At 37.8% G+C, this 72,089-nt stretch overlaps 2 protein-coding genes, 1 long non-coding RNA gene, 1 other non-coding gene and 1 pseudogene across 6 annotated transcripts; 3 read left to right on the top strand and 2 right to left on the bottom strand.

Annotated features, from left to right (window-relative positions):
• Nucleotides 1–25,727: 25,727 nt before the first annotated feature.
• On the bottom strand, nucleotides 25,728–38,273 carry LOC131800007 (uncharacterized). Of its 3 annotated transcripts, none has more exons than XR_010715742.1 (6): nucleotides 38,094–38,273; nucleotides 37,872–37,986; nucleotides 31,539–31,674; nucleotides 29,634–29,775; nucleotides 28,232–28,433; nucleotides 25,728–26,893 (listed from the first exon to the last, which is right to left on the bottom strand). It is a non-coding gene; the product is annotated as an uncharacterized lncRNA (long non-coding RNA). The 3 variants fall into 3 exon arrangements; XR_010715741.1 differs by having other exon boundaries at nucleotides 31,620–31,674; XR_010715743.1 differs by lacking the exons at nucleotides 31,539–31,674; nucleotides 37,872–37,986; nucleotides 38,094–38,273 and adding an exon at nucleotides 30,126–30,181.
• Nucleotides 27,700–27,772, bottom strand: Trnat-agu (transfer RNA threonine (anticodon AGU)). The gene has a single exon. It is a non-coding gene; the product is annotated as a tRNA-Thr (tRNA).
• On the top strand, nucleotides 34,012–36,812 carry LOC136284415 (uncharacterized; annotated as a pseudogene).
• A 15,169-nt stretch (nucleotides 38,274–53,442) lies between the features above and the next one.
• LOC131800092 (uncharacterized skeletal organic matrix protein 5-like) lies at nucleotides 53,443–56,559 on the top strand. The gene is made up of 4 exons (XM_066174762.1): nucleotides 53,443–53,638; nucleotides 53,804–53,852; nucleotides 54,585–54,717; nucleotides 55,918–56,559. Exons 1-4 carry the CDS (start codon nucleotides 53,494–53,496, stop codon nucleotides 56,425–56,427), a joined length of 837 nt encoding a protein of 278 aa, XP_066030859.1. The 5' UTR covers nucleotides 53,443–53,493; the 3' UTR covers nucleotides 56,428–56,559.
• A 3,933-nt stretch (nucleotides 56,560–60,492) lies between these two features.
• LOC131769425 (uncharacterized skeletal organic matrix protein 5-like) lies at nucleotides 60,493–65,447 on the top strand. Its single transcript, XM_059085150.2, has 5 exons — nucleotides 60,493–60,717; nucleotides 61,411–61,520; nucleotides 62,552–62,594; nucleotides 63,867–63,999; nucleotides 64,784–65,447. The coding sequence occupies exons 2-5, from the start codon at nucleotides 61,466–61,468 to the stop codon at nucleotides 65,297–65,299; spliced, it is 747 nt and encodes a 248-aa protein (XP_058941133.1). The 5' UTR covers nucleotides 60,493–60,717; nucleotides 61,411–61,465; the 3' UTR covers nucleotides 65,300–65,447.
• The last annotated feature ends 6,642 nt before the right edge of the window (nucleotides 65,448–72,089 follow it).

Here is a 72,089-nt window from a genome sequence, read left to right as displayed (position 1 = left end):
AGTGTACACTTTTATGGCAAAAGTGAAGTTAAAGGAATGGTGCAGGTCAAATGATAGCCAAAATGTGAATTCTGACTATTCACCCAACATCACCCCAGCAATCAACTCTATCCCAGAGTTACCCATTGGCTGCCTATGTTAACATGTAAAAGTATTTTTTTTTAAAAGAGGAATTAATTATATTCAAAACCCATTTAAATGTTTAAAGTGTCCACAACTTATTCACAGTTTCCTTGTCTATCAACCTTCATGGTAAGGCAGATTTTGGTAAAGGATGTGCTCCAGTAGGTTTGTACAGGGTCTCCAAGTGATCCAATCTTGTGACTCCATTTTCAGGAGAGACTGAAGACCTGGAAGACCACATGTTTGAATTGTGACTGAAGGTGTCCTGTGAGATAAGGAAATTTTCAACTTAGTATCCATGCGTTGGTATCACTTCACTTTGCTCTATCAGTGGTTCAGCAAACTTGCCAATTTCTCACCTGGTCAGATGCTCTATACTTCAAACCCAATGGTGACAACCCTTTAACCACTTAGAGCTGACCAGCATCTAGTTTCTCCCTACACTATCAACCATGAATCAAACAGGAAGGTCACAAGGGTAAAGGAAATGATCACCAACTGAAGAAGCTCTCAATTGCCAAACAAATCATTCTTGTATATATAGAAACAGTATGGAGAATGTACATTATGATGTTTGGGTGAGTGTAGAAGGTTAATCACTCAAGCCTTCCTGCTCCTTGAAAGTGGGCTTTTTTTTGTTTTCATTTAGAGTTATTATTAGTCATTCATGATTGTCCTCAATTGTGATTACTTTAAGTACTCAATTGAAATGCGTGCTACATTTTAGGAGTCACTCTTGTCTCGATGTCACAAAAGGCTGAGCCATGAACTTAAACAAATTTCAGAAGACATTCTTTTTGATAAAAAGGCCACAATAACATTACTGCCACACATACTAACTGCAACTAGCTAGGATTGCTTAATGAGACAAAAACTAGGAAAAACAAACAGCATTGATTTTAGACTAACTGCAGAAATAAATTTAGCTAGGATTTCTAGTAGTTGAAAATGACCTGGACCGGCCTTCTAGAACCCAAAAACTAGACTCCAAAGAGCTAACAAGCACTGGGAGCTGAAATGTTGGGTCCAAAAACAGGAGTGGGCAAATTAGAAGAATATCAAAAACTTAAAAACCAAAAAAAGCCCCATTAAGGAACCACTCATTATTTATCTCCTGGGGGATGGGGGTGTCAGAAGATTTTGGGAGAATCACACAGTTTTCAATGGTAACAGAAAGGGGTTCAGAGTATAACATAGTAGAAAGGGAAGACTCTAGAAAAATGACGGCCAATGGGGGGGGGGGGGGGGCCAATATTACAGAGCCCTGGGGGGGTTATTACAATATTACAGAGCCCTTGGGGGAGGGGGAGGAAAGAGAATCAGGCAAATTTTATTGGACACAACCAAAGCCATCCCATCCCCCCCCCTTCCTAGCCAATAAGAGAGAACACCTATTAATTAGTAGTATTTTGAAGCCCTCATTGTGTTTTCATTACCTGTTTGCCATCAATCTTCATGACCAACATCCATCCTCCACCAGTTTCCAAACTCTTCCCTATTCATAGAACAGTACACAGATCTCTCATTGCCTAATGTCAGGGTATAGGCCTTCCTTAGGCTGCCACTGAGAAGAGAGCATCAGTGTGTCCTGTCTGTTGACTCCTGTGCAGTAGTTATTATTTGGAATGTCAGGCAACACATGGTGTCCTGTGAGATAAGGAAATTTAAACTTAGTATCCATTGCATTGGTATTACTTCACTTTGGTTTTTAAGTGGTCCAGCAAACTCACACCAATCTCTCACCCTGTCAGATGCTTATACTTAACCCAATGGTGACAACCCTTTAACCACTTAGAGCTGACCAGCATCTAATTTTTCTCCCTACACTATCAACCCTGAATCAAACAGGAAGATCACGAGGGTAAAGGAAATAATAACAAACTGAAGAAGCTCTCAATTGTCAAACAAATTATTTTGTATAATATGGAGAACAGTATGGAGAATGTAAATTATGAAGTTAGGGTGTAGAAGGTTAATCACTCAAGCCTTCCTGCTCTTTGAAAAGTAGGCTTTGTTTGTGTTTTTTTTCATTTAGAGTTATTATTTAGTCATTGTGATTGTCTTTTGTGATTACTTTAATACTCAATCAAAATGTGCACTACATTTAAGAGTCACTCTCTTGTCTCAAAGTCACAAAAGGCTGAGCCATGAACTTCAGAAGATCTCAGAGGACATCCTTGTTTATAAAAAGTGCCCGCTGTCAATATAAAGTGCCACAATATCTTACTGTATTAACACTAGGAAAGCATTTGACCACCAACTGCATTATATCTAGGATGGCTTATGTGATCTCCTCCAAAACAAAACAAAAACTGACTCAAAAGAGATACATGAAACAAACAGGAGTGGCAAAAATTAGAGGGAAGACAAATTTAGTAAAAACTAAAAAAAAAACTGCCCCCATTAAGGACCAGTCATAATCATTTATCACCTAAAGTATTTTTTCAAAATTGAAAGCAATGAATGGGGAATTTAACCCTTTTTACTCCCAGACCAAAAATTGTACTTCTTCTTATAGTCAACCATACAATTCTTATAATGTTAGTTCAGAGAATTTATAAGGATCAACAGAATTATCCCCAATTGATAGTTATTTTTTAATCTCATCACTATGTCTGGTTGATATTGTGCTGACAATGTAAGGGATTTTAAGTTGGTCACTCAGCGAAGTACAAGGGTAAATGGATTCTTTATTATAAACAAATAGAGAAGCCTTGACAGTGTTCTGCTCTGTTGACAAAAGAAAGGGTTGAGAGCAGCTTAGCACTCAAGCACTTCTTTCATGCTCTAGTGGCTTTCCTACTTGCTTTAAAACAACTGTTTCTTTTTTTAAATACCCACCAGCCCTCAATCCTTTGGTTCACCGGAGATGACCCCCATACTTGCGTGCTTCTGCATCTTGTTGAAATGTACATTGCATAGCTGCCATTACACCATTTTCTTCCACAGTCAGTCCCCAGTTTCACTGGACAGCCTTCTAACCCTGCAACACAATTCAAATAAAAATTGAAAATAATATCTGGATGGTTGTTCAACCTTGCGACTGTTAGCCACATTATTTTCAACTCCATCCATCAATACAACCACGTATTGGAAATCCTGGGCCTCTACTTAGCTCATTCACGATTTGTTCCTGGACAACGTCCATGTCAAAATATGGCAATCTTCTCCTTAAAGTTAAAATGCTTTAACCTACAAACTGTATTTTTCAATGTTCGTACACACGTCGTAATGCCTTGACACTTTGGCTAAAAATTCAGTGATACCTTAATACGTATATCCTTTTGAAAACTAGTATGAAATTATGCTTTCTTCTTCTGGATGATCGCTTACTGACCTAAAGAAGCCATTTTATCTCAATTCCTCAACATGAACGGTACAAAAATGGCGCCTTAATTACAGTATGTAACCAGAGCTAGTCCCAGGTCCGGTCGCTTTCAGCGACAGGCTTAGTCACCAGTACTTTAATTTTGTTGTGCGTTTCACTTAATTTTAGGTTTGTTTCAGCTTGCTTTTGTGTGACAGAAAATTTCGTTGTGTTCTGGAAAAGATTGTTGTATTTCAGAAGAGAGATTGAGTTGTGATAAAAGTAGATAAATGCAGATATTCCAAACTATTTTTTAGCGATCAATTTTTAACAAACCGAAATTCCAAACCTTCGGACAACCTGAAAGCCATGATGAAGATTTAATGTAACCATAGAAACGATCTTCTAAACGTTACCACTGTAGAGCAGTCTGTTTTCTTTATTATCAAGTCCTCAAGATCTGAAAACTTGCCCATTATTTGTTTGCAAACTTTCTTTTCTTATAGCATCAGCCCAATGGCGAGATAATACAAAAAGATGACTGCACAAATTTCATAGCTGCCGTTTAACTGTCTTGAGTACCCCCCTGATTTCAGTGAGTCTCGACAATAATTGAGGAATATTGCAAACCCCATCCCATCGACCCTTGAAACGCCTTTGACATTCCTTACAATCTCTCCTTACTTAAGCATACTCCATCCTTATGATTCGTTGAGAGAATTTCTACCTTCATCAGAGCAATCTTAAAAGGCTGTTTTTTTCAATTTGCTTTAACCAAGTGACCAATAAAAAGTATTCTAGAGAAAGATGTTTTTCGTCTTATCACGAGCGTGGGACAAAGAAGAAATTCTGAGTTTCCATGAGGAATCGAACCTCAGACCTTCGGAATTATTCTGTTTACAGTAATACAATTATCGCCTTTACTGGCAAACTTCGAATAACCATCGATACCAGGACACGTCAATCAGTCATTTGCTAATTTTTTCACGAATTTTCTATTTAGTTATTGTAGCCAAATGAGTATTGCATTAACGAAAGACTTTTCATTTAAAGCGTAGGCAGAGTCACTATGGCGATGCCCGCCTTCAAGCGAAAACCTAGACATCAGTTTTTGCAATGTCAATAGAAGCCCTCTTCCTCCAAAGCATGCTTTTGACACTCAACTATCCAGCTATGGATTGTTAGCGCTGAGGTGTGACTGGCTACAAGCCTGACTACCAGTACTGTAATGCAGGCTGTCAATAAGAATAAGACAAGCCTCTTCCAGCCTTATAGAAAACTGCCAGCTAGACAAGGGGTCCAATAACATACCCTCCCCACCCCTAGAGCTTTCCTTACAGAGCCACTTGCAACCAACCCTTGGATAAGTTAGTGGCTGGGCTGCATGCAGAGTACTACCCTTGACGTTAAGCCCTCTGCATTTTTATCGGCAAGTCTGGCTTGATGGCGGGGTATAACCCTTAACCTTAAGCACTAACTAAGCTCTAGCAACGCATGAACTTAACTGTCAATCTTGCAACATATCGGGCATGTTTTTGCAAGTACAATCAGATACATTTTTTATATAAATTAAATGAAAGAAAAATTAAAACGCCAAGTACTACCTGATTGTTGAAAAAACACATGACTCCTTCACTCTTTTCTGATCTAATGGCCCCATACACTGACAAGCAAAACCTTACCATACTACTTCATTCCTCTATGGAACATCTTCCCGCTCAAGTTTTGCTGGTTGCTGCAAAAAATCACATACAAACGATCAAACTACATAAAAAATATAGCATTCCACCATTTCCCACAAAGAAAACACTGCACGGATGGAATTTACTTCAATTTTCAGCCCTTGGGGAACGAAGATAGTAATACACTGCCTGGATTCAGAAATAGCCCCACAGTGTTTGAGAGATTTGAAACTTTATGTGGGAATACCACCCATCAGCAATCGTTTTCTCTCGATCAGCCTGTCATCGTGAAAAATTACTGATTCTGCTTTCAGTAAAAATTTTTAGCTAAAGCTTGAGCGAGACAAAACAAGGCTTTGAAACCTAATTTTTTAGACTTCAAAGGAAGCCTCATCACCTTTCGCCTTCACTTGGGAATCTCAAAGAAGGATATACATCATTGCAGTGGCTTTCACAAGTGAAGCATTTGAGAGAGAGGATTGAAACAAGCCTCCTTACACGCCTAGAAATGTCATTTTTTGTACATAACTTTATCATACTATCTTGAATGGGAAGTTTTTCCGTACAAATCTTTGCCTAACCGAATTTCGAACATGTCACTTAGATTGGTCTACATACTTCATTTGAAGAAATGACATTATCATATCCTCTGTTACAAGTCAGTTCCCTGAAGAAATATTTTCGACTGAACGAGTTATGCAAAATGTCTTCGGAATACGTCGAGATTAAATATATCAGTTATACTACGGTACTCTGATTCAGTAAGAAATTTATCCTACTTTTTGTTCCCGAAAGTTTTAGTACGATTATCCTCAGTTATCCATTTTCAAAATTACTTTTCTCCCCAACCTTCCTTCATAGGATCAGCTTCCGTAAAAAGACTGGTCGACTTGCAGAACATGATTTTGTACTTTTCTTGCAGAATGTCTACTTTCCAACATTACTAGCAAAGCTTAACTGGGAACATTCGAGACATGAAATATATTTTTTGAGGAGCTATATATAGATATAGTTTTATTTATCCGCATAACGCCCTAAGAGCATTCAGCATACTCGTTTAAAATGCGCATGTGCAATTACAAAATACTGAAAATAAAGAAAATTACAGAAGTATAAAAGACTATAAACAATCATGTGCAAATCACAGTAACAAATTCCTATTATGGTGCTTAGCGATAAATAAACAGTACAAGGTTTAATTTGTCTATTATACTTCTGAAAGTCTTCACATTACCAGCAATTATAGCATTGCATGGGTAAAGTACTCCAAAGGTGGCTGGCTATAGATGCAAAGAAATTAAGGCGTCACTTGCTATAAAAAGAATTTTTCTCAAGCTTAGTGCCTGAGCCTCTAAGATTATAATTGACTGTACGAAGTTTAAAGAAATCTTTAATGTAACTAGGACCATTCCCCTTGAAACTTTTAAAAAGTAGGATCAAAACATGAAAAAAACCTCCTTTATCCAGTGTACGCGTGTTAATTAATCTAAGAATACTATTATACGTAATGGACTTAGAAACCTAATAGCGTTCTGAAACATAGTAATTTGCATCTTCTAATTTATCAGATAAAGATTTAGTATTCCAATAAGTATTGGAGCACAATACTTAAGATGAGGAAGAAAAAAGCCTTATGTAATTGAATCTTACATGCATTGGAATAAATGTCTAGTTCTACGTAGAGCGTTTGTCTTAGCATATGCCTTATTAAGCTAGGATTTTAGTGCTCCTCAAAGGTCAGGTTCGAGTCAATGATCACTCCTAGTGTCTTTAGAGAGTCTTTTATTTCCACAGAAGTATCACCTAGCCAAAGTTCGTACTTACAATGTTTGTTCCGATTATAAGAGCTTGAATTTCACAGTATTTATTGATAGATGGTTTTACCGTAATCCATTCTTTAATAGCGTTAAGTTCCTTGTTAATGGTATAGTTTTAAAACATAGGCTAGTGATCTGCGTAGTTTCAGTCGTATCATCAGCATATAAGCGGAGAGACACAGACTTCATAACATTAATGGCATCTGCGACAAACCCATAAGCCTTAAGCTTTGCAATAACCAACTGTGGGAGATAGAGTCGACAGCCTTGCTGAGGTCGATGACTATGGCAACATACCCTTTCTGTCATCAAGGCCTGCACGCCATTCTGTGATTTTAATTAGAGCCGTACAACAGGTGTGACCCTTCAAAAAGCCAAACATGTTGGAAGAAAAATGCGGAGATATGGCAGTGTCTATCTGGTCACGACTATAATAGATAGCTCTTCATTTTATTATTCCAGAACTTTGGATTTATATTCCATAAGCTTCTTTCTCACGAGGGATCTTTAGTTGCGGCCTCGATATGGAAACATTGTTATTACAATCTTGGGTAAAACACCGACGAAAAATGATTACGGCATCTTGAGGTGGCGCATACCAATTTCACACAACGGGTTCCATGATGTCGACGTCGACGTCGATCTGGAAAAGTACCCACTGGAAAATCAAAGGTGCAGTAATAACGAACCTCCTCGATCTTTTCGGGGAATACTCAACTTCTTCTTTCAGAACTCCTTCCTGAGCTTTGCTTTGAATTTATCGAAATCTCCGGTAAATGACGCAGGAGTCAAATAAAGAAACGCCATCAGCAGCTCTAGGGTTGACATGTTTGTCATAAATATGCTCCCATCTATTTTCTTCGACTGAGACTTTCTTTACACGTGTAACAAGGCCAGGCCGAGTTCATGGCGGAAAATTTGGCATAACACTTTAGAAATCTCCGAAGCCTTTTTTTGACCGCGCGAGATCTGGATGCGAACATAGCACGAACTTTCACGAACTGATGACGACCCGCATTATTCTAATTTATGAGAAAAGCCGCTAAAAACCGTAATTTAATTCTAGAATGTAACTATTGATAAGAAATTTGACCTCAGCTGGTGATTATTCTCATATACTATTTCTCGATTGCTGATTCAAAGGCTGAAGCCAATACACCTTATTACACAACGCCATCTTGGATTGCGTGCGCACCAAATCGAGGCTGGACGGGCAAATGAAGGCACTAGACAGGAGTGTCGAAACGTTGGGTCTATGAATTGTAACTTCTTCGGTTACATTCATTAAATCTGCAAATCAGTAGCATCAAACTATGTCTGTGTAGGATTCTGTACATTACAGTGTTTTGAGTGAAGATTTCAAGCAAGCACTGGACCACGAGATTGCTGCCGTTAATTTCTGTAGTAAAGGACAAGGCGTAATGAAAGTGATGAGAATTTATCTTTCTTCAACTTTCATTCGAATGATATTACTGAGATTCGAAAAGTGATCTGCCGCTACATAGCAAGATGACGGGACGGATTTCGAGGGAGAGTCGATTCGTGCACCGGTTAGGGAAATTCGAGAGCAATACTCAGCGTAAATTTCTGCGAAAATTTTCAGACTGGCCGAGCGTGTAGTCCATTTCAGACTGTGCCTGCTAATTTGCATTTTATTCCAGAATCATGATTATGCAAATCTGGCTCCCGAGACTTCCCCCAAAAGATAAGTGATGGGACAAGACACGACGCTAGAGAAGTTGTTCCCTCTTGTCAACAGTTGTCTACTTTGGGATAGGCACAAGCTTTAGTAGATTATTTTGCTACAGATTTCCTCGGTCTTTAAAAGCTGAATTACTAGTGTTTATTCTACTTCAACTTGCACTAGTCGCACTGCACAAAAAAATAAGAAAAAAAAACTGCTGCATAATTAAGAGAAAATTACGTTAAGCTTGATTTCATCGGGTTCTACACATGAATTTTTGCTGAATCCTGGTTACTTTGTCATACCTGAATTGAATATCAAAACTTATCACATAATGCAGTCGAGACTTCGCACTCAGCAGATCGAGAAACTTAAACGACAGGACGAAAGAGAGGCCAGTGGGTGACAAAGTCACTGCTTCTGAAACCCTAAAAGATGAACGAAGAACAAGTGAAACAGTTTTGCTACGTATTTAACTCGACCTACTTTGAGTTAAAGAAGAACAGGACTTCATACAACTGATTTGAAAAAAAACTCGCTTGACGGGAAGAAGGAGGTTCGGTAAGAAACCTTATAATGGGATATTATAGATCAAAGGGTGATGATTTTCGTCGGTTGGTACCGACTGTAACGTCACAGAAATCAGCGAAAATATGTCGTTGCGAGTAACATTCTCGTGACCACGTACGAGTCGATTCACGTCCCAATGTACTGGACGGTACAAAACAATGTGGTCACGGCAGGCACCCAAAGTTAGTCAAGAATGAGCCAAAAACCTTCTGTGGAACCAAAAAGGTCATGACGGTGCACACATACGTGTGGTGCTTGGGAATGTTCACGCCTTTTTTGCTGATTTCTGTGACTCAACTAGTAACAACCACACGACGAAAATCATTACCATTTGTAGTCGGGTTGATTGGGAATTTCACAGGGAAAAATTCAGCGGTTACGATATACGGGAATAAATGTCTAAACGGGTATTAATTGTTCTTCTCATCAGCCTGAAAGAACAAACCCATACAAATCCTTTAATTTTCATTGTTTTAGCCGATTACCCGTTTTTTATTTTAGACAAATAGGACGGCGAAACATTTATGAAAATGCATAGGTCGAAACTTTTTAGGAAATCGTTTGACTTTTAGTCATGCTTGAATTGTGCTCTAAACCTAATCAATCCTTTGTGTAAAAATTGCTGCAGAAAGGCAAAAATTAACCGTCGAGGTTGGTTGGAACCACAAAAAGGTTCTCCCAACGCCAAAACGTTGCACAAAAGTTGCACGAGAACAATCAGGACCGCCATATCAGAAAAGTCCGAGAAGCCGAAATACAGTGAAATTCTGTACTTCAGGTAGGATTTGGATGGGTTGGTGGATGGGTGTGCATGAGGGACACTATCCTTGCACATTAATGCCCTTGGCATTTTTATTTGGAAGTGTGGCTTAGGAAGGCTGCGTGATTGACCCTAAAACTCTAATTCATCAGGGGTTTGCAGTCCCTCCTTAAGCCTACTGCTTTGGACTATTAAACCACCCCTCTATACTATCCTGAATTTCGAGAAGTTTTTCCATTACCAATCTTTTGCCCAACCAAATTTTCAAAAATGGTAGCAGGAATTGGGTCCATCGTGCATACTTGAACACACCTTTGACATCAGTACCTGAATTGAATATCCCCCCCCCCAAAACTTCATCCATTTAAGCAGCGCTTTGCTCAGATCATCGTGAAACGTACCCGACCCAGAGAGCGAAAAAAAGTCTGACGTTTGCTAACGTACTAACTGCTTCCAAAACCCTAAAATAAGAAGAAAAAACAAGTGGTAAAACGTCTTGCAAAGTATATAAATTTACCAACTTTGAGTTAAAACAGTGCAGAATTTCATACAATTGACTCTGACATCAACTCACTTGACGGGAGGAAAAGAGTTCATCATAAGGAACCTATGATTGATAACCTATACTGACTGAGCTTCAGTTGATTATTCAATTGAGGATAATGAAATGGATTAATAGTGAACTGGGAAATCAGCAGGGAAAACAATTTGTGTAAACTATGGAGTTGAGATAACCAATCAGATAGTCAAAAAAAAGAAAATATTAATACTGCTATATTTTTGTGACAAAAGGGTAAACATGAGAAGCAATAAGTATCATATTGTCTGTAATAAAAGAGGGGCAACGAGAATAATAATCTGTACCTGACAACGAATATTTAAGTAGTTGAAACTTGCATTGAGCTGAGGTCCGTAGAGTACGGTGGCCCACGGGTGCCACGGCAAAATATAAAAAACTCCACGGCACAAAACAAAAAAACTGTGCACACGGGTACAAACAAAAATTTCACGGCACAAACAAAAACACTGTCACGGCACAAAACAAAAACTTCCATCGGCACAAACAAAAACTTCACGGCACAAACAAAAATCTCACGGCACAAACAAGACAGACTCATGGCGGAAATCATGCTTCTCGTGCAGAGGCTTGCCGGAAGTGGATCTTCAGTCGATTAGGGGTAACCCAGCAATAGCAATATGGCGGAAATTCAATTTGATGTTGACTTTGAGACAAAGGAATACGACGCTGAGCAGGACAGCGAAGAAGCTCCTTTCGGTATCATTTTTTCAGAGGACTTTGAGTTACAAAGAAATCATTTTAACTCCCATTGAAAAAAACCATGACACTGAACATGTAGCCTAAGAACCTTTCAAAGACGAATCAAGAGTTACGGTCTTAGGAGACAACCAACCAGAATACAATATCCGATCAGGTCAGAGCATATGTCCAAACAATTATTGACGGCCATGGATCCTTTACAAGGGGTACAGGTCGCTGTGGCACACACCACAGCTTAAAAAGGTCAAGCGCAGAGTAACCGCGCGTCGGTTGTACAGAAACTTCTTCGAAATGGGACCCGGAAGGCCTCGGAATTAAGAAAAGCACGCCCGCCTGAGGAGGGAGGAGTTATTTAAAACCCAGGTCAAACTACTCATGGGCCATTGTGACAGCGCTACGGATAAACCTGGAAACCACCGGTTTTTTTCCAATTCATGGTTGCATAGATGGTTTGGGAGCAGGTCCTAAGATCGTGTGTGTTTAATACTGTAACGCGAGCCAATGACCAGCAAAACAACGGTAGCAGGCTATTTTTTCTTGATGCTGTTGAAGAGTATGATGGATGCCCAGTTGATCTCGTTACTGATCTGGGTATTGAAAATGGAATTATTGCAGCCACTCCCGTCTTTTTTTCAGAGATGACCCAGATAGCCATAGATAGGTGCCATAACCTCGAAACCAACGCATGAGGCTCTTGGTGGGAGACTTCTTAGACCTTTCTAATGCTACTGTGGTGGAAAAAATTTTTCAAAGATATGGTTGAATGGAAGACTAGTTGATCTCACCTCGGAGCTTGAAATGGAGTGCCTTTGGTTTTGCTTTTCCAGCTTCTGTAGAATGTTTTAAACGGAATTAGTCAAAGAGCACTGGATGACACTCATTCTTATTCGAAAGTCTCGACATGACACCATGATGTGGAGGCCAAGATTCGCTTTATTTATCTCCCTGAACTACATGGTGGTCATGTGCACTCAGTTTTTGTTAGCCATTACTGTGAGACAAAGAAAGGAACTACGCTCGCTCACATGTCATTTGGAAAAACGATTCGGACCAATGATATAACAGGAATATTTCAATTATGTCACAATGTGCTTGTGGTCTTAGGCAACCAACTGATTGGATAGAAGCACCAGAGCTCCTCAAAATTCTCCTGCAGTTTGGCTACCATAGAAGCATGTTGATTAGCACCGAGGTAACTAATTTTGGAGGTAACTTGAGGAATCACCATTTTAGGCGGTTTGCTACACCACCGAGAATGAGACCGTGATACATAAATGAAACAACAAACGCTCTAACATAACTCCCTTTATTTTAACGTCCCAAAGTAGTTTATTTAATTGTGAACTTTACTGGGGGGCGGGCGGGCCCCCTTTTTCCTTAAATATTCGTTCATTTTGAAAATCAAACAAGAATTATAGACCAAACGCTCTAACGTAAGGGTGGGTGATTTCCCACAAAAGAAACGCTCTTACCAGAGAATAAGCATGAAAACAAGTCCTATGAGTCTAATATGGCCTCACCACCAGAGTGGTCTTCTTTACAAACATTCTCAAGGTATTTTGTAATTAAAAAAACACATGTTCTTTACAATATAATATTCCTTAGAGTGGCAAAAATTGTAACAAGAACTGTAAAAAGCAAGAGCCCATCATTTCCTTTCTACAGGATTCTGGCGCTAAAACGTATACTGAAAAAAACAAAAGTATCCCTTCTGCAAAAATTTTTGCCCAATATGAAACAGACCAATGAATGTGTGTCCGAGACAAACACGAAAAAAATTAATGGTGATTTTGGAACGCCTTGCCACCACCCCATGACTGATCAACAGTTTAGTTGGTCTCTATTTGATCCTCCTGGCTTTCCTCAAAGACCTGTCCTATGAAAAATGCTAATATAAATACATTTTTCAAATCATTCATAAGTTTTCATGTGGCTCACCGGAAATTTGTTACTTCCCCCTGGCCACTGGCACCGAGTAAAAGAAAGCAAATCGAGTTTGTTGGGTTTTGCGAACAACACAAATCGTGAGTCAAACTTTACTGTGATTTGCATTTTTTTCACCGTTCAGCTTGCCAATGTTTTTGCCCACGTTCAAACCATCCCAGAATAGTGGCAGACGTTATTCACTGAGCTTTGCGACTCTGCAATTTCTATATCATTCTCGCTGTAATTCCACGCCCACAGCCCACTCCGTATACAGTGATATTTCCATCTTCCCAAGGCCAGAAGAAAATCCTGGAAAATTATCTGCCTCAGTGTTCTTCTTCTCAACCTTCTCGTCGCATGACAGATGAGCCCTGCTTGAGAATATTCAGGGCTCATCAAACGGAACAAATATGGTGGCATCCGCATCTTGGAGCTTCCCTTGCACAGATAAAGGGCTGACAGACCTTCGGATAATTAGTAACAAATGCTAGACAGACCACACACTGCTTAGACCCTTCTCAGTCTAAATTCACGTAGATACAAGCCACGCAGGGCGTTTGCTTGACCCCAACACTTACAGTGAGAGATCTTAACAAATTAATCTTCAATATGAGCCATATCAATAAGACGCAGTGTTAATATCCATGTTCAAGGATGGTGTCCTCTGTTTCTGTGTCAATGTTATTTCTAATTGCTGTCATATTAGCTGTCTCTCACTCAGAGTTAAATCCTTTTCCGCTGTCCAATTCAGCTTGGTGTCAACCTCATTCTTCACCCAGCGTCTCACAATGCTCTTTAGTCCAGGAAGGAAGGGGTCGTGGTCCTCCCTTTGGCAACACGCGCTACGTGCAACATCTCCACTGGCGTGAAAGTCACCATTTTGAACATGAAAGTGGAATCAATGGCCTTGGGTTCGGTACCACGTAGGAAATCAGTGTATTTCCTTTAAGCGGGAACGACCTCTGCAAAAATTCCCTTCCTTCTTCATGAACAGGACGAGATCACAGGTTTTTCCGTATTTCTGAAACGTGGCGGAAACATGCAACTCCATGTTTCGTTTATGTTTAACATGCACAAAAAGTGGTCCGGTTCGTTGTATACGCAGCAACGGAAACGCGAGAAAGCGCACGAAACCGGTAACGGAACACAGGTTATCCGTCGTGTTTCCAGAACGGTTTAACATGTTTCTGCCACGTTTCCGTTTACGGATTCTTGCAATTTCGTCCTGTGATGCTTCTGAATCTATTCCTTCCTCTCTTAAGAACCGTATTTTAATTCCATAATGAGTCCCTTGTTTTCTCAACTCGTGGCGCCACGAACGTATAATTCGCTGTAATGGTGTTTCCCGCCTCACAGTGATGAAGAACAAAGGTACAGAGTTATTCTCTTAAAATCTTTACCCACTTAGTTGGCCCGGGCAGAAAGATGGCCTCCTTGCAGTTGTCGAGCAAAAGAACATATTCCTCATCTTCTTCATAAAGGTTACTGTGGTAAGCTTTCCACTTTTCAACTGCCTTCTCACATAACATTTTGTGAGGAGCATTTCTAGGAACTTTGAGAGCCAAACGTTTTCCTCGTCTCGGCTTTAAGCTTGATTCTTTTTCTGGGTTGACTGCTTTTACTTTGCTTCCTTTATTATTTCTCAGCTTTTTGGAAGACAAGTGTCATCCTTGATCAGTCTTAGTTTTATGTTCATAATAATCCTTGAAGCTTAAGACACGACCAAACACACCTTCCTTTGATGGGCCTGGTTTGCACATATTTGACTCTTTAAGTACTTCTGTACGTGTTGGAGTCTAAGAAACGTTTTGCACAAGTTCTAGAGAATAACAGGGAGTAATAAATATCTTTAGTATCTTTCACACCACCTCAACAAGAATAATAAACTATTACCAACGTTTATTTCTCAATGTGTGAAGGTATACTGTACAGTAACTAGATAGTTAAACCTTGTACGCACTTTGTTAAGAACAATTTTCATTAACTTGGACACTAGAGCCCATTTTAAAAGCGCTTATGATATTCAAAACAACGTGACTGCCGTCTTTTAAACTGTTTCGTAAATTGCAGAGTAACAGCAATGGGAGCCCGGCGTAAACTACGAGCAGGCTTACCTTTTCCACACTTTGAGCAATATTTTGCGTCCACGCCCGCTGAAAATCCACAAAAGATGACAAAACATCTACGTAACCGCTCGATGACATGAATCATTTCCGCCGTATGATCCACTTCCAGACGGTTACCGCCGTGAGAGTTTTGTTTGTGCCGTGCAACTTTTGTTTATGCCGTAAAAAGTTTTTGTATGTGCCATGCAGTTTTTGTTTGTGCCGTACGAGTTTATGTTTGTGTCGTGGAGTTTTTGTTTGCGCCATGGCACCCATGTGCCACCGTAATTTATAGGTTAATTATTCTACGGAGTTGAATGTCTACTATAATTGTGGATCTCTCCGTAATTTCCGAAACCTCACGTACGAATTGTAGAAAATTCACTTGTCACCGATTCAAACGAGGAAACTTGTGTGCTAAGATTTTCACGAAAGAAAAAAAAACATTCACGGGTCACGTATATTTTAGGCGGCAAATCACGCCTCACACTGATTCATAATTTCACGCTAAAGTTTCGCGTGTCACATAATTTTGGCCTTAAACACGCATCAGGTTTGCCATTATCACTAGGCTTGAAAGATTTGACGAATTACTTCAAAACTTTACGTACGAATAACGCTCGCCTTTATTGAAAATTCACTTGTCCAGGAGCCCATTACTTCGAGCCTTCGGACGGCGTTTTCACAGACAAGTCTATTTACCGCGAATTAGGACTCCCCACGAGAGCACATCGATCAATAAAGATTACAACCTAGTTAATTTCTAACTTTACTCGTTAATATATCGAAAAAAAATGGCATAGAGATGCAAGTATTCTTGCGATAGTTCGAGTGCTGATTCTTGTGAACAAGGCATCCCAAGCTCACGTCTCAAGAAAAAGCAAACAATTGCTTCATGAAAGCGTCACGCGTTGTGTGACTTGGTGTTAACTTACGAGCGGAATCGTTGAGAATTTGAACACGTTATATGGATGGCATGGGGAACGAAATAGGATCGATTTACAACGATAAATATTTCGAAATATGAACATTTTACACGTAAAATAAATAGAATTTACTTACATCTTGAGTGTCCGTTGTTGTTTCTGGCGTTCTCTGCTGTTTTAAGCTTGCTTTGCTATTACTATTATTTCTGTTACACAACAAAATCGAAGAGTGCAGCCTTGCAGTCTTCTAACAGGAATAACAGTGATGGCAAACAACGCCGGAAACCACAACGGACACACAAGATGTAAGTAAATTCGATTGATTTTAAATGCTAAATGTTCATATTCCGAAATATTTTCCGCTTCCAATCGACCATGTTTCGTTCCCCATACTACTCCGTATAACATGTTCAAATTCTAAACGGTTCCTATCGTAAGTTAAAACCGTCTAAAGCATGAATATGACTATTTAGCAGAATTGCTATTGGTCAGTTGGTTAAAGAAAATTGGTAAAATAGCTTCTCAAAATAAGTCTGATGAATGAGATTTCTCGCAACAAAGCATAAGGCTTGAGTATAAGCTCATGTAAGGAGAAATTGTAGTAAATGTTAGCGGCGATTCATGTGTTAATATGTTGGCGTTTGTTATTACTTTCCTCACTAATCGTCAAGTCTCGCTGAAATCAAGCGGTATTCAAGGCAATGAGAAGACGAAAGCGACGATATTTTGTGCGCTCATCTTCTGGTTTATCTCGCAGTTGACGCTGATGCTGGCAAGAAAAACAAACTTTGGCAGCAAAAATATTGGACTATTAATTATATGGCTTGCTCAAGATCAATAGATTCTAAAAGTCTTGGTATAAGGCAAGAAAACAAGCAGCGGGTCTTTCGAGGCTGTGCTACACAGCACTTCGGAGGAATTCAAACAGAAGGCTCCTCTCGGCACTTGAATGACATTTACAATCTGATCGCAAGCCTAATTTCATGGAAGTTTTTGAGTGACCTTTTTCTCCTGGTGAGATCAAATTCAGCGGTATTTTTTTCAAAAATTTCCTTTCAGTACGTTTTATTATTTAGGCGTATTTTGAAGAGCTGAATGTTTTTATCAAAAGTGAAGCGAGACGAATTTATTGATAGGTGGTGCAGCACTTCTCCTTTTACAAATCCTTTCTTTGGCGCCTAGTGAATGACGCCGGCGTTTTACCAGCACTAATAATATTCAAGTATTCGACCCAAACGAGGCACAGGTGTGACCCTTGTCCAAGCCCTAAATTTTTTCTAATCTTCTTTTTGTGCAATTTATTGTATTGCATTGTATTGTATTGTACTGTAACTGTGAGCAAAAATTGGTAATTATTTGCTTATCACGTGAAGAATTTTATAAAACAACTCTCATTCTTCTCAGTTTTATAATTCGTTAGCTTTCCTTGCGTGGCTGGGTAAGTAACTCTTTGACCTGTTGGAGTGACTAGTGCTAACTTTCTCCTTACATTTTTTTACCCCTGAATCACTCATTGAGGTTAGGAAAAAGGAAATGATTACCAGCTAAAGAAGCTCTTGATTGTTGAACAAATTCTCCTTGTCGGCACTTTAAAAAATGTATGAGGAACAGTAAGGAGAATATGCCTACTGATATTGGGTGTAAAGGGTTCAAATTTAACTTGCCTTGTTAATTTAGATCTTAGACATTCTTAGTACCTGTGATGACTTGTGATAAAGAACTACTCTCAATTATCCTCGGCTAGTCTTTTGTTTTATGGCATGGAGGAGAGGAAACCTACAGCGAGCAGAGCTCTCGAATGACTGCAATGAACAGTGCTAGTGAAGTGAGTAAATATCGACCCAGCTTCGCTCTTTAACGTTGTGAGAGTTGGAAGAACACCGTGGCGAGTTAGCCAACTTCAAGTTAAAAACCTCCTCACTCTCAAAATGAGACGAAGTGCAAAACCTTTGAGGTGCAAAAGTGAATTGTTTGGTTGAAATTGAAAACATGTGTCATAACAAGGCTTTATCAACAGCTTTGTCCTCAACAGGAGCCCTGTGCTTCTCGTAAATAGCTTACCGTAATTATTTGGACCGTCAGTATTCAAGTTATCCCTCATCACAACATGCGAGTCATGCACACATAGGTTTCGATTCATTAAAACGTCAGAGAGCACTTTGATTGAGGGTCGCAAAACCAAAACCTACTTAATCACAATGGCCGACCAGAGGAAAGGAAAATACCTTTAAGAGCCAGTGAAAGCTTAAAGTAAAAACAACCAAACTACCAAAAGCGCGGGAAAACGCGGGCGACAAGGTCGTGAGTGGTTTTTAGTTTTGCATTTGACTGGTTGAGAGAGTGGCGCGATATTTCTGAACCAATCACAAATCAAAAACAAAGCAAGCCGGATTTCTTTCGACATTCAATTGCAAATTGGTCTTAAGTGCTGGATAACGTGTTAGAAATAAAATGTGGCTTTTTCCAAATAATTTGGAATTGTTAGCCATCCATGATACTGATGGCAAATTGCGAATGAGCCACTTTTTTTTTTGTAAAAATGTTCCACACATCTTGAAGCGTTTGGAATACCGGGCTCATTCATTTCAAACGCCAGTGAATACTAGCAAAAGAGTTGAAAATGCTAGACGCCACTAACAATGACAACCCAAAAATCAAGGAAACATTTGATGATGCTGTCACAAGTTTCTTCGTAAAAAACTGGTCAGTCTGGTTGAAAAGAAAACCCAGTAGAACAAAGAAAAGCTTTTATAAAATATCATCTAGTGATTGAGAAGGTGACTATTCAAGGAAACTAGAAGGGGCTAAGGAAAATTTTAAAATCGATGTAAAATCGCGGCTCAGTTCTGATGATATTCTGAAGTGGTATGGATTTAAACGCGTTATTTACTTAAGTAAGGTAGGCTCCAAACTTACAAGTAAGTCAGCTGGATGTTTTTAGTAAAATACTCGATGGCAATTTTCCAACCGGTTGTCCTCGTAAAATCCTACCAAAAACAATTCAGAGTGTTATTATCAACATTGTTTACGTAAACAAAGTTCAAGAAATTTCTCTGATCAAAAGTGTTTTTCAGTGGCACTTAGGAAGAAATGTTCCCATTGTTTGCCCGCACAGCTGATCAGTCATGTTACTGGATAGATAGATAGATCAACTTTATTTAAACACGCTAGCCTATCATCAACATCATAAAAAGGTGTTTTCCAGTAGGGGCGTGAACTAAGAATAAAAGTTAAAAAACTACTTCAAATGAATATATATGTATGCACTAATATCCATGACTTAAACTGTTATATGCATTAAATATAACCCTAAGAAATAAATTAAGATTTCCCATTTGGTCTATAGGTTGAAATAAACTCATCAAACGTAGCCAAAATTTTACAACTACTTATTTCATTCGGAAAGGAATTCCAGATCTTAGCACCATTATAGCTGAACTCTTCTTTAAAAACTCAGTCTTATCAGTGTTCCTTAAATGATAATTGTTGGCTTAGCACGAGTCCCTGAAAATATTCGAAAGCCTCGCGGGTGCCAACTCATGGAGAACTTTAAACATTTGTTCAGCCTTAATGTGAATTATACGTTCGCTAAGTAAACTCCAGCCAGTTGCAAGATGACGTAAGGCTAATTCAGACTGTCAAGCCTCGTTTTCGTAACGCATAATTTCCCTAGCACATCTGTTATGGAGTTTCTGCAGCCTTTCGGCTCATACACTTCCTAAAGAATCTCAAACCTCACAACAATAACAAAATTAGGCATAATTAGTGCATTATAAACTGAAACAAGTATATTTTGACGTGCAAAATCCCTGAGCCGTTTTAAAGCACTAATTCCTGTTGTAATCTTTTAAATTATTTCTTCAACATGCTTGCTCCACCTAAGAGATTCATCGATGTAAACTCCAAGTACCTTGGTATATTTGACTCTTTTGATCGGATCTCTTCCAAAGCATACATTTAGTTCTTAGGAAAGCTTAACCAATCCTTGACGTGAACCGATGAGCACATATTCTGTCTTCGCAAACGTTAAGACTGCGCTTATTTGCTTGTAGCCATAATCTAATATTATCTAAGTCTTCATTAAGCCCTAATTCGATTTCATCAATAATTTTCCCCTTGACTGTTAAGCTAGTATCGTCGGCAAACATTCGAGGTGTGGTGTGTCTGAGGCAATTTGGCAAATCATCAATATATACCAAAAAGAAAAGTGGGCCCAAAGTTAAACCCTGAGGGACTCCACAAGATATTGTTCTTAGATCAGATTGTTTACCCTAGATCTACACTCTACAGCAAATGTTTTCTTGGAAGCACTTTGATTGGTTCTTTATTCTCTGCTTTCACTTTTCATTTTAGGTGTCTCTGTCTGATCAGAACTACGAATGTTTGCCGTAAAAAAGTCAGTGTGCTCTGATCTGCTGTTATCTTGCCTTGTGCGAGATGGCTTTACAAAAAAGAAGAAAGGGTGTTCCCTTACAGAATAGACGGCTTCGTATTGCTACTGAATATGTCTCCTTCAACGGGTTGTTGCTCATTTCCCTTCCAAGAAGTAATAGAGGGTGGTGGTCATTACGATTTATTCGATAATAACGTTAAATTAAAGGGTTTATCCGGTAATGCTGTATTTTCTTGCATGCTTTGATATGGGGGCTCAAAAAAACCTACGTAATCCTTTATTTTCTATCAGCCAATTTTGTGCTTAACCAGAACTGCAAGTGAACATGTTCCATTTTCACCTTCAGTATTTTTATTTTTAGAGTTTGTGCCTCAATTCTTAGTTTGGAGAGCTCTATATAAACTAAGGGCCTAAAGGAGGGAGGGTATTGGGTAGATAGCACTGCAAGGAGGTGGGGTAACTTTTCATTTTCTTGTGGGAAAGCTAGTCCCAGAAATTGTTTCCTCTCTCGAGATCAGTGACACCAAAGCATCACCAGAGATGCAGTCGAGGCAACTGAAAGTTTCGCCCTTTGTAATTTTGCTCTCTTTGTAATTTCCGTAACCAGTGTCTAACGTTTCGATAAGTCCGGCTGAGGTAACCATAAGGGTCGATGGAAGAACTGTTGCCAGTCGATAACAGTCCCTCCAAGGAATACCCTCATCCGGATGATCTGGCCACAAGATCACACGTAAGTCAGTGTCACTGACACAGTGACTGAAGTCATGAGTTTCTGGTATATTTAAGGTGTTCATGTAAAGGTTGGGGGAAGCTAGTCATGATTTTTTTGAGTGCTAGAAAGGCTCAGCATTACGACCGTAGATTACTCGGAGGGAGTTCTCTAGTTAACTGCTACTCACATCCCTATCAAGAATCATTAGGAACGTGTTAAATACGAATTTTTTTATTCACTTTCGGTTACATAAAAATGAATCAGTCTTGGCTTACAGCCATTCCAGCTGGGTATAATTGCTGAAGATTCCATGGAGCATGTCCCTCATCTTGTTGCTGCTTAAGTACCTATCAAGATATCGTTAGAAACGTGTAAAGTACATGCCTGAATACAACCGTTACGATAAGAATGACACTTAACGTTTAATCTATCCATCGTCAAAACTAACAGAAAATATATAAAGAAAGAAATTAATAAAGCTATTAAGTCTTTGACCCAATACTTCCATGAAAAGTTAATGTAAAGTATTTTAGTGCCTTTTACTTGGAAATTAAAGGAAGATTATTGCTGAATATCGCGTGATTATGTTGATGAGCTCGCCTTTTGAAAGGGCGTAAAATGCACATCTCAGAGCATTTCTCTGGTTAAAAACTGAAAGGAATCAAGTGGATTTTGTAGTGGAGGAATCCTTTTGACATATCAGAAACTATATTGTGGTAAATCACGTAGCATATTTATCAACATGATCGACATCTGTACTGACTGTCTACTTGTGGCTATCTTGCAATAAAAAAGGAAGGCTCTCCGCCTTTACATATAAAGTGTTCGTAATAGAATAACTTGGTTCTTCGTTGTTTTAAATTTATCTATAATTCGAAAACCGTCACTATTCGTTCTTTTTGGCAAGAGAACGGCCATTACTCTTTAAACGACAGATGTTTCGATCCTTATTTAAATATACTAGTTATCTTTTGTTTAATATGGTGCGAACGTCGCGAGAAACTATTTAAAAGCGTTTTTTACTCTTAAGATGTAGAAGAGCACGAGAAATGTTAGGTTTCCAATTTTGTGGTTTAACCGGTCTCGTAACTCTCACAGCCAATCTGCTTAAGTATCTACATGTATTTAAGATAGAAGGAGAAATTGCGCTTTTATCACTCTTCTGCAATAACTGTTACACGGCACAGCATCGAACAACTCACAGAAAAAAAGATTTTTACGCGCTGTGCGCTTTCTGTGTCACGTAGAAATAAGAATTAATTCAGCATATATTTCTTCTTGTTCTGTTTTTTCGATTTCTTATCAGAATAAAGATTTTTGAACAAGGCTTCTGCGACGACTCGACAAAATCGGAAATAGTAAACTTTTTTTAGCGATTATGTCCGTTATTCTGTGAAAATAACTGTTTATCGTTTACAAACTGACTGCTTCATATCTTTTTTCTCAGATGTCATTGGACTTTCAAATTTACATTTGAACTGACTTACAAGGAATATGTCTCCCTGTCGGTAAAATTCGCATCTTTAACGTAAAATACCGTTCCAAAACATACTCTCTTGTTTGTTATTCCGAAGGTAATACTGCTGTTTGTGTCTTTCGAAAAATTTGGGCTCGATCTTTTCGATGTCGATCAATTTCTTAAATTTTCAATATTATTTTCTTTAAAAATGTACCAATATTGGTACGGAGAAATTTGATTCTGAGAAATTATATGAAGTGTTATGTAAAAAAATTGTCTATTTTTCACTTTTTTCGTGTCCTTTGTTTCTCAAAATACGCGGCAAATGCACCTAAAGATAAAATAAAAATTAAAAAAGAGAGAAAAAAGTAAAATGATCGAATTAAAAAACATTAATCCGGAAGCTACAATAGTTTAGAATAAATATTGTGGTAACAGATATAAAAAAATAGTTTCATAAAAAGGATTGCCATCTGTCGACATCTAGGAAACTTATTTCCTATCGAAAAAAAATGCTCACTACTTTCAAATCTAACTTTTGTATCGTATAGTGAGCGAGAGAGAGATGAATTAACTATTATGAGATAACAACAGAAAGAAACGAAACTCTTATGTTGAGTACCTGAATGGTGATTGTCCCTTTGCCCTGTAAGATTTTGATCGCATCTATACGCATAAGCATAAGAGGTAATAATAATACCTATATAGCGCCGATAACAATATTGCCATTTTTAAATCTAACTTTTGTACCGTATAGTGAGCGAGAGAGATGAATTAAACTATACGCAGAGGCAGAAGATAATTAATTCATACAGAGGTAATATTCTAGATAAAGGTTTTTGCAGCTGCTTTAACTGTTGTTTTTAATAAATTGAGAGTTATATATAGACAAAAATTTCCATCACGTAATTTTTTCAAGTCCACGTCGAGGGGCGCCCTGAACCGAGACTTCCTCAAGACACAAACTAAGAAAGCGTTAAGCCAGGAGTATAGGAGATGGCGGTACGAGACCACTTTGAAAAAGTGATCTCTTACAAACGTTTAAAGATGACAAGTTGGCTTTGACTTACAATGGAACTCGCCAAGCTGTGATTACAAGGGAATATTGATTGAGATCATCTCAGGAGCTGCTGCACTGGATTGGATCGAGAACTTTTAATTAAAACGATGTCTTAATTAATTATTGTAACTGTTAAAATAAGGAAGCCCCAAGAAGTATGTTTCCATCCTTCACAAAATTTGTTCTTGAATTGTGTCGTAAATGATATTCTTCTACTCACTAGTAACTCCGACCTCACAATCAATCAACCCAAACCAATGATATTCATGTACTTCCGTCACGAACCTATCAAGAAATTCTATGTAACGCTTCGGTCACGACCGCCATTTGTGAGAGTACAAGTGACAAATCTCCCAAGAAGGACAGATTTCCTTTGAGAAATTACAAAACAAAGAGAAGCGTAATTTTGATTCATTAACCCTCTATATTTGTTTTGTCGTGGATACGCGAAGCGTAGAAAAGACTATTGTTGGGGGGTCAGAATATGTATGTCACTTAGACGTAAGCAGGTCGTTATGTCACACGTCAGTCGACTTTCCGAAGTAAATGCCGCGACGTTGAATTAGAATTCGTCTTTTCTTCGAGAAACTTTCGACCAATACTCGTTGCAGTAAGCACATGGTAGTAAGCTGTATAGACGCTGAATGCGAAGAGTCTATGACCGTTCGGAACGTCTGCTCGTCGATCATCCAAGCTCACCGTGGGTTTAAAAAATAGTGAACCTTTTAAGAGTGAATCTTACGAGCAGAACTTTGATCGAACTCACGTGGGAATCTATGAGCACTCGTATCAGCAAAAGTATGAATCAAACATAGGGTTGAACAAAGCTATTACAAACATGAGTTGCACAACTGATCAGTCCATAATATCCAACCAAAACACTCTTGTGACCAAGGAGAACGATACGCAGTTAGAAGACTGATCTGATGGTAACAGAAATCATACAGGAACGAAGAAGTAGGTCAAAGTCCAATCGTATTAGCAAAGGCGTCTGTCGTGATAGTGAACCATCAAGATTACCGAGGAAGAAAATTCTGAACTTATTTAGCAAGAGTAAAGCAATTAGGAGGTATGTAAGGTCTCGTATTGTGCTAAGTTTACCACATTCGTTAGCATTGAAAACGATTTTATCGTTTGATTACCGTAATTATCTTAAAACCAGACTGTATAGATGTAAACCAGTTGAAATCACTCGTGCATTAGGGTTCAATGCTGTACTTTGCTTTTGATTGTGTTTACGTTTTCAAAACAAGAACTGCAAAGCATAAAGACATGTGAAGTATCATTTCTTTTTCACGATGAATTTATACCTGATGTTCAATGATGTTCAATAAAGTGTAAGAAACGAAATCACAAGTATTTTGTTTCAAGGGCAAAGTTACTTACTTCAGGAGTTATCGAGTTGAACCCGGGACCTGTTACTTTGGGAAATAATCCAAACCATCTTAATTTATTTTACAATCTTGATTAGCTCAACATGGCTAGAGAATAGAAGATGTTGGAGGTGCAGGTGATTGTTTCTTCAGAGTTGTGTCCCATCAGTTGTATGGTGAACCTAGCTATCACATGAATGTTCGTAGTACTGGTGTTCAATATGTCACAAACAATCCAGAGAGATTTATCAAAAGTAGTATAGACCATTTATGGTCAAGTTATTGAGCTAATATGTCACACCAGGGTACATGGGCTGATGCACTTGTTATTCAAGCAGTTGCAGATGCATTAAACTTCACAATCCACTTTATGGAATCTAATCTAGGGTTTGCATCGGTTACAAATATCAGACCAGTTGGTCACATCTCTTGAAAACATTCAGCTGATCCTGTACCTGAAATTACTATTTCTGAGGCTACTCAAAGACATGATAATTTCACCAACAATTATCAGTAGTCACAGACTGTAATGACAATAGTAATGATGAATGGTGTAAAGTTGAGGAGAGAACTTCAGGTGTCACAGATACTAAATTACAAGAACCAGATATGACTGAAAATGTTAAAAAGATAATAACTTTTGCATCAAGAGAAGGAAACAAACCTCTAGGTATATTTATGGACAACTCCAATCATTTCCAATTATTTACTATGGTCGAAAACTTGAGCTGATAATAAGGACAGAACAACACCTGTCCATTACAGTACAATATGTGAGTGGCACAATCAGTACCAAACATCTTTCATAAACTATAAAAGTTACAAATAAAACAAATTCAAATTGTGCCTGCATCTCTCTAAGAAAGTGTAAAACTAAAGGCAACAAATATACTGCAGGTGACCCGTGAGATGATTATGCAATTAAATTAGAGTATTAAGAAATCTAGGAGGAAAACCACCTTACGTTGAAAATTGTAAAAAAAACTTGTTTGCTATGTTAAGATATGCTGGATAATCTTACATAGTTTTGCTCATTGTCAACAGCAGAAGCAAGATGGTCCCATCTCTTGAAAAAATTAAGCAGGCTTGTAGAAAAGAAAGACTACATTGACTGTGAAATTGAGAATATGACTTGGCAACAAAAGTCAGATCTTATTTAAAAGGACCCTGTAAACTGATAGCCAACCAGCCAGTCATTCATTTGCAATTTTGCGAGGATTCAACTGCAATCCAATGGAATATTATTCAAAAAGAACGAGGAGGAATGGAGTGTGTAACTTATTCACAACCTGCAGCACATTCATACAAATGTTACATTAAAAATCTGCCATAAAAAGTGTACACTTTTATGGCAAAAGTGAGGTTAAAGGAATGGTGCAGGTCAAATGATAGCCAAAATGTGAATTCTAACTATGCACCTAACATCACCCCAGCAATCAACTCTATCTGAGAGTTACCCATTGGCTGCCTATGTTAACATGTAAAAGCCTATTTTTTTTGTAAAGAGGAATTGAATTATTTTCAAGACCCTTTTAAATGTTAAAGTGTCCACGACTTATTACCAGTTTCCTAGTCTATCAACCTTCATGGTAAGGCAGATTTTGGTAAAGGATGTGCTCCAGTAGGTTGTTTACAGGGTCTCTGGGTGATCCAATCTGGTGACTCCATTTTCAGGAGAGACTGAAGACCAGGCGTTTGAATCCTAACTGAAGGTGTCCTGCGAGATATGGACATTTTCAACTTAGTATCTATTGCATTGGTATTGCTTCACTTTGCTCTATCAGTGGTTCAGCAAACTTGCCAATTTCTCACCTGGCCAGATGCTATACTTAATTAACCCAATGGTGACAACCCTTTAACCACTAAGAGCTGACCAGTATCTTATTTCTCCCTACACTATCAACCATGAATCAAACAGGAAGGTCACAAGGGTAAAGGAAATGATCACCAACTGAAGAAGCTCTCAATTGCCAAACAAATCATTCTTGTATATATAGAAACAGTATGGAGAATGTACATTATGATTTTTGGGTGTAGAAGGTTAATCACTCAAGCCTTCCTGCTCTTTGAAAAGTGGGCTTTCTTTTTGTTTTCATTTAGAGTTATTACTTAGTCATTGTGATTGTCCTCAATTGTGATTACTTTAAATACTCAATCGAAATGCGTGCTACATTTGGGAGTCACTCTCATCTCGATGTCACAAAAGGCTGAGCCATAAACTTAAAATAAATTTCAGAAGACATTCTTGTTGATAAAAAAGGCCACAATAACATTACTGCATTGAGACTAGGAAAGCATTTTGACTAACTGCAGCATATCTAGCTAGGATTGCTTAATGTGATCTCTTCTAGAACAAAAACTGACTCAAAAGAAGCACTGTGAAACAAACAGGAGTGGGCAATAATGATTTTAGATATATGAAATTCACATATTTGCACTGTGGTGAAGAAATGAATTTAAGAGATCCTCACAGCTAAGAACACTACTGAACTAGTAGTTGAAAATAAGACCTGGAAAAAATTCCGGCCTGTACGGGATTTGAACCCATGACCTCTGCAATACTAGTGCAGTGCTCTTCCAACTGAGCTAACAAGCCAACTGGGAGCTGGTCAATATGTTGGGTCCAAATAAACCATCCATCCCAGGAGTGGGCAAATTTAGAAAGAATATAAAATACTTAAAAAAAAAGCACCCTATAAGGAACCACTCATTATTTATCTCCTGGGGTATGGGGGTGTCAGAAGATTTTGGGAGAATCACACAGTTTTCAGTGGTAACAGAAAGGGGTTCAGAGTATAACATAGTAGAAAGGGAAAACTCTAGAAAAATGACGGCCAATGGGGGGGGGGGGGGTTATTACAATATTACAGAGCCCTGGGGGGGTTATTACAATATTACAGAGCCCTTGGGGGAGGGGGGGAAAGAGAATCAGGCAAATTTTATTTGACACAACCAAAACCATCCCATCCCCCACCCTTCCTAGGAAATAAAGAGAGAACACCGTATTAATTAGTAGTATTTTGAAGCCCTCATTGTGTTTTCATTAACTGTTTACCATCAATCTTCATGACCAACATCCATCCTCCACCAATGCAGTCTCCAAACACTTCCCTATTCATAGAACAGTACAGATCTTCATTGCCTAATGTCAGGGTATAGGCCTTCCTTGGGCTGCCTCTGAGAAGATAGCATCAGTGTGTCCTGTCTGTTGACTCCTGTGCAGTAGTTATTTGGAATGTCAGGCAACACATGGTGTCCTGTGAGATAAGGAAATTCTAAACTTAGTATCCACTGTATTGGTATCACTTCACTTTGGTCTTTAAGTGGTCCAGCAAACTCACACCAATCTCTCACCCTGTCAGATGCTATACTTAACCCAATGGTGACAACCCTTTAACCACTTAGAGCTGACCAGCATCTAATTTCTCCCTACACTATCAACCCTGAATCAAACAGGAAGATCACGAGGGTAAAGGAAATAATAACAAACTGAAGAAGCTCTCAATTGTCAAACAAATTATTTTTGTATAATTATGGAGAACAGTATGGAGAATGTAAATTATGAAGTTAGGGTGTAGAAGGTTAATCACTCAAGCCTTCCTGCTCTTTGAAAAGTAGGCTTTGTTTGTGTTTTCATTTAGAGTTATTATTTAGTCACTGTGATTGTCTTTTGTGATTACTTTGAATACTCAATCAAAATGTGCACTACATTTAAGGGTTACTCTTGTCATAAAGTCACAAAAGGCTAAACCATGAACTTCAGAAGATCTCAGAGGACATCCTTGTTTATAAAAAGTGCCGTATAGCGTGTCAATATAAAGTGTCAAAATATCTTCACTGTATTAACACTAGGAAAGCATTTTTCACCAACCGCATTATATCTAGGATGGCTTATTGTGATCTCCTCCAAAAAAAACAAAAACTGACTTAAGAGGCACATGAAACAAACAGGAGTGGGCAAAATTAGAGGGAAGACAAATTTAGTATCAAAAACTAAAAAAAAAAACTATGTCCCCTTTAAGGACCAGTCATAATCATTTTATCACTTAAAGTATGTTTTCAAAATTGAAAGAAATGAATGGGGAATTTAACCCTTTCCCTCCCAGACCAAATTTGTATTTCTTCTTATAGTCAACCATACAATTCTTATAATGTTAGTTCAGAGAATTTATTATTGGATCAACTAATTATCCCCAACTTAATAGCTTTTTTTTTAATCTCATCACTTGTCTGGTTGATATTGTGCTGATATTGTTAGGAGAAATTCTGTCTTGGTCACTCAGGGGAGTTAAAGGGTAAATGGATTCTTTATTATAAAACGAATAGAGAAGCCTTGGCAGTGTTCTGCTCTGTTGCAAAAGACCTTGAGAGGCAGCTTAAGCACTCGAGCACTTCTTTCATGCTCTAGTGGCTTCCTACTTGCTTTAAAACAACTGTTTCTTCTGCAAAATACCCACCAGCCCTCAATCCTTTGGTTCACCAGAGATGACCCATACTTGTGTGCTTCTGCATCTTGCTGAAATGTACATTGCATAGCTGCCATTACACCATTTTCTGTTCCACAGTCAGTCCCCAGTTTCACTGGACAGCCTTCTAACCCTGCAACACAATTCAAATAAAAATTGAAAATAATATCTGGATGGTTGTTCAACCTTGCGACTGTTAGCCACATTATTTTCAACTCCATCCATCAATACAACCACGTATTGGAAATCTTGGGCCACTAAGCTCATTCACGATTTGTTCCTGGCCAACGTCCATGTCAAAATATTGCAATCTTCTCCTTAAAGTTAAAATGCTTTAACCTACAAACTGTATTTTTCAATGTTCGTACACACGTCGTGATGCCTTGACACTTGGCTAAAAATTCAGTGATACCTTAATACGTATATCCTTTTGAAAACTAGTATGAAATTATGCTTTCTTCTTCTGGATAATCGCTTACTGACCTAGAAGAAGCCAATTTATCTCAGTTCCTCAACATGAACGGTACAAATATGGCGCCTTAATTAACAGTATGTAACCAGAGCTAGTCCCAGTCTCCGGTCGCTTTCAGCGACAGGCTTAGTCAGTGCTTTAGTAATTTTATTGTGATTCACTTAATTTTGGTTGTTACAGCTTGCTTTTGTGTAACAGAATATTTCGTTGTGTTCTGGAAAAGATTGTTGTATTTCAGAAGAGAAATTGAGTTGTGATAAAAAGTAGATAAATGCAGATATTACAAACTATTATTTTAGCGATCAATTTTTATCCAACCGAAGTTCCAAACCTTCGGACAACCTGAAAGCCATGATGAGAATTTAATGTAAACCATAGAAACAATCTTCTAAACCTTACCCACTGTACAGCAGTCCTATTTCTTTATTATCAAGTCCTCAAGATCTGACAACTTGCTCATTATTTATTTGCAAACTTTCTTTCTCTTATTAGCATCAGCATCAATGGCGAGATAATACAAAAAGATGACTGCACAAATTTTCATAGCTGCCGTTAACTGTCTTGAGTACCCCCTGATTTCAGTGAGTCTTGACAATAACTGAGGAATATTGCAAACCCCATTCTATGAACCCTTGAAACGCTTGTGACATTCCCTACAATTTCTCCTCACTTGAATGCATACTCCATCCTTATGCTCCGAGAGAATTTCTACCTTCATCAGACCAATCTTAATAAGCTGTTTTTATCGATTTGCTGCAACCAACTGACCAATAGTAATTATTCTGTTTACAGTAATAGAATTATCCGCGTTTACTGGCAAACGTCAAATAATCATCGACACCGACGACACGTCAGTCAGTGTAATCTGTCAAATCTTTCACGAATTTTCTATTCAGTTAGCTAAGTGAGTAATGCAGTAACGAAAAGACTTTTAATTTAAAGCGTAGGCAGAGTCACTATGGCGATGCCCGCCTTAAGGTGAAAACCTGGACATCAGGTTTTTGTAATGTCAATAAAGCACCCTCTCCCTCAAAGGCATGCTTTTGACACTCAACAACAAGCCCAATCCAGCCTCAAAGAAAACTGTCAGTTAGACAAGGGGTCCAATAACATACCCTCCCCATCCCCTAGAGCTTTCCACACAGAGCCATTTACAACCCATCTTTGGATGGGTTAGGGGCTGGGCTGCATGCAGGGCACTACCCTTAACGTTAAGCGCTCCGTATTTTTATCGGCAAGTCTGGCTTGATGGCGGGGTATGCCCCTAACCCCAACCACTAACTGAGCCCTATCAATGCATGAACTTGACTGTCAATCTTGCAACATATCGAGTTTGTTTGTGCAAATCTAATCATATTAGATTTATATATTAGATTTATATATATTTTTGAATATGAAAGAAAAATTAAAACGCTAAGTACTACCTGATTCTTAAAAAATGAAACAAGACTCCCTTACTCCTTGCTAATCTCATGGCTCCATACACTGGCAAAGCAAAATCTCACCATAAGATTTGATTCCTCTATGCAACATCTTCACGCTCAATTCTTTTGCAGGTTACTGCAAAAAATCACATACAAACAATCAAACTACATCAAAAATAGATCATTCAACCACTTCCCGCAAAGACAACACTCCAAGGGGTCTCTTACAAGCCCAGTAAACAACTCGTACAAGTAAAGACATGATAACAATTACATATTATACACAATTTTAAAAATAATGAAATGTAGAAGATAATTCTCAAAATAATAACCCTGGCTTTTATTTATTGCTGTGACCTGAAATAAATCTTTGAGTTTTAGACGTTTAGACCGTCACGTTGCTTTACAGTATTGTGATGGAATTTGCTTCAATTTTCAGCCTTCGGGAATCGAAGATAGAAATACACTGCCTGAATTCAGAAATAGCCCCACAGTCATTTGAAAGATTTGAAACTTTATGTGGGAATACCACCCATCAGCAATCGTTTTCTCTCGATCAGCCGTCATCGTGCAAATTAACTGAGTCTGCTTTCAGTAAAAATTTTCTAGCTAAAGCTTAGCGAGACAAAACAAGTCTTTGAAACCTAATTATTTAGACTTCAAAGGAAGCCTCGTCACCCTTCTTTTCCACTTAGGAATCCCTCAAAGAAGGATACTAATCAGTTGCAGTGGCTTTCAGAAGTGAAGCAATTGGGAGAGAGTCCAAACAAGTCTCCTTACTCGCCTAGAAATGTATTTTTTTTACATAACTTTATCATAATATCTTGAATGGGAAGTTTTTCTGTTCGAATCTTTGCCCAACCGAATTTAGAAAATGTTACTGGAATTGGTTTACATACTTCATTTGAAGAAATGACATAATCATACTTTCTGTTACAAGTCAGTTCTCTTAGAAGTATTTTTGACTGTGCAAGTTTTGCAAAATGTCTTCGGAATACGTCGAGATGAAACATGTCACTTATACTACGGTACTCTGATTCAGTTAGAAATTTATCCGTCTTTTTGTGCCGAAAGTTTTAGTATGATTATTCTCAGTTGTCCATTTTCAAAAGTACTTTTCTCCCCAACCCCTCCTTCATAGGATCAGTTTACGTAAAGACTGGTGGACTTGCAGAACATGATTTTGTTCTTTATTTCCAGAATGTGTACTTTCCAACATTGCCAGGAAAGCTTCATTTGGAACAAAGGAGATATGGAAATATATAGTTTGAGAAGCTATCAGTTAAGTTAATGATCACACCATATTGTATCTTTCAAACAGTGTGAGAAAAACGCATTCAAAAACTGCTCAGATTTAACTGATCTTCGCAGCTTTTTGCTAAACTGTTATGTTGTGGATGATTCCTACATTTGCTTCATGGAGAGCATCTCCCGCATTGCTGAGTAACAAATCCTAATAGGAACGTCAAATTCATATGAAGAAGACCAATGCATGTACGTTTTATAATCAAAAATTACATCCATTCGACCCTTAAGATTAGGGAAACTATTTGTACTCGTGCTAGTAACTAGTTGTACTCATTCTGACTGCTTTTCCACTTCATGACTACTATTAATAGTAATAGATCGTTCTTCATATATTTTTGCCGGAGACTTGGATTTTCGCTCCATAAGTTTCGTTCTCAATGAGAGATCGGTTTGCGCTGTCCATCTGGAAAAATCGTTTTTACCTTGATCACATTATGATCACAATAAGGACATATTGAGCGGGTGCAGGCCACTCTCACATAACGAGTCCTACGTCGTCCACGTCGAGTTGGAGAGGAGCCCACTACAAAATCAAAGGGGCAGTAATAAATCATATTTCTCGATGGATGATGATCTCCTTCCTCCAGAATGCCATCCCTAAGCTTGGCTTTGAATGTTTCGAAAACCATCCGTAAAGAAATATCTCGATAAAATGAAGAAATCCCATCAACATTTGTAAGGTGGAAATGCTTGTCGATGATGTGTTTTCTGTCTTTCCTCTCCAGTCGAATGGAACTCTTCCTGCACAACTTACAGCGGGTGGAATTCATGGCCAAAATATATCATTAACCAGAGCTAAATTCAGTTCTCGAAGAAGCGTTGTTCGCAATGGCTCTGGTCGCGTGGTCTGTTGCGTATCGAATATGGCGTTCCAAATTGGCGCTAGTATCTTCGGTGATGAAAATCGCTAAGTTTGGACGAAAAATTTGAGTTTCCTTCCGAAGTTTACTACCGAAAGTTCTTCCGAAGTTTATTACCGGAAATTCTTCCGAAGTTTATTACCGAAAATTCCTCCGAAGTTTACCACCGATTCAAAATTCAAAAGCACCTGGAGGGCTGCAGAAAAAGGGACATCTGATCTAACGGATATAAGTTTTTAACCGAATGTTATATTCCCAATCAACCCTCTTCGGGCTCTGATGGGTAAACAAATATGGCGTTCAAAATGACGCTAGTATCCAGTGATGAAAATCGCTTGGTTTCGACGAAAAATTTGAGTTTTCTTCCGAAGTTTACTACCGAAAAATTCAAAAGCACCTGGAAGGCTGCGGAAAAAAGGACGTCGGGTCTAAGGGATATAAGGTTTTCACCGTAAGTTATATTCACGACGTTTACGTAATAAACCATCAAGGGGCCGCGGGAAAAAAAATTTTATAAGGCTTATGCTTTAGAAGGCAGCGAAAAAGTAACGAGCCGCACAAGTTGTCGCTTAAATGTGAAAGTGAGGACAAAGGCGTTGCAAACGTAGTGCAAAAGTCTTGTTCCTATTTTACGGAGTGGTCACTTTCGGTAGACCTCATTTTGAATTAATTAGCGTTAATCCGCATGCTCAAGACTAGCAACATTCCGCTGACATTGATATGCTGTTCGTTTGAAAACAAATATTTAAGCAAAGATCTCTTATTCCTTTTCAACGAAATAGGAATAGAGAAACCTCAAATCAAAAACCCCTGAAATACGCTTTTTTCAGAAAGCGTTGACTATCCTGCCGAGTTATTTTGCTTTAATGGGAACGATACAACAATTTCTTCTTTAAAAGAGCAACATGGAAGGTGAGGGGATATTATGTTAAAGAAGCTGTAGATTGGACGTAAAATGTAAAACAGTTGAGTTTGCGTATGTACTTGTACATTTTTGGCTAATTGACGGCAATGTCGAATCGGAGAATTTTATCCAACTTAAAATTTTATTAACTCGCGCTAAATCATTTCCCCGTAAAATCCTTTGAAGATCGAGAAGAACTACACTTCTTATTGCAAAAGCCAGATTTTCAATCAATTATTTTGTGTAACACGTAGTTAAATAAAGGTCTTTAAAAGCTGAATTAAACGTGTTTATCTAATTCAAACTGCACTAGTAACTCTGCGCAAAAAAATAAGAGAAAAACTACTGATAAGAGAAATGACGTTAAGCTTGATTTCATGTTTTCATGTTTTCTCAAGACGAATTTTTGTTGAGTCGTGGCTACTTTGACATACCTGAATTGAATATCTAAACTTCATAATTTAAAGCAGTCTTCGCACACCACCCCATTATCCTGGTGGAGAGTGGCCCTTTAAGACCTGCATTACTTTCTGATAAAATAAGTTTTATTTTCCTGGAAAATTAAAAACGAATTCGTGCTGAACTCGTACTTTGGAATAGCCAATAATCAGAGTTTAAACTACAGACGATTTCCTCTACAAAAGCGTTGACGGGCTCCATACACGTGTTTTTAGTCAAGCAAGAGCCACGGGCCGAATATATCGCTTAAATAGGTATTGACGGTACTTCTGAACGTATTCACATATTCACTGAAATTAGCTTGCGAACGATGTCTTTCGAGCGAACTTTGAGGCATATCTGGTCAAATGGTTGCGTCCTCTGAAAGGTTCGCATGATAGCGATCAACTGACTTTCGAGACTTTGTTGGTATTTGCCTCATTGAACTTGAGAATTTTGCAGACTCATGGATCAGTGTAGGAGACACTGTCCATGTAAGAACAAATATGAACTTTTTAAGAACTCTGCGAGTTCTAAGCGAAACTCAACTGAAAAAACTCAGGGTAAATATTAAGTATCGCTTAATTTTACCGTGTACAAAAAAAAAAGTCTGGAAAGGGAAAGTATGCTTTGACATTGTTTATGTTTTTGCAAGTCTTAAAGAAGTAGTTCCGTTTCCCAGAGAGTTTAAACTAAAACACTCTATTTAAACTGGCGTTTCAAGGTTATGCGTATCAATTGTACATAAAGTTTCTTTTCGACTTTACAGAGGAACACAAATAATTCTCCTCTTCATTTTCATTCTCTGTGTGCGTCTTTATTGCGTGCTTGAAGAGGATATTTAAACACGGATAATGATGACGAACTGCGCATCATATAAAATTTTTGGGAGAAGTGAATAAAACCGTAATTTAATTCTGGAATGTAACGATTGATAAGAAATTTGACCTGAGTAATGGTGAATTATTCTCATATTCTATTTCCTGATTGCCGATCCAAAGGCTGAAGCGAATTCACATCTGATTATTTCTATTTCGAGTTAAGATACCTTTGGAGAGTATCACAAGCCAACTGGAAAAAGTTCAAACGCCTATGGGTCAATTATGAGACAGCTTTTAGACTAAATACACAAAGCAAACAACTCCGAGTAGCCGCGTTGCTAACGTGTATCGAGCCTGATGTATTGGACGTTTGCGACTGAAGAAGAGTAAGAAGATATCGATGTAGTACTGCAGCTGCCAGAAGAATACTGTGGAGGGGAGACGAACGAAACGTACGAACGGTATGTGTTCAATAAACGTGACCAACAACGAGGTGAGTCATTTGATATCTATTCGACCTCGCAACGCTCTTCGGCGAAGAAAAATAGCTTCGGAGAACTGAGAGATAATCTCTTGAGAGATCGCATAGTCCTAGGATTGCTAAATCACGCAACCCGAAATAAACTGATTGCTGAGCCCAAATTGACTCTAGATAAATGCATCAATATTTGTCGAACAAATGAAAAATCGAAGCAATTTAAAGAAAGAGCACGCGATTAAATGAGTGCTGTTAATACGTCACGAAGCCCTCAGCGAAGTAACACTGGCGAAGTAACACTGACAGCTCGTGGCGAAGCAAAGTCCCACGTAATAAAGGCTCCGGCTCGGGACAGCGCGACTCGGATCATCCTCATATCAAATGCTCATATCAAATGCAAGTTCTGCCTAAAGATTCACGCAATAAAGTGAGAGTCATGTGTAGCTTGGCAGAAACACCGTTAAGATTGTGGTTCTCCGTAAACCACTTCCCAGGATCGTAGGTGTGCAGAAAGCCTGCAAAAAGCAAACAAGTTCACGGAGTAGATGAATTGTCCGACGATTCAGATGATTATTTTTTTAATGTAGAGTCTGTCAGCGCGATTAAAGCGGAAGAGTGCCAGCGCAAGATCTTTGCTACAATGCGCCTCAGAGAGACAAAAATGTGGCGCTACTGTTAATGTTTACCAGTAGATGAGTATAAGCAAGCAATGAATGATCCAGTGCACAATCAACTTAAAGAAACAAACAAAACCCTGCTGCTGTCAAACAAAACCCAACTCATGATTAGTATGAATTTCAAAAGATTTGCCAGTTTGGTTATGTTTTTCATCTTTCTCGCTTTGTTCCGTTTTGTTCTTGACCACAATACTATCTAGACTAAACGAGTGTTAGCTCTGTTTGAGTTTTATTACCCGACGCAACCTGGCAATCTAACTGAGCGTGAAAACCTTCGGCATGTCCATTTCCTTTTCTCTTTGAGGATTTTCGTATCTGCTTTCTCTGCTCGAACCTTTTTTCAGTTCTTCCCTTGCTACTTGCCGGCTCGCTTGTTCCGAAATTTCACTTTCAATCGACGAAAAAAAGTTAAAGAGAGGTCCCCGAAAAGGTCGGACAAAGTACAATTTGGCAGATGGCGTGACAGCTTTAGCTCAGCTCTCTATGCTTTGTACTCTGATAGAGCACGCTCTTCAAACCAATTACAGCGCACGTTATATCCGAACTTTAATACAAAAATAAGTAACGAGACAAGACCAGAGCTCGAGGACTTATCCCCTATTGTCAATATTTGTCTACTTTGAAATATTCACAAGCTTTTGTGGATTATTTTTTTTCACAGATTTCCTCGGTCTTTAAAAGCTGAATCACTCGTGTGTATCTTATTTAAACTGCACTAGGCGCACCAAAAATAAATAAATAAATAAATGAATAGAACAAAAATCTAATGCGTATGAAAAATTACGTCAACCTTGATTTCATGTTTTTTCCACACGAACTTCTGTTGAATCGGACTACTTTGACATACCTGAATTTAGTATTGAAACTTCACCAGTTAATGCAGTCTTCGCTCAGATAATTGTGAAACGTTAACGACGGACGAGAAAGAAGCTGGCGTCGACAACGTCACTGCTTCTGAAACCCTAAAATAAGAGGAAAAACAAATAAAAAGTTTTGCAAAGTATTTAAACTGACTAACTAAGTTAAAAAAAGTGCAGAATTTCATACAACAGATTTCACATAAACTCACTCAACGGGGGAATAGAGTTTGATAAGAAACTTGAAACGGAGATTTAAAACTTCTTCCCTGCTCGGAAAAAATGGCTATGTAATGAAATGTAATGAAATGTCTTGCCTGGACGTGTCTATTGATGGCCGAAATTAGATAAACATCTGTCTAATCAGTCACTATGTGTTACTGATTCGTCACTGATTGCAAATTAGAAGAACAATTAAGAACAGTTGTGAACATTTATCACAAGACATCTTCACTGCCGACTTTTCCCAGTGATTCCCAATCTACTAGTGATGCTAAGGGTAATGATTTTTGTCTGGTAGTGGTGATTTTTAAGTCGCAAAAATCCACGAAATATATTATACGTGTAATGTTCTCGTGACCTTCTTGGGCACGCGCGTTCCTCAGTAGTATAGGAATTGGCAATACGAGATCACCAAGTTTCGTGTACAAAAACGCCAACTCTATATACTACTTTCCATATTGTGGAAATTATTAAACGAAATCATTTGATGAAATTATATAACGAAATCATTTGATGGAATTATTTAATGGAGTCATATGATGGAATCATTTCATAATATCAAAGTGTTGGAATACCATTGGAGACTAGCGCTACATCTCACATCATTTTTTCCTTGCGTGACATTCCCAGAAAACAGGAAAGTCAATGATGTAATGACACAGGTCCTTTCCCGAAGAAATGGGTCACCAGATTACTATTGTTCTCAGGTCATGTGAAAGTCTTGTGAGATCATGTAATCTTTACAAATTTATATTAAAAGAATTTAAGAAAATATAGGAAATTTTATAAAAACATGTTTCGACAATTCTTCTGTCATCCTTGGTTCTTATTTAAACAATCTTTAGTGTATACCAAAATGCTCATTGGACAAAAAAAAAACAATAGAAACAAAACAATTTATGCACTAACAACAAAGTTTTAAATTAACATGATAAATTTGATGATTGAGTGTAGGTTGCTCCCATTAAATGTGGATAGTTTCTTTGATTTTAAGTGGGGGAGTTGTGGAGCGTGATCTAAGATGCTAAAACACTCATCAGAACAGAGAGTGCAACATTGCTGAAAATTTGGTAAATGTCTGAAACTGTGAGAGGTCACTGACCAAGTGCTCACGTGCGGATAAATGCTGAGAGGTTTCGCCGAAATAGCGGGCATTACAGCTAACATATAAAAACTTGTGAACCTAACACGTAGGGAGTCCACGAGGGATAGGGTCTTTCATACCAAACCTATTACCTATTTTAAAAGATGAAAAAAAACTTAATATCTATGTTATTACAATAACGCTAAGCAAAGTGGCGAATCCTTTTTTGCGTGACAACAGAAAAAAGTACAATGTAGTTAAGGTAATTTGAAATAAAAGTTCGGCGCAGTGTCTGAAACGGAAACCAGGGGGATTGCACTCATTACGGGTCAGCGTGAGGTGCTGATGAAAAGCTGATTTTTAAAGAAATTAAAGGTTACCAGTAAAGTTTGTCGATAAAGTTTGTCCGTAGAGTTTGTCAATTAAGTTTGTCAATTAGGTTTGTCTTCAGACTGAAGATGCCGAAACCTATCCAAATCTCTTCATCATTGGAGAGTTTACGAAATGGACGGTGTTTGCGGAAGTTGTCATTTTTCCACAGCTTTAGTGTAACATTATTGTTTTTCTTATTTTAGTTTTGTATTTTCTTATGTCCACAAGCATAAGATCTTATACTATCTTCACGAATATATCGCTTATCATCAAAGCAGCTGAGTGACAATTTATTTAGTTCATAACTTCCAAGTTGATGATTGTACGGTTAAGAATATATGAAAGTCATATATTTGAACTGCGGATAAAGACATGAATGAAAGTGATCCTCGCAGTGATATGCACTACTTAGGCAGTAGTGAAAATAAGGCCTGAAAAAAATTCAGGCCTGTACGGGATTTGAACCCATGACCTCTGCGATACCGGTGCAGCGCTCTACCAACTGAGCTAACAAGCCAACTGGGAGCTGGTCATGATGGTGGTTCTAAATAAACCCGTGAAGTGACAAAATTGATAAATAGGCCTGAAATGAAATTCTATCTTGGGGGCAGTCTAGGCTTAGTTATATCACTCAAAACTCGCTCCCTTTTGTCTTATTTGATAAAGAGGGAATCATTAATGTTTTCATTAAAACAGTACTGCCTTGATTTTCCAACATTTACAGTGATAGACAGTAAATTTCACTTTTCACCCACATTTACTTCCAAACTTTTCTTTTGAACCAGAAACAAAAATTATATATGTTTAAAACACATGAAATCATCCACCCTTGTCAAATGTAATAGCATGATAATCTCAATTGTAATGCCTTCTAATCTCAACGTTTCTTTGTTTCTTTGCTACATTAGCGAACACTGAACTACTGCTCGTACTCTAAACATGACAATCAACCACAAAATGCCTTAAACCAGATAACGTTAAACATAATTTAAAAAATCATGTAAGTTATCTGTCAATTCACGAGTTTGCTCACAGAGCACTTTGATTTGTTTGTTTTATCAAAATATGGAATTTTTCAGGATAGTTACTATTGTCAAATTTATTCTCATCATTCCAAAAATCTTGATAAACGTTTTCAGTTTTAATTTCTTATGTCAGCGAGACTGTGTCTGTGAATAATAATTTTGCTCTATCACCAAACTTCTATATAATACAATTATAACGAGAATCTTACGTTAACGTCTAGGAAAGATCAAGAATACGCATGCATACATATGCCAGCGTTTTTAAAGTGACTGATTCTTTGATCTTACGAGCAGCTACTAGACCCTCATTAAAAATTTTTGATGACACATAAGTTGGCTTCGAGCTAGATGTATATTTTAATAATATTTTTGGAACTGATACTCTTTTGCGTGACATTTATATTAATGTTGTTGGGTTTTTTTTTTTACAGTAGTGTTGTTGGGCTTTACAGATAGTGGAAATGTACCGCCTGAGGTATCCAACTTTTCAATATATTGCTTGTTAGTTTTTTTAATCTTTTGAGGATATTTTCTTGTGGATTTAAATGTCTGATATGGCACCATCGAAAACATTGATCATCTTCACTTTAGAGGTTTATCAATCCTTTACCGAAATTTCTAAGTTCTGACGGTAGTTTAATATAAGACAATCCTCTTAGGGGGAAGTATTTAATAATGTTGAGATAATGATTATCGATTGAATTAATAGTCCAACCAGAACCTTCAGATATCCAACCAGGGATCTTGTTTTTAATCTCTTGGCTTGAATCTAATAAATCCAGATTAATATCATTTTCATTAATAACCGTCTTGGTTTTGCTTTTGAAATAAGCTTTTTTAGTGATTGTGACGTCCCCTTCGAACTTATTAAATACCATTCTCAAGATTTCAACAAATTTAAAGCTTTTCATTTCATCTAATTGTTTTTAATCGACCTCAAACGATTTGGTGTATCCTTTTAGAGCTTTATTTGTTTGCCCTATTTTTGTTCTTGGTGTTGGAACTGGTTTATCTACAATCACCTTCTTTTTCCTTGGTTTTGGGATGGTTTGTAACCATCTTTGAATTCAGTTGGTGGAAGGATGATATTATCTTCATACTCCTACACCATTTGTTTATCACTCTTTCGTTGTTTTGGGATTGGTCTCATGCTCTTGTTGTAGAAACTGGTTTATCATCTGCGATTATGATTTTAGGAGCTGGTTATACATTCTGCTTTAAAAGCAACTTGACAAGTTGTGATTTGGATAATTTCTTGAGAACTGATTTATTCATATCTATATAATTAGTTGAGATGATATTTTTCATATTCATCTTCCATAACATTTCTTTAAACCTTGATAAAGATATAAAGAAATATTATATTACTATATTATAATGAGTAAAATTGTAATTGATGAATGCGTTTATAATAATCACCCGGTTTATAATTTATATCAGCAAATCAAAATGAGCAAATAATAAATATTGTTAAGAAATACCTCTCATTGGTAATGATTGGTCAAGTGGCTATTTGGGATGCATGGTGAGTAAATATGGAAGTAAATATCAAAAAACGTATTATGTTCATCGTTTTGTTTGGGAATGTTTTAATGCTGTTATAACAAAAGAAAAATTAAATGATCATATAAATAATAAAAAAAGATAACAGAATATGTAATATATAACGAATGATTCGACAACAGAATTATAAAAAGTCAGCCAAAGATCGTGATTATAAATTTACAAAAAATAATCATACGTATAAGAGATGTGTGAAGGTCATTAACCAAAACATAAATGAAACTTCATATTATAACACTTTTTATCACATAAACCGCAGTGTTATACAAGAATTTCCGGCCCTGAGAAAAGCCATAACAACTCACGTGAAAAAAAATCGTATTTTTTCACGTATGTTGATATAGCTAATCAGCTGCTTACACGTCACTCACCTTTGACGCCACTTGGTCAGGTTGATGAATGAATGGCAAAGCCTTTACGATTCTCAATACAAGTTGTTTGTCAGAGCTTTCTCGGATTATGGCGACTAAAACACTAAAAAATCCGTATTGCTGACAGACAATTAGGTTCAAACTTTCCTAGAAGGGGAAGAAAACCAATATACTAAAAGAAAAACCGAAAGTTGCGTATTCAGTGGCTTTGATGTTAGCATATCTCTCTGGTGAGAATGAAAATCGACAACTGGAAGATTTGCCACTGGCCGATTTTGGCCGTTTACTTGAAAGACTTCTTCTGTCGGTAAGGACAAAGTCAATGAGTGAGAGTTTTGTAAATTGAAAATTACGACCATTGTTGTTCTTGTAATCATGATTCAACGAATTTTTCTAACTTAAGAGTCAGCGTCAACGCGCTCTACGATTGTTATTCGAGGATTGTCGATTCATTTATTTTCATTCATTAATGAAATGGCTTATTTGATTGGCTATTGTGTTTATATGATAAAAAAATAATACATGGTCGCTTGTAGATATGGAATTTCTCTTCTTGTTTTCAACTAGACTGCGCTCACTCGTGAGCTATCGAGTTAAACACTCGAAGAGAAATTCCATATCTACGAGCGCCCATGTATTATTCCCTATATATGCTGTGCAACAGCATCTTAAAATTAATGCAGGTATCATAAAGATGGTCTGTGAGCCTTTGAATAAATGCAAAACAGGAACTTCGAGCAAGGATAATTGTAAGTATGAATTCAAGTGAATTGGAAAAGATAATATACCAACTAATTGTGACATCATTAAATCGAGTGATGTATCAAAAGGATTGACAAATGATGAAAAGATAATGAATCAAAAGAAATCATAAGAAATGGCAAAAAAAAGATTACGTATGTGTAAGATGTGACAAAAAGATGAAAATACAATCATAGTACGAGATGCAAATAATATGGTCAACTAAGCAGCAAATGAACAGCAAATAAACAAAATATACTGGAGCAATTTCTAAGGTATATGTATATTTTAAATGTGAAGGTTTTTGGGAGATTCGAACTCCCTTCTCTCGGTTCAAAGCCGGGTGAACTAGGCCGCATTTGAAAAGGGACCTCCCAAATATGTTCACATCGACGTTTATTAAAAGCTATATTCTTTCTAAACATCCATATCTGTTCATGGAAAATGAATTGACAAAGACAGCTATCTTGCCATCTTTGTCGATTACCCGTTCTAATATTGGACAATAGGCCGGCGAAACGTACGAAATTGCATAGGTCGACTTTTTTTTTTAGGAAACGTTGACTTTATCGTGCTTGATATCTGCTCTAAACCTGAAAGTGGCTGAAAAATTGCTCAGAAAGGCGAAAATTACTTGAGGTTGATAGAGCCACAAAAATTTCTCCCAACGCCGAATGTTGCCCAAAAGTTGCCGAGAACAATCGGGTTAGGCCTTATCAGAGGGCCGTAAGCAAAAATAAGTGAAATTCTGGGCCTCAGATAACACCTGCTGTTTGGTGTTTTGAAAGGAGGATCAAATTTTAATTTTCAATTTGACTCATTTTTCATTGACTCAAAATACAAAATCGGTTAACCTTAATTTAAATAAGAATTGAATATGAAGCAAATATGATATTTTAAAGTTTCATTTTTCAATTTTAATTTTTTAATTTTTTTACTTAGTCAAAAATTCAAAATCGAAGATTCTGAACCTAAATCAGTATTGAATCCGAAGCAAAAAGGAGATATTTTTTTAATTCTAATTTTTCAATTTCAACTTTTAACTTTAATTTTATAATTTTTCATTTATTTTAAAAAATAAAAATGTTTTGTTTGAAAAAGACTAAGTCGTGACTTGTTTGTTCCTCCTATTTTCCTCTGTGACTGTTTTAATGCTGCTTGCTTCAGTAAATTCTTGAATTTGATTCATTCACTTGCGAAGAACTTTCGAAAATTATTATTATCAGCCCATTCCTTCTAAAAAGTTTCGTTGCCGAGTTTTCTTCCTACTGTTAGGTCGCTATTATCGTTTGAAGTCAAGGTTTTTGGTTATGATGTATTATATGGCGAGGTAGTCTTGAGGTAAATCCGAGAATTCTGACTGTTTCTTACTTGGTTCATACTCTGCCATATGGACCGTCTCCGGTCATAGGCCATGTCTTTTAGGTCGCAAAAGGCAACAAATTTAAAATAAGCAAGTTTGGTCTGAGTGCCATGAAATAAACCACTAACGAAATGCGCCACCCACGCTTGCTCCAGTCGTACTTAGGAATATTGGCCCTCTTTATTGACAGTAAAGACCTCGCTGTGCTCGGTCTGTACTGTCAATAAATCTAACCAAAATTCCTCGGTAGGGCACTTATGCTCGGTTAGTAAGAAGTTAATGTTACTGAAACGATATCTCAGATCGTGCAAAATCCTTATTGTACATCTGGAGTATGAAGGTCTCATTAAAGTGATGGCTTTTACGGCTAACGGTTAAAACTTTGGCCAATTCACGGCTAACAATTAATTTCCTTCTGTTCCTCTTGATAGAGAAAATACTTACGGTTAACTTTTTATGCGACGAATGGTTAAAAATCTATAAAATTTTACGCTTACGGCTACTTTACTACATGCCTTGTCTGTCTATTGCGAGATTAAAATAATCTTTCTCAACTAAAACTTACTTTGGAAGAAGTTAAGTGACCAGAATGGGGAGCTCTTCCCAAAGCATTTTGTTTTAACTCCACAACTGGCACTAAGTAAACATCCAAATTTTCGTGAGAAATCTCCAAGAGATTATGAAATTGAGATGCGTGACTGCTCGGTGTTTCTGATAATGATACCATTTGCTTGGCAAATTTATTTTCAATAAAATTTATGTTCTGAGAAGGTTTGATGTTTGATCGATTAACAATAATGTTTCGACTAGAATCTCAAAACTGACTTACAATCATGATCCAATTTGATTACCCAATTGCATGAGAAGTCGCCAGTGAAATACATTGTGCAAAGTATGGAGTAGAGATAGCCAATCAGACTTTCAAAAAAAGGAAAACATGGCATGCTACGAATAATGTTTTGTTTTTGTGACAAAAGGGAAAAAATGAGAGGGCGAGAAGTGTTATAAAGTTTATATTAAAGTTCAAAAGGCAACCAGGTGGACAATCAAAACATGGTTTGATGCTACTCTGGTTTAAAAAATTTTATAAATGTAACCAAGATGTTACAATTCATAAACCCAACGTTTCGATACTCCTGTCTAGTGCCTTCATCAGGGATGATCTAATCGCTGCAACAAGAGGTCCTTTTATATGCTTACTAATTAGCTGCCCTTTTTCTGACGAGGTGTTAATAAGTGTCAGGTAGTACGCCGCCATCATCACGATTTAAAGGGCGCTTTTTGATGCTCTTACAGGACAGATCAAACTGACGTTTGATCTGTCCTGTAAACTCGTGATCACAGTCATTGCACGGAATAGAATAAATAGTGTTGGTTCGTTGTTCTTTAGTGACAGGATTCTTAGGTTTGGCGAAAACATGCCCTTAAGTCTGAAAAGGTTTTTGAGCAACTTTAACGTTGTGGCTATTCATACAGGATTGATAGTTGATCAAGTAAGAAAAATATTTAGACTAGAATCTCAATATCCAAAGTATTTGGTTATTCATTTGCATGGAAGTCCCCAGGGAAAACACTTTATGCAAAATATGGAGCTGAAATAACCAATCAGACAGTCAAAAAGAAGGGAAATATGATAAGTGCTATGCTTTCGTGATGAAAGGGAAAAAATGAAAAGGCGGTTAGTATTATAATGTCTGTAATAAGAGGAGCGACAACCAGAATAAGAAACTGAGACGTTTACTCAGTCAGATCCACCTGGTGACCGACAACGAATATTTAAGTAGTTGAACTTGCGGGAGCGGGTCCACATGCTGCTAAGTTTTACAATGTAACGCATCTTATTTTAACAATAGCAGGTAATTTAGTGTTAACAACTGAGTTGAAAACGTAAATTGGCCACTGTAAAGGGTAAAAATATTAACGTTTCGAGCGTTAGCCCCTCGTCAGAGCGATTGGGGGAATTGTGGGTTGTGTGTGGGTTTCTATGCAGAAAGCGGAGCGACGCTATTGGTGGGAAAATGGTGACGAGAAAACAGGAATAAATTAATTGGATGAAAAGCGCTCGTTGAATCCGTGGGGATTAAGGATGCCGATTTGGAAGATAAATTTTTGTTCTAGTGTTTTGCGGCTTTCCGAACTGCATAGATGTAAGGAAAGGCCGCAAACTGCCATGTGTTGTTTTGAATGATTAGGGAGATTAAAGTGTCTAGCAACTGGTTTGGATGCGTCCTTGTCATTTCTTTCCACGTCGCGAAGGTGTTCTCGGAAACGGTAACCTAGTCGTCTTCCTGTATGTTTCGCCAATGTATAACTTGTTGCAGTAAGTGCAAGTTATGCAGTAAATAACATTGGCGGAAGTACACGTAAAGTGATCAGTGATCTTAATGGATCTCTTGGGTCCCGATCTTTTCTCTTCATTATGAATGAAAGGCCAATTTTTACATCGTGAGCGAGCGCATTTGAAAGTTCCAGATTGGTCACTGGTTTGAAATGAACTTCTGACCAAAAAGTTGCCTATGTTTTTGTCATGTTTGAATGAAACAAGTGGGAGTTGGGAAAAGATAGTGCCAGTCTCCGAATCGTTTTGGAGTAATTTACAGTTTTTAAGAATGATAAATTCACTGTAAAATGAAAAGAGCCAAATTGACCCCAAAAGCCAAATTGGCCCCAATTTCTCGAGGGCCAGTTTGGCCCATCAAGGTTCGTTTTGGACTATTTGAGCCAAAACGGGTGGGACAGGTACCATTTCGACCCCTCCAAAATCTGAATTGGCCCCTATAAATTCTACTTTAGAACTTTTTCTCAATTTGGCCCTTCTAGGATTGACCAATTTGGCCCCAACGAGGTGCAATTTTTGAAAAAAAAAGAAAATATAAAAATAATTTTCTTTTTTCGACCATATTTCGTTCCCTATACTATTCCTTATAAAGTGTTCAAATTTTCAACGGTTCCTCTCGTAACTGAACACCGAGTCACACAACGAATTAATCGTTGGCTTTTTCTCGAGACGTGAGCGTGAGCTGCCTGTGATGGCATTAATCGAACCTAGACCACGTGCGTCGGAAACAATAATGAATTATAGCAGCGAATTCGTCACTGAAGAGGCTGTTTCTTGGCTACAGTCGCATGGAATGAGACTTAAGAAAGGAAAGGTAGGCAAAAGAAATTTCTTAACAACGTATTTTACTGCAACTTTACATTCACAAACTTGACCGCTCCATTGATCTTTGTTCGTATCTTATCTTGCAGAAAAGGCGGTTGCGATGGCCAAGATCTCCTTGCCGTCGCCCAAGATGCAGACGTACCAAGGCAATACATCCCTATTATAAGAGAGCGTCTAAAGCTCAAGAAATTGATTGCAATGAACGCTGAACCTAGAGATGACACGAGTCTTGTTGAGTCTCAGCGGTTTCGCAACTAAAGTCACGTGATCAAATTTTGGCGCCGAGAGATAGAGACGGTTGCAGTTCGAATACTGCATTTGCACAAGATGGATTTAACTTATTTCAAGATTCTCTGATTTTAGGATCTCTCACTCTGAATTCTTAATCTTTTTCTTGACAAGATGAACTGATATTTTTATGTCTATGTCTTTGTTTGCATCCACTTAAGCTGATTTTTTGGCTCTCACTCTTTCGGCGTGCAGAATCAAGTCCTTCGAGTAAGACGGTTCAAACGTCGATAGATGATTCAGATAACATCAGCGATTATGAAAATTTAGAGGTGACATTGGCACCGAAAGAAAATGGTAAATCGCCCAAGGATCTCTGTTTTACGGACGAGGCGACAGAACTGAGCACTGCCTAAGTAAGTTCTTGTATATTAAACTTAGCAGGATGGTGAAGAGTACATTATCCATTACTTTCTTTCGATTATATCCTAAAGGAAAACACACAAGGTGCCAGTTGGTCAGTTAAAGATGACAAATCTCGGGGATTGCACCTACAAAAATGGCGAGATTTGCTTTATTTTTATTGAAATATATTTGATATGTATTTACTTGCACCATGCATAAAACAAAGTAAACCCAATTTTTAAATCTGGTAAATTAAAAAATTAGTGAATTGATAGGATGTTGTCAGACCGTTTAATTTTTTTGAAAACAAATATTTACCTACAGGTTCCTCCTGAATGGCTTTCAAAATTCCAACTACCATCGAGGGTAAGAAACTTTTCTTTGTTTTGTTTTTTAAGTCTACAGGCAATCCTTATTTATTCATGAATACTGAACTAAAACTGAAGTGCATAGAGGTATGATTTCTTTTCTTGATAAGTACATATACAGTTTGGTGAAAATACATCATTGATGATCACCATTATTGTGTTTTTACTTCTTATGCACAGTTTGCTTACAAATATTTTGCAACTTTGTAGTTGCAAAAATTTACTGTTCTCCAACAACAAATTAATTTGCTCATTTGTTTGTTTTTTTGTACAGTTCTCTGCCTCAGTAGAGTTGGATACCCAGAAGGGATATCTCATCAGCAGCCTAAAGTACTCTGAGCAACAGTGGATTGCAAAAAAAAAAAAATTATTGCAGAGTATCCTTGTATGGTTAGCAGGATAGTAGACTAAGTTGACTTGGAAACTGAATGGATTTGTATGGTCTAAAAATCTATTGCTTCACCTCTTCTGCTTGCAGTGAAGAGAGACAATTTTGTGGTGCTGAATCTCTTGCTTAAACTAAAAAGTTGCAAAATAATCACTCTCACCTTTTAAGTTCATGACCTTTGTTCTTGTGTGTTTGTCATCACATGCATTTAATGAAGTTGTGACCATTTTGGAGGTACAAGTCCAAAAAACTGCTACTTTGGTACTAAGATGAACAGCTAAAATTTCTGAGCCCGTTTGCCAATGAAGTCCAGATACAAACGTTCAAGTACTTTGGAGTTGTATTAATTTTGCCTTTTTGTTTAGTTTTTTTGATTTTGCAATTTTTTAAAATATTCCTGTTGTCAAACCTTTAGATAAATATTGGACATAGAATAGCTGATTTTTTTCAGATATTTTAGGAGTCATACATTAGTTTTTCAAGTCTTGAATGGGAGACAAATTACACACATTGAGCTAAACTTCCACTTCCATTTCTGGTGTTTTAGCTTATAGTTTTAGAAAAACAATATATATATATATATATATATATATATATATGTAAATGTGGGGGTAGAGTCTACCTTGGCATAAAGTGCTCAATGCTGTGGTAGCAGAGCTAAGTATACATAAATTAAAGAATTAAAGAGGACACATCAATTCTCTGTGACTCTGAATCCTAAGCGCTTGTCAGACAGAACTTTTCTGTCTGACAAGCGCTTAGGCACAAAACTCAGTCACAGAGAATTGATGCTTCCTCTTTAATTCTTTAACTTGAGTGTGTATATATATATATTTTTTTTTTCTGGCTACAGGCACTTTTTGCACTTTGGCTTGATTTTAATGTGGTTGTAAAACTTGTTTTTATTGCATAGAGTAGCTGATGTTGATTCAGCAATCAGAGATTATGTCCAGCACAAATTTTAATTGTTGGAGATCTTCAATACATTAATCACCTGAATATAGTAACAGAGGGAAGTGTAATTTGTCACTTCTCACAAGAAAAGATTCTTGATGCTCTCATTGGGTTACTTGGCTCATTTATATTTTCTTACAATCCGTCAAAGGCAATTTTGACTTTTTTTAGAGCGAGCATTGCTTGAAATTGGGCACAGGCAGACTCTTGTCACTGTTTCCTCTATTTTCAATGACTTGGAAAATGTCTGCGGTAGTACTTGCTGATAGTTTATATTTTTATAATATCTAAAGTAGCAATGTGAGTGCATGTATTCTCACATCCACTGGAAGAATACTCTTTGCTGCTCCAAGGCTCTTTGTTATTCATATGCACAAATCAAACAACATCTATATTCTTGTGCAGGAACTGGACCATTTGTTGCCTCTGTCTTATTTTGATAATTTTCTGTACTTTAAATTAGTCTTAATTATAAGCTGCTTTACATTACCACATTTGCTAAGTCATTGAAAAGGGAAGCTTTACTCACAAGTGTCTCTTGGGTGTAATTCCTTGCAATGCTTGCACTGTTAAGAAGTATACTGATTTAGGGAAGAGATCTATTTTAGAAAATGGTTGAATTGATGTTAAATATGTATGTATGTTATATTCTTTCACATGATGTTTCAAAGTTTGTCTGTTTTATACCACAATTAAGATTCTTAATAACTGTAAAATCAGGTAGCATAAAAAGTTTTTACATAAACAATATCTAGAACCTAATAAATGTGTGTTTGAAAGATAAAGTATGTGGTGTACTTTCATTATTTGAATGTAAGGGGGAAAATCAGCATGGAGAGGAAAGAGCCCTCTACTTCTGAAGTGGCCCACATTGGAGCTGAATTGGCTCCTTTTAAAGGGGCCATTTGTGAGAGGGCTGAAATTTCGGGGGCTGTTTTGGCCCCTATAAATTTCAAATTGACCCCTGTATTTTTCAAATTCACCCTTCACATGGTCCAATTTGGCCCCTACAACGGGGTCAATTCAGCCCCAAAATTGGTGCCAAAAACAGCCCCATTTCAATGGGGCTGAATTGACCCTAAGCGAGTGCCAAACTCACTCGTTTTGGCCTCATTTTTGGGCAAAATCAACTCTCAATTTTACAGTGTTTAACCGCGTGGTTGTGAGGGTGAAATGTAGGAGTGAATGGAATGCGGTCAGTGTTTTCCTTCTCAGCCGTTTGTAGTGCTGACTGTCGATCAATTTGTTGGGCACGGTGGTGGCCCGCTTGAACGACAGGAACAGGATCGCCACGTTTATCGAAAAACTAGTACATTGCCTCTGATTTTTCGGAAAAATCAGAGTCGTCACCACATAAACGACGAAGTCTGAGAAACTGTGAAAAAGGTATTGAGTTCTTGACGTGTGATGGATGTGAAGATGAATACAATAAGTAACTATGTGAATCTGTAGGTTTGTAGAAAACATTGCCTTTGTCGGCCGCTTTAATTTTTTAAAATTTTTTTTACCTGCTTTACCCTCCCACCGACGCAGCACCACAGTTTCTTTAGAAACTTAACCCCTTTATTCATTTGTTACTTTAGCAATGTCCTGCGGCGAAGTTTAAGGAAAACCCACTGGGAGAGCCGTATTGTCAATCCAGAGGGCTCCCTAAACTTTACTTGTGATCACCTTGTTTCTTCTCTTACTTCGGGATAATTCGCAGTGATTTTTTAAAATGCTATTCTGCTCACTGGGAGCAAGCGAATATCGTTGAGAAAGTCTCGAAATGAAGTTTAAAAAGAGGCGATTAAATACTTCAATTTTTCATGCATTATGTCTCTGCCACTCTCTGAACTACCAGAATTTCCTCAAGCCATTTCTCGTTGAATTTTTCTTTGGTGTCGGAAAAGTAGATGTATCTGAGGGCTGTATGCGGGCCACTAGCCTTGACGTTAAGCCCCCTGCATTTTCATCCGCTAAGCTGGCCTGAAGGCGGGTGATGCCTTATATGAGGCAAATAATTAGCTGGCTTTTGGCCGAAGTTTTCAACAGCCTCTCTAGTTATCACGTAGTCTGATTAAAAGCAAGAGTTAGTCAAGATAGTGAAACTGCAGCGATGAAGTTTTGGACAGATAAAGGTCTGGTCTATCTTGCAATTGGTGATGTCGTTGTCGTTTTATAACAATCTATTTTGCAATGAAGTAAAAGATACTCGTACCGTTAGTTTCTGCGATACATCAGCTTCCATATCCCAATTTGCCTAAAAGCAAAAGCCGTGCTTGACTATCTTTTGACTGAAAACCTCAGCTTTAAGAGCAGATCTGAGAATTCGAGAACTTTGGGGAAAAGAATCCGAGGCTAAGTAACCGAAATCAGTGCATTAAAAAGAAAAGTTTGCAACTCATAGAGAAAAATTGCAAGGCTAATAATTTTTTTTAAAGGAAGGAGTGGTCTTCATATAAATTTTAAAATCATAATGACCCTGCCTTCACTTAAAATATTAAAGTTATATTTCTTTAGTTTACCGACAGCTATTAATCATTTTGGAAAATCCTGACTCCGTTTCACGCACGAATTGTAGAAAATTCACACGTCACAAATTCAAAAGGGAAACTCGTGTGCTAAGATTTTAACGAAATGAAAGAGAAATTCACGGGTCACTTGTATTTCATGCAGCAAATCACGCCTAACGCTGATTCATAACTTCACGAACGAATAACGCTCGCCTTAAAGGAAATTTGACGAGTTACATTAATTTTGGCCTAAACACGCATCACGTTTGCCATTATCATTTGGCTTGAAAGATTTAATGAATTACTTACACAACTTTACGTACGAATAACGCTCGCCTTAAAGGAAATTTCGTGTGTCGCATTAATTTTGGCCCTAAACACGCATCGTGTTTGTCATTATCATTTGACTTGAAAGATTTGATGAATAACTTCATAACTTAACGAACGAATAACGCTCGCCTTTATTGAAATTCCACGTGTCGCATTAATTTTGGCCTTAATCAAGCATCACGTTTGCCATCATCATTAGGCTTGAAAGATTTGATAAATTACATTGGCTCTCCCGTCGTTAGGATCTATGGTTATTCGATATTCGTCTAAAGCATGAATACCACTATGAAACAGAATTGCTATTGGTCAGTTGGTTAAAGAAAATTGGTAAAAATAGCTTCTTAACATAAGTCCGATGAATGTAGAAATTCTCGCAACAAATCATAAGGCTTGAGTATAAACTCAAGTGCGGTGAAATTGTAGTAATTGTCAGCGGCGATTCATGTGTTTATAATTTGGCGTTTGTTATAACTTCCTCACTTATCGTCGAGTCGGGCTGAAATCAAGTAGTATTCAAGACAGTGCGAGAAGACGAAAGGGATGAAACTTTGTGCGCTCATCTTTCTGGTTTATCTTGCAATTGGCGCTGTTGCTGGCAAAAAAAAAAAACTTTGCAGCCAAATATTGGACAAGTTGTCAGATCTTGAGGACCTGATTAACAAGAAACAGGACTGCTGTGTACCAGGTAAGATGTAGAAGATCGTTTCTGTTGTTTTTAACGTCACTGCTTTGTTGGTTCGTCGATTCTGAATTCTGGTTGAATTAAAAGTTATTGCTAACATAGTTTGGAATATTCACATTTATCCAGTTATGATTGACTGCTTATAGTTTTCTCACCTCATACCCGCAGAGCCTGTTGCGCCCCCAAGATCCTGCAAAGAAATATACGACAAAGACAGGTAAGGAACGAACGATCATTAAATTTGTGCCTGAGCGAGGGTGGGTGGCAAACAAACATATCGTGAAAATCCTTCTACCTCAGGCTCTGTGGTTATCTGATGACCCTCCCTCATTGGCAGTCAAATTTCTACAATCCCCCTTTTATACTCTGATAGCGTAGACTGACTACCCCCCCCCCCCCTTCCCTCGGTTGCCCTTTAAAAACCTTGTGTTCCGCCTTAACTCTCCGACATTCCATCCCCCCCCCCCCCGTCCCCCTTTTCTTTCCCCCTTCCAACCTGGCGCTGACCATGACTGTTCTCAGGAAAGAGAGATGAATAAATTATGTACCATTATGTCTCAGAGAGTTCCGGTTTCTATCTAGGGATTTATATTTTTCCTAATCGATATCAGGAATTGTGTGAGTGATTCAAGAGAATATAAAGTCGACTAGATTTGTTGGTTTTGTTCTCTGATATCGTAATAGCGCGGCTCTGAGTTCCTTTTTGGCTGCACATGTAACAAGACCTCACCCGTTGGAAATTTTAAGACGTCTCCGTCCTATTAACCCTGATTTTGTTCGTCTCAGTAGTATTCCCATTGACCGCAATAGCGCCAAGCCATGAAAAAACCTCTCCGCACATATTCTTTGCGATGTCACGCAGCGCTGCTTCTTTTTTGCGTTGCGTGACATTCCAAAGAGCTTCCGCGTAGGATTCAAAGAACATAACACAGTGATACTATCTTATTAGTGCCAGCCCAAACAAAGCGTATGACCTCAGGCTAGGCGATGAAGATGTGTCTGTATACTGTTCCATGAGTGGGGAGCTTGGAGACTGCGGTGGTGGGGGATGGACGCTGGTCATGAAGACTGACGGTGCAAAGGTATTTCAAACATGTTCAAGGTTTCTCTCACTCCTGTTTGTTTCCCATTGTCTCTCTTAAATCAGTGAATGTTTTATGGAGCACATTAAAGGTCTTCACTCAACCAGGACGGGCGTAGTGAACATTCTCAGTATTTTCTGTATAATAATCTACTTGCGCTTCTAATTGGCTGAAAACAAATGCATTCTTATGTAACATGAGTAAAAAGTTGTAACAGGAGTGCAAATTACAAATAGCGCGTGCACGCTTTGAAAGTTCGTCTGTCTTGACTTTTGTGATGTTTTTTTTCATGTACATTATTAAAAGCAGTAACATGATTTCTCTTGCTATTTGTCGTGATAAGTACTATCAATAACAAATTGCACTCCAAATCATTTTATCATCTGTACTTACAGAAAAGGAAAGTCTACCGTGTGTGTGATATTATTCGACCAACACTATGCAACCATGATCGAGAACCGGCTTTTAATACCCTCGTCTAGTTTCGTCAAGTGTCTATCGTCTATTTTCTGCATATTTTTGTCGTTTTATTCCGCGTTTGCGAAAATGAAGCCATCGAAAAGAGGCCGTTCTGCACAATGAAAAGCTACCATATTATATGGCTTGCTAGATCAATTCTAAAAGCCTTGGGATAAGGCAAGAAAACAAACAGCGAGTCCGTCGAGGCCCTGCTTAACAGCATTTCGCAGGAAAGTCAAACAGAAAACTCCTCTCAGTACTTGAAAGACCGTCAGACGGGGAAACATTTGTAATCGATCGCAAGTCTAATTCCATGGAAGTTTTTGAGTGACCTCTCTCTCCCAGTTAAATCAAATTCAGAGATGCATTTCTCCAAAACTCCCTCTCATTATTCCTTATTATTTAAACGTATTTTGAAATACTGAATGTTTTATTAAAAGTGGAGCGTGACGAATTTATTCGTAGGAGGCGAAGCACTTCTTTTACGCGAGTTTTCTGGACCAATCGCATTGCGAATTAAAGCAAAACCAACGAAATCTCGGATTACGTTCGACACTCAATTGAAAATTTCTCTGATAATGCACCTAACCGGTTAAGAGCTTAGCGCGAGTTTAATGGAGCACTCATAGCGCAAAGAGAAGCAATACTGGTGCAAACCCGGATTACTATAGACACTAACTTGAAAATTGCCCTATCTCCAATGCTCTGGATACTAAGTTAAAAATGTCCTTTTTCTCGCAGGACACCTTCAATTTTGATTCAAAAGCGTGGTCTTCCATGTCTCCAGTCTCTCCCGAAAATGGAGACACCGGGTTGGATCACCTGGAGACCCTGTTACCAACCTACTGGAGCACGTCCTTTTCCAAGATCTGCCTTGGAATGAAGGTCGATGGAGTAACCAGGTTCTTGCCACTGCATCAGAAAGCAGACTCGTTGTATGCCCTCATTGGTGACGATCAATACCGTGCTACCTCGCTGGGTCGTAATGAATGGAAGAAGCTGATTGGTCCCAGTGCCTCCCTCCAGCGCAACTGTAATAGAGAAGGGTTTAATTCGCGGGGGAGTGGTGGCGTTAAGACTCGAATTGGAATCATCGCTAATCAAGAAGGAGATTGCAAAACCCCCGATTCCTTCATCGGATTTGGTGAGGCAGTGAGGTCGTTCAAAAACGTGTGTGGAAACAGAGCTGCGTATTCACCCGACAACGGAGACAAAAATATCAAGGCATTCGGATACATTTTCGTTCAGTAAAGATGCTGAACTGCTCTGCTCAAGGAAAAAGTTGCATGCGACATGGAGCAATGATCATGCTTTTATTTCAGTAATGGGGATTTACGACGTCAGGTTTCATTTTTGCTGTGAAGTAACAATAAAAGTGGGTTAATGAACCAAAATATTGTCTCTTAATTTTTTTCTTGTAGTTATTCGAAGGAAAATCTGTCTTGTCCTCAAACCATATCAACACACTGTCTTTGGGAGTGTTTTTCCTCTCTTGACAACATAACTGGTTTATTAAGGCCAAATTCTAAAAACTAAAATTCCACAAAATAAACGGCAGAAAATGAGAGACCTGTCGTCATTTATCACCCAAGGGAGGAAAGGGAGGGAAGGGGAGGAGGGAGGAATCTCCAGACCGAAAAATAATGATTGTACTTACCATATCTTTGATTCATCCAGTATCTCATCGAATAGGGGCCTACCTCCACGGACTTCCGTAATCGTCGTGCAGTCCCATTTCCTATTTACGTGCGCAATCAGTAAACAAGCGAAGAAACAGTTAGTACCTGATTTATTTCTTTCTGCGCTTCTTGCTTTGCAAAAATCATTTCTTTTAAACAATTTTCTTGTAACATAATTTCTGCGTGTATTTGCCACCCCGCACAGTCCCCGCACTCGTTTCTTGCCTGCCCTCATCGCATATTTCTTTCAAGGAACTTTCGGGTGTAGTTGGCCCTGAAGATATCATTAGAGAATTGATTAAAACTAGAACTTGATTGGTTATCACTAGCCCGATTTATAATGGTAATAGGACCGAGCGGAGTCCAATTCGGTCTGTAATCATACCAGTTATTATTAATCACGAGTGCGATTACAGACAGAATTGGACGACATTAAGTCCTGTTACCAATTAATCAAAACTATGAAAAAATTTGAGAAGAAACTAGAAATCGGTTATACGTTTTCGTAAAAAAAAAAAACGGATTAGCTCGGCGAAATACGAGAACCACAGCGCGCGCACATGACGCGTTCTGTCCGCTTATACAGGAATGGCGTGTTAACTGTCCCTTTTTAACTGTTCTATCACACTGTCCAATTACAAGCATGACGCGTACACTGTCCTACTAGTATAGGTAATCATATGATTTCGAGTGCAATTTGGAATAAGTAAGCACGAGTAAATTTTTTCAAAGACTAACAAAATGAGAACAAGAAAAATAATGTGATTACGTATTAATGATAGACATGAAAAAAAACGAGATAGCTTATCATAATTATGCAGAAGCAAAGCGCACGCATCAAGTGAAAAAAAAATTATTCAAACCCTGCAGGTGACATTGTGTGATCGGTCAAAACAACCACCTTCGATAATGTACACAAACGACAAAAGAATTCTTCGTACTAAAAGTACCGCTCGAAGTGCGCAAACAACAAAAGCATTCTTCGTTCTTAAAGCACCGCGCGAAGGGCACAAATAACGACTGTATTTCTCGCTTTAGCAAAAAGCACTGTGAGAAATGGACTAAAACATTTAAACTAGGAATGGTGTTTTCAAAGCCCTTTGGGCTGGAGGGCTGTGGAGGACTATATTAATTGACCGTTTTTATGCGAGAGACGTTAAAGTTGTCTAAGACGTTAAAGTCGTCTCGTGACGACTTTAACGCCTTAGACAACTTTAACGTCTCTCGCATAAAAACGGTCATTTATTTCTACCTTCTTTGGCGGCATTTATAAAGAATTTCCAAAAGTAACGCCAGTATGCTCTGTATCAATTGAATGTAGGATTAAGAGCGGAAAAAAATCGACGCACTTGTCGGAACACCGAATACACGCAACGTGAGCGTTGGAAAAAAGGGGACAAAATAGTCCAACAATTTTTGTCCAAGAATGCTTGTATTGAGATCAGCCATTTTCAACGGCACACCCCTAGAGTTTCGCGTACGCGCCTGACTATCGCTTTTGACATCGTTTGTTTAGCAAGAATATTTTGGTGTGTTGATGAAAAAGATTAATTGAACGGGATATCCATCGAACACGCAACTTTGTGAAAGGAAACGATGAACATTTTTATTGTTATCAAATAACAACCAAAGTAACGTGAACTCTGTTTCAATCGAATGCAAAAATTGTCCCACGTGACAGAACATCGAATACACGTAATAGTGCTTTCAAGAATATTCATAATTAGAAATAAATAACAAGTAACTGTAAACTTATCGACAAATCGACATCTAGCTCACGTTAAAGTTCAAGTTCTATCATAAACATTATCACTTTTTAAATATTCAATGCTTTCATATACGACTTCTTGTGGTGATTAAATTAGAAAATGGAGTGATAAAACATGTTTCTTACAAAGATTCAAAGCGCGGCGAAAGGCAAAGTTTGCTGTCGCGTTCTAAACGGGAATCAGTATTAATTTTTCTTAAAACTTTTCCATCCATTCGTATGTGGCCAAACACTGCTGTGATCAAACCAGCAGGTTAAATACTAATGAAATAATTCCCACAAAAAAATTACGCAGAAAAACAACCCTAATGCAATTTTACAAGATGTATGTCTTAAGAAAAGTTTTGGTGCGGAGTATCACTGTGGATATTTCAAATATTTAGGAGCACGCCGTGCGAGTCCGGATACAACAATTCATAAGTAATTTTAAGGGTAATACCAGTGCTCCCGTATTTCCAACTCATGGTGAAAAAAACAACGGAATTGCGAGACAAAGTGGCAACTTGTACGCACCCTCTCACGGTGATAGGAAAACTTGCCGCAAAACAAAGTTCAAAATTCACAGTAAATGCATGAGTCGTTTTATATGTCCCCTCTGAAATGAGTTTACGAATTTTTCATTGAATTTCAAGATAATAAGAAAACGGAAATTAGAGAAAGGAAACTTGTGCTTGTTGTGATAGAAGGAATTATTATTGTTTGAAAGTCAAATTGGCCATTATGATAATTTTTTTAATTACACAGGTAAAAATCAGTTATGAAAGATATATTAATTGGTGTCACTCTGATCACGTAGGTTGCAATGAATGACGCAATTCCTGGGGTTGGCAAACTGGACAAAAATGTATTGCAACATTCTTTGGCGGGGGAAGGGAGAAGGAGAGGGGGACTTTTCATGTAACTTACAAGAAGGTCCTCTATGCTCCTTTATGCTCCTTTGTAAAACTCAGTCACGTAAAAATATTTGGCCTTTTCACGTATCGCAAATAATATCTAAAACCCTTTCACGTTCACGCGAAATTCAAGGCAGTCAATTTGAATAAATAATTGACTTATTTCAGTCTTGACCGGTCGCGCGTGACAAAAAATGACATGATGTCTTATCTCATTTGTTCAATGGTTTTATCGACCATTTGAAGTCCTTCATCTGAAGTCCTGTCAAAACCCTGGTCAAAACCCAACCACAGCTGTTCGAAGAACAATACATACATTTTCAAAACAATTTAAAAATAGCCAGGAATTCATCAAGCAAAACGAAATGGTTCTCGAATCAATTGTAATTCAGTTCTAAGTTCAGGGGTCACTCGTTCACGTAGAAAGGAAAAGATCTTATTATCTTAGGCATGATTCACGATTAAAAAAATAATCAAATCACAATTCACGACAGAAAAAAACGCCCAATCACGCTTCACGTAAAAAGTGCATGGAACCCTCTTATCAGAGTTAAATTTGGAGATTCCTGTCTACTTAGTTGAGTAGAGGTTTGTCGACCATTTACTAAGGAGAGGCGTGTCAACCGTAAGACAAGAGAAATAAGAATAATTACGTTTACCTTGTTTGTATAATCGATTGTTAAAAACAAAGTGATGACTCTAATAGGAGGAATAATTTCGGTTTATTTGAAGTTCTTAATTAGGCGTCATTACAACTTTTTCCATTGTTCAAGTCAAATCAGTCATGTTTTAACTTATGCTCGGTTTAATAATGTATCATTATGACTCTGATCCGGTAGAGTACAATGAGTTGCAACACTCCTGGGGTTAGTCTAATGGTCAAAAATGTATTGCAATATTGTTGGGGGGAGGAGGACTTTGATGTAACTTTTGGAGATGAATTTAAGAAAATTCTGTCTAATTTGTTGAGAAAAGGATTGCCGACTAATTACTAAGGAGGCATGCAGCTGATAGACAAAAGATAGAAGAAACTTATGCTCTAATGAATAACATGTTATCACCCTGATCACGTAGAGTATTTGGCGAGTTTGCGCAAAACATTTTTTGATTGATCTAAAGTGTATATAAGATGCATCAAGTATTGGGACTTTTGCATTTTGAGGCAGACCACTTCTCAAACTGAACAAGATAACTTCACTAGGTAAGGGATGTCTTTGTTTGTTTGTTTGTTTGTTTTTTTTAATAACGTTACATGTTGCAATATAAAAGTGCGAAGGTCGTAGTGTTACTTTTAGCATGTCAAAGTAGGATGCTAGATTTCCACTTCTTAGAGTTAGCGTTTGGAGAGTATAGCTTAGCTCTATGCTTTATTTTGAAAAACGACTGAGACAGAAGTTACTAAGCAGGTAGAAATATGAAATGTTCATGGCGCGAGAAAAGATTACGTGCAAGTTGAAAGTTGATTGTCCGAGTTATGGAAACCTTCACGGAGTTTTGCAGAAAAAGTGCTGTACAGTTTTAAAAAGTTGCTGTTAGAATAATCTCTTGTAACACGGCAAACTGTACACGTTGCTGCTCTTTGAAACTTTATGCTGTTTTTAAATAGAGAGTCTCTTCTAAGAGTGGTTGTGAGGGTATTGACCCAAAACGGGAACAAGGAGATAATTAAACTGTGAGAAGGACAATTTATAATACGTCTGAAGCACGAATGTCAATATTAAGCAGAATTTTTATTGGTCAGATGGTTGCAGAAAAGTGCTACAAACATCCTTTTAAGATAGGTATGACGAAGATAGAAATTCTTTCAGCAAAGAATAAGGCTAAAGTATGAGCTCAAGTAAGAAGAAGTTGTTGCGAAAGTCATAACTGACAAAATGGGGTTTACCTTCCTCAGATATCATCGGGGCTCACTGAAGTCAGGAGGTACCTAAGACAGTGAAAAGACAACTATGGATTTTTGTGCACTCATCTTTGTGGTTTATCTCGCCATTGGCGCCGCTGCAGGTAAGCCAGAGAAAGAAATTTTCAAACAAAAAAACGGACAAGTAGTCAGATATTGAGGACTTGATCCTGCTGAGCACCGAGTAAGGTTCACTGAGAAAAATCGTTTCATCTGTTTCTGCATTTCCCTAGGTGCCTTAAATTTGTCTCACGGTTTTCAATTTCAATTACATGAAAATTTATCGTTGAGCCATTTCGTAAATTCAGAACGGATTCAAATTTCACACGCATTCTAAGTATCTCACAGTTCACAGTAGTCTGAATTCTAGAATTTGAAAATGATGAACGAGTTATCGAAACGTCATTCGAAATTATTTTCGATGATTTTTACTCTAAATTGCTTTTTCCAGAGCCTCCGTTATTGTAAGCCAATCATTCAAAAATAAAAGCACTAAAAGGAACTTCGTTCGTTCGTTGGCTCAAACCGAACTCTAGGGTCATGAAACTTTTTTCAGGACAAAACGATGGTGAAACTGTGGTGCTGCGTCGGTGGGAGAGTATAACAGGATAATTTAGTATTAGGGACCTTAAGCAGTCAGGACGGCAATGTCAAGGAAGACTTCGATTAAAAAAATAAATTTCTGCCTTAAATTAGAATTTAAAAAATGGCTGCATTTGTTTACCGTCTCATACGGTGCCACACCTCAACTTCAGCATAACGTAGAGGAAAAAGAAGCGTTGAGTTCCAAGTGGAAATTAAACAATTTGCCGTCGCGGTTTCGGTTCGCAGACGACGCAAATTGTGGTGATTTCACGTTGTTACATAGGACGGCCAAGAAATGTACAAAGTACTAAAACGCACGTGCTGAGCTATTGTTCTGCCGATTAGATCTTTTGTTTTTCCACGTCCTCGTTGCCGTCATCGTCGTGGTTTGCTTAAGGTCCCTTAGAGTTTAAAAGCTGACGTTTCGAGCGTTAGCCCTTCGTCAGAGCGATAGGAAAACCACATGTAAACAATAATCGGGAAACGTAATGTGAAGCCTGGATTTACCTCTGACGATTAGCATCACAACTTGTTCTTATGATCTCTTCAGGGCACCAGCCACGTTCCTGTAAAGAAATATACGACCAGAACAGGTAAGGAACGAACAATCACAATCACACAGAAAATTTTTTGCAAGAAAACTAGTCAAAGCAAGAAGCGCAGAGAAAAGGGAAAGAAGTCATGTATTAACTTCCACGACACTGCTACAGGATTGTGCCTAAGGAAAGGAAAAAAAAAACACATCCGTATAAGATATTCAATAGTTTTTCCTCTAAGAAAGAGTGGAAAAAAAACTTATAAAATTGAAATCCCAGGGAGTCAGTTTTTATCTAGAGGTGGAAGGTGTGGCCTCCATTGCTGACCGATACTATAGGAATTTTAGGGAGGGATTCAAGAGAAAATGAACTGCGTTGGTTCCTTATATTAACGGAGCGGATCTGATATCCCGTTAAGATACACATCAAGTACCCATTTCGAATACCTACATAGCCATGTAACAAGCCTCTACTTGTTGAAAAAATGAAGACGTCTTTAGTATTTTCATTGACATACAGTGATAGTACTAAACCATGACTTCTCAGCAGCCTTTCTTATATGTAAATGCAAAAATTCTGCCTATTACCTTCTTATATTATGAAGCAGTTTGTGAATTAATGCTCGATGTTCATAACGACGGTGCACCTTCTAACATCATAAAACTTTTCACGAGAACTTCAAACATCTATACATATACTACTCGCTCATCAACGTCACAACTCTTAAACGTTGGGTAGTCCAGGCTTAAAATGCAAAGAAAGGCCTTTTCGCGTGTTGGTGTCAAAGTCTGGAATGAGATACCTAGTGAATATAAAAACTTTTCAAAGAAAATCTTTCAAAAAAAGAAACAAAAAGAGCTCTTCTCAATATTCTAGATAATGAAGATTCTTATATGAGGCCTGATGAGATAGTGCTAAAATTCAAACACAGCAAAATTGAACCAAATTGAACCAAATTGAACCAGTTCTACAATATTTTTCGTGCAAAAAAACTTAAAAACTCTAGGACTTATTCTCCTCTACAATGAACATCTGTCATTTTCCTTTTTTCTTTTCTTGTGTATCATTTGGCTTTTTATGTTGTATTTCTTCATTTCCGTTTTATTTCCAGTGTAATCAAATTAAGTTAGTTAAGAAAGAAAAATAAATTGACCCGTTCTCGATTAGCATTTGCTATCTGCGGGTCAAAGGAATATCTTGCAAATATGTATGAAAATAAAAATAAAAATGTGTGCGTGTGTTTTTCAATGCCATTTCACGTAGTTCTACTTCATTTTTGCGTTGCGTGACCGTCCAAGAAATTAATGTAAGAGTCAACTCTTTCCCCAGCGCCAGCTCCAACAAGGCATACACCCTCAGGTTAGACAATGGAGATCTGCCGGTGTACTGTTCCATGAGTGGGGAGCTCGGAGAATGCGGAGATGGCGGATGGACGCTGGTCATGAAGATTGATGGTGAAAAGGCATGTTTGAGATTCCGTAGCTCTACCAATTCAATGGACTTCTGTTCTTTGAGTTTTCTGAATGAAAACTAACTCGTTTCTTATTTCGCCCACTCCTGTTTGTTGTAAAGTAATCTTGAGATTACATTGAGCGATCCTAGATATATTTTAGTTTCTCAAAATGTTTTCCTACTCTCAAAACATAAAAGATATTGGAATATGGTCATCCTTCAAGAGGAATGTCCTCCGAAATTTTCTTCACTCCATGACTCAGCCTTTTTTGAACTTTGAGACGAGAGTGACATGTATCTCTAGCACCCTTTTTCATTGATTATGCAAAGTAATCACAATTTTAAGACAATTAAAAACAAAAAAAAAAACAAAAAAAAGGAAACTGTTCAAAGAGCAGGAAGGCTCGAGTGATTAAGTCAAGACTAACTCTAGAGCGCTTTAAGATTGACAACCAAAACCAAAGTATTTACAAACGCCAATCAGGGGAAAGGAAAATACCTTAGAGAGCCAATTAATGAGAACTCAAATTGAAAACAAGCAAACCATCCAAAGCGCGGGAAAACGAGGGCGACCAAGTCGTGATTCGTGCTAGTGTTACATCTGATTGGTTGAGAGAGTACAATGCAATGCAATCCCGCCTTACTTTCAATTGAAAATTGCTTTTTTTTATAACATCCTACCAGTTGAGGGACTGGCGTAAGTTTGATGGAGCACTCAGAAAGCAAAGGGAAGCAGTAACAATTCAATTCCGAATTATTTTCGTTTCTAACTTGGAAATTGCTTCATCTTGCAGAACACGTTCTGGTATGGTTCAAACAGGTGGTATGACAGGTCTTCATTCTCTCCCCAAAATGGAGACACTGGGTTGGATCACTTGGAGACCCAGTTACCAACCTACTGGAGCACTTCCTTCACCAAGATCTGTCTCGGTATGAAGGTCAATGGAGTAACCAGGTTCTTGCAAGTGGATAAGGCAGCAGCCTCACTGCATGACCTCATTGCTGATGGTGAATACCGTCCTACTTCGCTGGGTCGGGATGAATGGAAGACGCTGATTGGTCCCGATGCCTCTCTGCAGCTTAAATGTAACAAAGAAGGGTTCAACTCGCAAGGAACTATGCACCGTACCTCGAGAGTTCGAATTGGAATCATCGCTAATCAAGAAAACGATTGCAACTTCCCTGATTCCAGAATCGGATTTGGTGGAGGAGGGTCAGGATTCGAAAACGCCTGTGGAAACGGAGCCTCGTGGAGTGCGGACAACGGAGACAAAAATATCAAGGCTTTCGGCTACATCTTTGTTCAGTAAAGAAGCTAAACTGCTCTGCTTAAGGAAAAAGTTGCATGCGACGTAAAGCGATGATCATGCTCTAATTTCAGTAATGGGGATTTTAAATGTAGGTTTTTGCTTTTGCACTTACGCGAAAGAACAATAAAATTGGGTTAATGAATCTAAATCACGTCTCTTGAGATGCATTTCTCTGAAATTTTATCACTTTTACTCCCAGAATCAGCCAAAAATTTACTTCTCCTTATTTTATCAACACGCTGTTTGGCTAGAAACGCAATTTGTGATAATCGTTATTAGCTCCTATTTCCTGAGGAACTACCATGATAAAAATCCTTATGTATTGCACGGCCGTGCGTCTATCACATGACGTGTGCAATTTCACTTTGGCTGAAACATGACAGGACGGAAAACGCATGCACTGTAAGTACCTTCCCGTTGTCCCATACAAAGCCTTAGAAAACTTTTCTAAGGCTTTGTATGGAACAACGGGAGGTACTTACAGTGCATGCATTATCCGTCCTGTCATGTCCCCGTTGAGTTTAGCCGTGATTTTAAAAATGTGCAAGATTTTTTCCTCGCTCTATCCCGACTGAGATCGACCTTTTGGAGCTTTGAAAATAAAACATGCCAAATAATACTCTTTTTAAAAAAATGGACATGTAATTCTTTCAAGCGACGAAATTAGTTTTAGAGTTGATGACAATTCACTCTCAAACGCGATGCGAATTATGGCTGAAAACAAAACCAAGCTTTCTGACTTCAACTGAGATTTCGCTACGTTGGGTAATCCTCATTAATCTATTAGCCCCTAAGAGTGACTACTGTTTCCTTACTCGGAACTGGTTAGATCAAATGACCACCACAAACCGTATAATATTAAGCCAAGTTTTAATAATTATTCGATCTTAAAGAAATACATTTATAATTCGCAATTAGAACAAACGCAAATCAAGTCTTCATCTTGTAACTAAATTAAAAAACTTCAATATAAACTTACTTCTGTGGCGGGTCGTTACAACAGTCTCACTTTACGGGTTAGCAGATTCTCCAGGTAAGCGGATTTAGAGACAGAAAAACGATACAAAAATAACTTCTTTCTCACTTCGATTCTGCTGAAAAACTGACTTAAACATAATAATCTAACGCTTTTAAATCACTCTATTGAATTAATGTCAATCACGATTCTTGACATCGAATAAATCTGTCAACACGAGGCAACGCCTATTTATTAAACGAAACAACTACCATCTAAATTCTCCTTACTATATCCTCCCTGAATCAAACGTGAAAGTCATGAGAATAGAGGTGAAGATCACCAACTGAAGCAGCTCTTGATTATTAAACAAATTCTCCTTGTCAGCCTCTTTGGAAATGTATAGAGAACAGTATGGAGAATATGCATACCGATGTTAAACGGTAAATATGATTTTGAAGTGTTAACATGTCCTAAAAGTGTTCTTCAATTTTTTAAATCGTACAATTTTGAGATTTTTCAACACAAAACTATGCAATTTTCTGGTGGTAAATTCTAGTAGACAACAATTCAAGCAAGGTAAATCCACCACACGGGTCTCGTAAATGCAAGAAATTTGTAAGTTATTCGGTTTGTTTACCGAACAGTTGATGCACATGACGCGTTCTTTCCACTTACACAGGCATGACGTGTTCATCGTCCTATAACACTTTCCAGTTACAAGCAAGACGCTTACACTGTCCTGTTAGTGCTTAAATCGGGCTAGTAATAACCAATCGCGTTCGAGAATTTTGTTCTATTTTTGATTAATTCCAAGATAACATTGTCCGGATGAACTTGCCCATCCACTTTCGCTTAAGACTACAGTCTACAGGTTTTTTACTATAGGTTTCCTGATAGTTACCATTATCTGATTGGAAAAGATGGTTGAGATAAAGATTGGTTACGGTCGTATGAAAACTTGGAGGATTTTCGCTTATTTGTAGGCGGGCATGTGGAGGATGTGAAGAACAGACCGGATACTGCAATTTTCTTAGTTCAAAATAAAACCAACTGACAGGTCTAAGACTGAAGATAGAAAATATTTCTACTGGGGTTTTGATGTGCTTATAAACATTGAAAGCATTTACTCTGCATACTATGCTTTCAATGCCGGGGGGGTAAGTCACATGTGTGCGCTGTTTTTTTTCCTTTTCTCTACGAGTGAATGAAACTTATGGTTTCCAATTTATTGCCATATTTGCTGGGTTTCTGTGCGAATGAGCTGACTTTCTAAGGTATAAGAGACTAGTGTCCTGTCAGTTCGTTTCTTTTAACCCGTTATGCACCTAACATAAGTATGCACATTCTCCATACTGTTAATCTTACAATTCCTAAGGTGCTGACAAGGAGAATTTGTTTCACGATCAAGAGCTTCTTTTGTAGCTGATCATTTCCTTTATTCTTGTGGCCTTCATATGTGATTCAGGGGAGTTATTGTAAGGAGAAATTAGATGCTAGTCACTCTGAGGGTTGTAAGGGTTAATATTGCTGATGGTGCATGTAGCCATACAGCTATCGCTCTGTGCGATTTGGAAGCAACTATTAGAAGGAATGAGCTGGAGACTTCCACCGTAGTATCTTACCTTTGGGTGAAACTGAAAATAATTACAGAAAATGCTGTACCAATGGAAGATCTTAAACTGCAAAAATCAGAGTATGGAAAAAAAAACTAAGGATTGTCATGAGCCTCATGACTCGAAACCTCCATGCTTTCTCACCCAATCATTTCAAGAGAAGCTTTGTAATACTTTGTTGGAAGCTGCCCCTTCATGTGTAACTTTGTACTTTATGACGATACCCCCAGTACAAGCTGTGAATGAGGAAGAACACTTGGACCAGATCACACCTGCTAACATCGATCATGAGGAAATTGTAGAATATGCAAAAGTTTCTTCCGTTAAAGAATTAGCTGAAATAATTATTGCTCAAAATAATTTTACAACTTTGCCAAATACTACATATGAGCAATGTAGTAACTTTTTAGAGTTTCTACATCATTGTAAGTTTGAAACGGAGGCAAAATTTTAGAAAACATTAGGTCAAAGTACTGGTAAACAACATTTTGGTTTTCACAGAGGGCAAGGAGGATAACAGCTCCAATTTTGAACAAAATTTGCCACATAAAAGAGATAACCAATACCAAAATTACAGTGAAGCTGCTAATGAATAAGCGCCCCCTCGATGAGGATATAACACCCCCCAGCTTTCATGGGGTCATGAGAAGGAAGGTGTGGCTATAAAAGAGAATTTCAAGCAACATTAAACAAAACATAAGAATGTGGATAGAGGGGTGAGTTTTTAAAGAAACTGTGGTGCTGCGTCGGTGGGAGAGTATAACAGGGTAATCAACTAAGCTGAGGACGCAAAATTGGCCTCTGTATAAAAATTACAAAGCTGACGTTTCGAGCGTTATCCCTTTACTCTTAGGAGGGTTTGGAGGATTTTCAAGTGGAATGGAGGGGGGGATCACCCGTCGCGAACAGGGTGTAATAATCGTGGTTCAGATAACTCGTGTAAATTACTCCTTCATCATATAAATCACTTCGTGCTCGGAAGATCACTAGAAAAAAGACTCCTTCTCTAATCGAAGAAAAAAAACTTATCCTTCAACAAAATTCACGCGATCAAACCGGTTCAAACAAGAATCTGATATAAACAAAACGCAGTGTCCTATTGCACCGATAAAGTTGTAAATGATTGAAAAAAAAATGCAAATTATCTATTATTTAAGGTCTTTTAACATGGTGGGATTGCCAAAAATACAACAAAAAAAGTTGAACATATTCTTGATTATGATTATGCCTATGCAAACCAAAAACTAAAGAAATCAAAGTGGCCAACCAGAGGACAAATATCTCAAGGAGCCAATGAGAGCTCAAAGCAAAAACAAATAAACTGCTGAAGCGCGGGAAAACGCGGGTGACCAATTTGCAAGTGGTTGTGGCTATTCATCTGATTGGCTGAGACGGTTGCACGAGCTATCGAGACCAATATATGATAAGTGTTTTTTTTGTGATAAAAGGAAAAGAATGAGAAGACGATAAGTATTATAATGTCTGTAATAACAGGAGGGACAACCATGATAAGAAACTGAGTCTTATACTTAATCAAATCTACATGGTGACTGACAACGAATATTTAAGAGGCCGTGACTGTAAATATCGAGAATCGTTGGCCAGGCTAAAAAAAACGAAAATTCTGATAATTTGCCTAGAAAACCCTTTTAGGGAAATATATTCAAAAAATTATTTTAAAATTTGAAAAATCAAATGTGTCCGAGGAAATGGGGAAAAACGAAAACTCGGGTTTTTACTTAATTAATTATGCAAAAAATACAGTAAAATCGACCAACTTTAGTGTGCGAGTACTGAAGGAGGATGTTTGGAAAGAAATCGGGGGTGTTTTTACTTCAAATTATTATTCATTTGATTTTTATTTATGGCATTTTGAGGAACTTTGGTTTAATTTTAAAATTCACATGATGTTTTAACGAAGTGCTGTCAAACGCTTGTTGCAAAAAGCGAAAAATCGAGCAACTTCAAGCCTTCAAAACGCGTCTTGGTATGTGTGACATCATGTCAAACTATATGCTGACACAAAGTTTGGTCCTTATACTAACACAATATGGAATAAAAAGTCTGGGTAATTTAGAAAAGTGCCTGCAAAATAAAAGAGTTTGCAACGCACTCTGGCGAAGGTCAAGAATTTGCATGATGCAAATCAGTTGTAGAAATCGTACTTGAGAGCTACGAAGTAAACAAGATAGTTAAATAATGTTTAAAAAACGAGCAGGAGTGCTTTATCGGGTTTAAAACCACGAGGCGTAGCCGAGTGGTTTTTGACCCGATAAAACACGTGCTGCGAGTTTTTTGAACGGCTTCAAAAACATTCTTGAAAAAGCGTGTGTCAAGAGAGTTCATAACAATTATGCTTTTGTGAACGTTAGAAATTAGCATACGAGAAAAACATTAGGGATTAAATTAGTATGCAAGAAAATCAAATCAAAGTCACTTCTGCCAACTGATCTTGAATTCGAAGTTTCAGATGATGTATTGTCTAATATGCCTTTACCAGATTACTGTACTAATGGAATAGAGAATTTTTCCAGATGTGTATTTCACAACTGTACTATTAATTTGGTGCAAAAGTAAATTTACTGTGTGAAATTTGTTGAAAGAACATTAAATATGTTCCCACCATTTGTTGTGTCAGTTTCTGTGTTGATAATTAATTAATATTCATAAGTCACGTGCAGTGTCTTTATATCTGATAAAACACCGCATACTAATAAGGATGAGGTTTATCGATATAAAGTCACTGCATGTGATGTATTATCTACCATTTGATAGGTTAATGGGCTTATGAATTATTAATGAGTTTTGAAAGATGGTTAAAAAACTCTTTGATATGGAAATGATATGAAACTATAGAATAAAAAATCCGCAGACATTGCTGAAGAGGGCTGTAGAAAGGTAAAAACCCGAGTTTTCGTTTTTCTCCATTTTCTCGGACACATTTGATTTTTCAAACTTCGAAATATTTTTTTTGAATATATCTCCCTAAAAGGGTTTTCCAGGCAAATTGTCAGAATTTTCGATTTTTTTAGCCTGGCCAGCGACTCTCGATATTTACAGTCATAGGGAGCAAGCGAATATCGTTTAGAAAGTCTCGAAATTAAGTTTAGAAAGAAGCGATTAAACGCTTCAATTTGTTTATGCATTAAGTCTCTGCCACTCTCTGAACTATTTTCTTTGGTGTCGGAAAAGTGGATGTAACTCAAGGCTGCATGCGGGGCACTAGCCTTGACGTTAAGCCCCCTGAATTTTTATCCGCTAAGCTGGCCCGAAGGCGGGTGATGGCTTGTATGAGGCAAATCATTGGCTGGCTTTTGGCCGAAGTTTTCAGTAGCCTCCCCAGTTATCACGTAGTCTCATTAAAAGTAAGAGGCACTCAAGACAGTGAAACTGCAGCGATGAAGTTTTGCACGGATAACGGTTTGGTTTATCCCGTCATTGGTGATGCCGTTGTCGTTTTATAACAGTCTATTTTGCAATGACATAGAAAATACTCGTACTGTTAGTTTTTGCGATACATCAGCTTCCACATCACAATTTTTTTCAAACGACAGTGATCATACGCTACTACATAAGGCAATGAAATAATCTGAAAAAAAAAATTGAAGCAAGAAATGCTTCTTCGTCGTGGAAGTAAAATATTACATATCCGGTTCTTTCTTGTGTTCGATGTACATGGTCCTTGTGTGCAGAAATATACAAGAGCTCCTCTCTCATTGCTAAGGGGCGTCCTGAACAAAGACTTCCGCAAGGAACAAACTGAAAGAGAGTCGTCGAACCTCAGCTTCAAGAGCAGATCTAAGACTTCGAGAACTTTGGGGAAAAGAATCCGAGGCTAAAGAACCGAAATCAGTGCAGTAAAAAGAAACTTTGCAACTCCTAAAAAAAAAATAACGAAATTTCGAGTTTGTATAAAGAAAAATTGCAAGGGTAGTGTTTTTTTTAACGGAAGTGGTGGTCATCATATGAATTTTAAAATCATAATGACCTTGCCTACGCTTAAAGTAATAATTCTTTAGTTTACCGACAGCCATTACTCATTTTGGAAAATCTTGAGTCCGTTTCACGCACGAATTGTAGAAAATTCACACTCACGAATTCAAAAAGGAAACTCGTGTGCTAAGATTTTCACGAAATGAAAGTAAAAATTCACGGGTCACTTATATTTCAGGTAGCAAATCACGCCTAACGCTGATTCATAGCTTCACGTACAATAACG

This window comes from Pocillopora verrucosa, chromosome 11 (assembly GCF_036669915.1).
Source record: "Pocillopora verrucosa isolate sample1 chromosome 11, ASM3666991v2, whole genome shotgun sequence".
NCBI classification, from domain to species: domain Eukaryota; kingdom Metazoa; phylum Cnidaria; class Anthozoa; order Scleractinia; family Pocilloporidae; genus Pocillopora; species Pocillopora verrucosa.
Note: the sequence above shows the minus strand (reverse complement) of the source record. Positions and strands in the feature narration are given on the sequence as shown.

What these genes read in the sequence shown, in the direction of transcription:
- LOC131769425 (XM_059085150.2), top strand. Translation starts at nt 61,466, where the DNA reads ATGGATTTTTGTGCACTCATCTTTGTGGTTTATCTCGCCATTGGCGCC. An exon ending in CGCCATTGGCGCCGCTGCAG is followed by an intron (nt 61,521 to 62,551) that starts GTAAGCCAGAGA and finishes TGATCTCTTCAG; the next exon opens with GGCACCAGCCACGTTCCTGT. An exon ending in TGAAGATTGATGGTGAAAAG is followed by an intron (nt 64,000 to 64,783) that starts GCATGTTTGAGA and finishes TTCATCTTGCAG; the next exon opens with AACACGTTCTGGTATGGTTC.
- LOC131800092 (XM_066174762.1), top strand. Translation starts at nt 53,494, where the DNA reads ATGAAACTTTGTGCGCTCATCTTTCTGGTTTATCTTGCAATTGGCGCT. An exon ending in ACAGGACTGCTGTGTACCAG is followed by an intron (nt 53,639 to 53,803) that starts GTAAGATGTAGA and finishes TCATACCCGCAG; the next exon opens with AGCCTGTTGCGCCCCCAAGA. An exon ending in TGAAGACTGACGGTGCAAAG is followed by an intron (nt 54,718 to 55,917) that starts GTATTTCAAACA and finishes TTTTTCTCGCAG; the next exon opens with GACACCTTCAATTTTGATTC.